Below are 72,089 nucleotides of genomic sequence, written 5' to 3'. Positions count from 1 at the left end.
GCACACATGCAGACACACACATTCATGCACACACACACACACACACAAACACACCATAGTCCTTCTCTTTACCCTCCAGGCACTCCCTGCTCCACTAACACACCATGAAATCTCTAACACTCACAACACATTTACATGACATTACCACTGAAGTGCTATAAAATTGTTGCCAGAATAGCAACTGCTGAGATGCATTGTGCGTGCGTATGTGCGATAGCAAAGCACAACAGGAGCTTTGGTACCCATTTACATTGTGCTGATTGTCAAAAACATCATTTCACCAATGGCCTGTAAAATAGAGAATATTAGTTTGTGTGAAAATGAATTCCGCATTTGAGTTGAGATGATAGTTGAGTCTGCTTGTCTGACTGTAATGGTTTCCTGTGTGTTGCTCTGGGATTAGCATGGTAATCATGTCGCATGTTGACACACACTGTTAGTCAGATTGATGTGTTTGTTTGAGTGGTGCAGGGCTACACAGCTTTACACACTGACTGACTGCATTATCCACTTGCTACTAATCTGTCACTTAATGGCTTTCCCCAACAATGTTGTTCCCATGCACAATGTTTTATTCAAATGTTTGTGCTGAGTCCATTCGTAAAGTGTTGAGATCTATCAATGTTGCTTTCCTTTACACAAACCTTGTGTCCAAATCAATGTAGCTGCTTCTGAAGAGGTAGTTTATCACCGGCAATTATCCTCCAAGTAATACCCTGTCTCGGACCAAGCAAATGGGGTACGTCAGAGTTTCAAATTCAATGAATATTGATGCGGTCCCTAAGGCCAACGTTGACATATGTATATGTGTGTGTATGGATATGGATATGTCCAAAGGGACAAAGAGTATCAGCTAGTAGACTGGTTTATATCTGCAACAATACAAACAGCGACATACAAGCCAAGTACTTCAGTCTTCATTTCCATTTCACTCCTAGGTGCTACTAAATACTACTACTGAAGTAATATGTCAGGCACATAAGGCTGAAACTGTAGTTGGTGGAGGAACTCTAGATTTGACCACAGCATTATACAGCTATGGCATCTGAATTAAAGATTTACTCATGTCTTGGATAAAATATATGTTCTTAGTCTGGGTATGTGTGGCATGTGTAGCAAAATAACCAAAGGCACTGGGGCAGCAACTCTAAATGTCTCCATTCAAAAGCAATGATGCCTTATGCATTATGCAGTTTGCATGCCTTTACATGTCGCTGTGCATGTGTCTGTGAGGCCACTGACACTTTGCTGGAATGTCTTGGTGATGCAGACAGTGTGTGTGTTTGTGAGCTAGCTGCCTCTCCACTGCTGCTAAAAGGACAGGCAGATGTAACGCTACGGTGGTGACGACAACAAACCATTATGTAGCCTTTCCTGTTTCTTCCCTGTGTGTTGCACAAGTCCCACACCCACCCCCTCGCTCTCATCGCGCTCTCTCCGTCCTGCTATCAGAGCATCAGACTGCGGCAGCGCAGGGCAGTGAGATGGAAAATACAGTGATTGTTTCTGACAAAAATAGAGGGGCTCCGTGAGAGGGCATTGTTAAAATAAAGAGAGAGGGAGTCAAAGAAAGACAGAACAAGGGTGGAAGAGAATGTAAGAAAGGCGTAAGGAGACTGAGAGTTAGAGCAACCATTTTTAAGGTCACTGTGTGTCTGTACAGGCTCGGGGGAGACTTGTAGAGAGTAACAGCTCCACTGAGAACTCTTGATTTTTGGTATATTTGTGAGTAAGTGAGTGAGTGAGTGAGAAAAGGGGATGGAGATTAAAAGAGATGGAGAGGGAGAGTTAGACAGCGAGCTGGGCTGTACCATAAGGAGTCTCACCTTGTTCTGCACCATGCACACACAGCAACCCAGCTGTCATCCAGCTTCAGTCTCTTTCTCCATCAGGGCCGATGGGGACATGCATCATTCATGAGCAAGGACTTATTTGACTGCGTCATCTCCTCACATTACTGTCAATAACTTTTTTTTCTGGCACTGGATTTACCTTTATTCAGGCAGCAGGGTGCACTGGATGCACAGCAGATGTTGAAGACACAGATCAAACTGCAGGAAGTTGCTTTAACATTGATTGGATGGTGACAAGCTTCTTTTTAAACTTAGCTTACACTCAATATTTATGTATACGTACAAAATGATAGATATGGACGACTTTTCAAAGGATAGAATACAAGTAAAATCTAATTTGTCCGTGTGTGTTTTTTTGTGTGTGTGTGTGTTTTTTTTTTTTTTTTTAAATTAAAATATAACCTTTTGGAAAAGAACACTTTAATATTCATCATATGTTGCTGAACGAGAAAGAGAGCAACCACATGTAGAGACTGTAATATTAAAGGGTAATCTAAGATCTGATGTGTCCTGCAACCAGCACCTTTTTTGCCTGTCCTGTCCTCTTCCCTGAGTGCCTGTGTCGCAGCCTGCTGTGAGGCTGCCTGCTGTGAAGGTCACCCTCCCTGCAGCTATGGATTACACAGGCGAGCACTGTCAGGCAGAATACGATACTGCCCTTGAGGGGAGGTCTGGGGCTCAGGCTAGCAGAGTTGAGCCCTCTGGAACTTCTGGACCCCACCGGGACCAGCCAGCATCCATCCATCCATCCATCCATCCATCCATCCATGCAGTGGTGGAAGGTAAGATTTACTTTTTTCATTCTGCAGTTCAGTATAATTTTAAGAAACTTGTTCTTTACTAGAGTGATTCAATGTTATGCTACTTCATTTTGCACAAAAGACATGAGATGCTAAAAAATACAAGAATAAACCATTGTGACCTAACCTTTTTGGTTTGTGACTCCTTCCAAAAAAAGCATGTTTTCAGATGTCTATGAATTTTTAAAGCAGTCCCAAAAGAGATGTTTCTCTGGTAAAGCTTCTCAACCTCTCTTTTGCAATAACTGTCTATGGCTGATATTAAATAATATAAGGTAAATATTAGTATCCAAAATTTCACAACAAAAGCAACAGCAATTTGTGCCATATGTTTCTTCTATCTATGTTTTGGGTCCAAGTAAAAAGCAAAACAGACACCACTGTGCTCCAACCAAGTGCCCATGGCTGCTGTGCATGCTTGCCACCACTGAAGTGTCTGAAAAGGAATCCTCAGGTATCAGAGCAGCATTGATGTGCCAACAACAGCCGAAGATGAGTCACAACACTCCTGGCAGGCACAAGAGGGAATCTAATCCCACAGTCTTCATCAGGTGATATCAAAGAGCCTTCAAAAAGAGCATTCATCACTCTGTTTTCTAGCCTGAATTCAAAAGGGGGGATGGCACCTTTTATCCTGCAAAATGGTGCAATGAGGGTCAGCTTTCCTTTCTGTGGGACAGGAGCCATTTGACAACAGCTCTCTCTGGAGTCATGCCACTGTTTAGAGGTCGTAAGAGACAAGAAATATACGCACGCATACAGACACACACACACACATTTGGCAGATCATGTTGTCCTTTGCTGGCTTGGCTCTCCCTGCTGTGACCTTAATTTGTTCTGTCTTGAGTATGAGTGCCCACCGGGCAGCTGATGCACCTCACGGGAACAAACTGACAGGATGTGTGAACATAATATACATGTGGGTTTAAGCATATGAGGGGGAAAGACAGACATAGAATGAGACAGAAAGAGGAGGTCAAAGACTGAGACAAACAAAAAGGCACAAAGAAAGACTGTGTTATGTATGTGTTTGCGTGATTCTGAGGTAAGCTGCGGCCATGTTCACAGGTTTAAGTAGAGGAGACAAGAAGGGGAGACACTGAGGCTGAAAGCGCTGGGCGCAGGGCCTCCAATAAAAGCAAAAGAACACAAGCTGTCTCCCTGCTGGCTAATCCTCTAATGAAGATTTGTGGCAGTGGCTGGCTGGTGATTATTGGCCCAGCACAGAGACAAAAACCATCTTCGGTGCTACTGTAAATACAATCTCTCACATTTACACAAGCCATCACAGGTCCAAATGAGAAAATTAGGATAGAGGCAGAAATACTACTGTTACAATGTCTACGGGCCGGCTACTTGAGTGCTCTAACACGCTGTCAAACCCCTGAAGCTAAATTAATAAGCAAACCCATTACAAGCCCAAACATTAAACAACATTATTCAAATGTGAAAAATGCGATGTGAGGTCGCTTATGTGTATGCTGTTATTCTTGTCTCATCGGGCCAATTGCACCGATCCTGACTATGCTAATTTTATGGAAATGCTTGTTTCCATCTTTCCTTTCTGCCTCCCATTTGTTACATTTCATCAGTGCTCTTTTGAACCACATTAACAGCCACTGTCAGTGTTCGCTGAGAGCTGTGTTAGAAATATAAGCAGGAGTTCATCCATCCATGTATCACGTAAAAGCGACTACAAGAAACTGACAGTCCAGTTTACATTCTTACACTTCCTTCAAAAATCTCCTCTTGGATCTTCGTGCACCACAAATACAATCGCCTTTCCACTAAATGTATATCTTTCATGAGAGCTGCTCTCCATGGAAACTAAGAGCCTAAAATACAGCATGTGACCGCTGACTGTATATAAAGATGGATAATGTGTCTCCACTTCCTAGTTAATGTATGTGTGTATAAACACTAGCAACAAGGTAAATAATACATAGTAATGTAATCTAAATGTATGACCTCAGATACCACATTACCCCTGTGTCCCTTACAGCCTTCTAATCCACACCTCTGGCACCTTACCCTTCTGATCCTCCTTCTCAGCACCCCCCTCCCCCACCACTGCTTCCCCCAGGCAGGGGCAGGGAGCTGCGATGCAGGTCCTGGCAAAGTCCTGTCTCCTCCTCCTCCTCCTCTTTCTTTCTCTCTCTCTCTGAGGGGAAGGGTTGCTTGTACAGGGAAGAACTTGTGTGGAGACAGGTGTGCATACCAGACGCCAGCATTAAGCCCTGTGCCACGCGAATCCTATAACTACCTGCTAGCGAGGCTTCCCTGGCTCTCGTGCAACCTTGAACTAAACCTTTTCCAAAGAAACCTTCTGCTAGCTTAAGCTACAGTAACTGTCAATGGGCAAGACACTACAGAGGGCAGGCCTGAGCTCAACCCACTACTGTCTGCCTTTATATCACCAGTCCTTTCTGTATCCCATCAGCCATTATACACACCATTAAAACACAGATTAGTTGGCAGAAGGAAGGCGTTAGGGGTAGAGATTTAAGCTATTTTGAGCTGTTCATGTAACATTAAGGATTAAAAGCTATTGGTCAAGTCTTCTTGGAAACTATTCATTCAGTCTGTGTGCCTGGCTATCGCTATAAAGTAAAATGAGAGCTGTTTGGATGGATGAGGTCACCGAGTGAGGAGATGCCCTTGTGGCTAAGAGGGAAGTTCAAGCAGGGCTGTAGGATAACATTCCCAATAGTGTGTCAGATATATAGCTCACATTCCCTTATTGCATGAGTCAGATGATACAGAGAGACTGAGGCTCTATGTATGTTGTTGGAAGGAAGCATCCATTTCCCCCCCGTAGGCCAGCTTTAACTGAAAAACTGTCATCTAAACCCATCTCCAGTCTTTCTCATCTTGCTGTTTGCTCATTTCCTTTCTGCATTTATCCTTTCAGTGATCCCCTAAGCCTCTCTCCTCCTACACTATTCGTTCAGTTCCGCTCTCCCATTCTTTGGTTGCTTCATCAACTTCCTCCTCCTCCTCCTCCCCTTTAGCTTTCTCCTCTCTAGCCATGGCCCCCATGAATTGACCTTGCTGCATCTCAAGGAGAATTGATTTCTCTTTTGGTCTTTGTGTGAAACCCTATCTCAACAGCACTCTTTCCCCTTCCCTCCAGTGCTGGATGGAGCTAATTCTCTTTCATGAGGACACTTTTCACTCCATTTTATCTGTCTGCCTTTTCTGTCTTTCTCCCCCTCCTCTTCTTCCCCTCATCTCTTCTGAGCACACAGAAATAGAGCAGGCATGATTAATGCAACATCTATTGCCGCCAAACGTTAGCTTTGCTCAACCGTTTTATGCTTGGCTGCTGTTTGGGAAATTGTTATTCATGTACCTTCTTGTTCACTGTTACTGAATTATCACATTAGTTGATCAATAAAACAGTTTGACCTTTTTCCTTTGATGAGCTTGATTGGTAATTAGAAACACAAGGGCTGGATCAAACTGATTGAACATGAATCTTTCACATTTTCATATCTTATGTGTACAGAGGATAACAATCTGCTGCTTCAAACCATGTAGAAGCAGATTGTTACATTTAAGAAAAACACATGCAAAAGCAATATGACACTTTTAAAAGATTTGAAGCATATCTGCTGTGCAGCTAGTTGACATATCTTTATAGTGTCCCTATACATGTATGATATTTACAATACTAAACCTGATTATGTCAGTATACACTGTTGGTCTCTGGTTTATATTTAAATCCCCACATTTCTTTTACAGAATAAGTACCAATACAAGTGTGTGCAAACAGAATCAGCAATGTATCTCAGAGTCAATAGCAACAAGCAGTGAGGATAAAATCACCCTTAAAACACAGTTAGGTCACAGCACTGTCTGTTACTGCAACTCTCTTAAGTGTCTTTTTTGTTATGGCAAGAAGAAGAAAAAAAGCGGTGCACAGTTAGAGGCTATGCAAGCATTTAATAATGAAGCCAAGCTTCTGGTCTCTAGAATTTCATCAGGGTAAATGTTTGACACAAGGGAATCCAACACCTGTACACACACCTGTGCTATGTAACTAAAGGTAAGTACATTTGGGAAATTTAGTTCAATTTCTATTTCCATATATCCAAATTCACAGAAAATCTATATCACAATATATGAAGATTAATCAAAACATAAAGCAAAATAGAAATATCAATATCAGAATTAGAGAAAAAAGTGTAAAGTTAGAGTACCGCAGAGACATCAGGAAAGTATATAACATGATAAAGGCGACACTGCCACTTTGCAAACACTAGAGAGCTGCTGTGTTAAGAATAATCTGCGATTCTTTCCACTTTGTGATCAGAGTGACTGTTGAAGCATACAGAACATTTTCCAGGCTTCAACTCCCAGGTGTCTTGTAGCCCCAGGATTCCCAGTAAGTAGTCAGCCAGGCTGCCTTGGTGAATGCACTAATGTGACACCATAATCATGCACAGGTGCATTTTTGTGCTTCACAGAGCAACAGCACCAGGCTGATGGGGGCGGCAGGTGCCAGCACTGGTGTGTATCGGGTAAACTGTACATTTCATTCAAGCATATGCATGAGCTGAAAAACTGCATTATGTTTACATTCTCTGTGTGTTTTGAGTAACAAAAGACCTCATCACACTGAATTCCCAAAATGTGTGCTCTTGTGCCTTCTGGGCTGAACTTTTAATGAATGGTCTTTGACAGAGGGCACTGCAGTGAGGCCAATGAAGCAGTGGAAGTTAGAGGGAGAGACACCTCCACCTCCCTCTGCTCTGCAGTGCTACACACATTGATGGGCCACTCACACACACAGATGCACTCACAGACACAATGGGTTGCCTTCCCACCAGTCCAATAACAGGCCTATTCATTAGAGTCTCTTACAGACAGTATTGACAGCCTGCTGACACACAGTCACTCCAGCATAAACAAATTGAGCAATAGAGAAGAGCAAGGGAAGGAGGAGAAGAAGGGAAGAGACCGGTTATAGTGGCTTTTTGACTAAGGAGCTAAACTTTGATAAGAGATTTGCGACATTTCTTCTATTAACAAATACACAGGCATAGACCCACATCATCTCAAACACACACACACACCCACACACAGTTCCTAAAGTGCCACATTAATTTCACATCCTAGGTCATGCCTGAGACATGTGGCCTATTCTAATAACCATTACGGGAATGAAAGGTTAAATGGGTCAAGTGCAGTGAACTATCTTATCACACAGATCTATGTCACAGCCTTCCACCCACTCACAGAAAAATAAAATTCCCACTAAAAGGAAATTAGATATTTGTCAAAACAACATGCTGAAATTTGAAGCCAGTAGCCCACTTCCTAGGAAACAGTGAAGAGTGCACAACATTATAGCAGTGATACTGCAGCAGGTTTTTGTAAGATATAGCACTAACAGGTCATGACCACTTACAAAAGTTTTTATTGAGTATTGCCAAAGAAAAAAAGAAGTAGTCGAGCATGGTTTGATCTGCATGTCTCACTGCAGAAGTCTCGGGTGTCAGCTGCGCTAAAGCATCCCGGTTATAACTTGGATATTCAAAGAAGCCTAAAGGGACAAACTGCACCATGCATACCAAATATTTGGCTCATTAAGGAGTTATAATTACTGTGTCACTTTGACATAAACAAACAGAGCAGAGCAGTCATGGAGAAAATGGGAAAGAAGTGCTGATCTGCTCAAAGACATATTCTCCAGTGTCTCTTTGAGCTGACCTCTGAAACCAGGTGAGTGTGTGCACGCTGTAAGAGGTGTGGGAGTGCTGGGGTGAATAGAATGGGCAATAGCTATGCAGACAGGTCAACAGAGACAGATTTTATGAAGACAGATGAGGCCGGAGTGGGCACGCAAACACAAAGACAAAGAGACAGATAGACTGCATGGCCCTGAGCTCAGGAGGTCACTCTGACTCAAAGAGACAAGACAGATGAGACATAAAACAACATCCAAACATGAACTGATTGTGACTGACGCTCCCCGAAAAACTTTGAGCTAAGAAAGTGGAATGTCCCGGGAATGCTTTTTACAGTCATCATGCAGCATTTTGGGTGACAGTTAGAGGACTTTACAGACATTTCTTATCTAAAAGCCAATTCCATACCAGGAGCACCCTCTAGGCGTCGGGGAGCTGAAAGCATAGGAGGGTTTTTTAGACAACATCGCAGCAATCACAATGACGCCACAGTCAATCAAGAGGCTCTACGTCAACAGGAGCCCAGGGATCATGTTTTCTATTAGCTTGCCATTGTTCTCGTGCTGCTTCACTCTGTTCTCTGTCCAGATAATACGCACACGCTTTTTTTTACGCAAAAACATAACAGCAACGACAGCAGCAGCAGCAGTTCCATACCCTCTAACTTGGTGCAGAGCCCATGTTAGGCAGAGAGCTAAGCTGGCTGTCCACAGCTGTGTATAGAGAACACTGTACAACAAAACTACACATCCATTGCCATTATCAGCATCAGGACTGTCAGCGCTATCACAGCATCCAAAGACCTATGCCAGGGCCCCGCACTGCCTATTCTAAGCTAGTTATCATGGACTTTTGAATACAACATCACAGACAGAGCAGCACTGGGAAAGGTTATTTGCTCAAGGTCATACAAAACAAAGGATAGGAATAGACTAATAGCCATACAGATGCTGCTGGCCATGCTTACGGTTTATACAGACATTTCACACAAACGTTATTTTATCACACTTTGCTGTTGTTTTGGGTTTTTTTTTAAATGAAATATATTGCCATTTGTCAGAGATATGTTATCAGAACCATACAGATTTATATCAGTGAGCTGAATCAGGAAATTTGCTGATTGGAGGTTCAGATCAGCCAGCATCAAAATTGTAAAGGTCGTTACAATGACATTACCCTTTTCAGAGGAGGAAAGCCAGAAATGTCAAATCGCTCAGCAGCCACATCATCATGCAAATGGTCCAGAATGTTAGGCACCGAAAAATCTCAGTGTTCAGTCAGAAATAATGGAAGATACATATCTGAGTGATATCTTAATAAGGAAGAGTCTATGTCAGCATATTTGGCACGTGTTAAAGGGGAATATTTTACAGACCGTCAAATGGAAACACATGTATTTGATATGTCTGAGCTGTAGTACATTAGTCCAGTTTAAACACCATTCATTCTGCCCTAAATATTGTGCATGCAATGATCTGATACTGACAGTATTCAGTGTTCCTGCACAACATAAGTCACATTCCATCTTTTATTAGACCCATCACAACTATAGTGCCAAACAGTTAAAGTAAATGCACTGTAATAACAACCCTAAGCTCAAACCTGCGAGTTTACCAACTGTTTGTTAGAGTAAGACAGCTGCGTTTGAAGGTTAAGGCTGGTGTTAACGTATCCTGTCCAAATATCATTTACAGGAGTTGCTACCAGCTGCAGCCTGTTCAAGACGGTGCTTGCCTAACTGTTAAATGAGGCTCAACTAAAGTAAATATTCACTTCTGACCAGCTGCAGAAACTGGAAATGTAGCCCATGCAAAAACAGACACCGTAAACATATTAGAACAGAAATGGAACAAATCTCCCTTTGAAACAAACAAAAGACAAACTTGTGAGTGAGAAAGTTACACTCACACATCCTCATTCTCACAGACATGAACTTTACTGACTTTCTCACAAGAACACACACTCTTCAACACATACACTTCAGACTCACACACCTCAGACTGTATGACTCCCTATAATCATTAGAGATGTCTGCTTGAAAAACATGCCTGCCGGGAGAGAAGCAAAGCTGTGCCTGAATCAGCCCAGGCATGCGTTAAAACAAAGTCGCCTCTCCAGCAGGGCACATAGCAACACACACGCTTAAAAGAAAATGCACGCCGATTTAACACACACAGTTCAACAGACACTATCATTCAGAAATTAGAAGACTCTAGAAGACTTTCACAAACTGACACACACTGCATTACGTATTAAAACACACAGCATGTTCTTCCTATCTTTTTCTACACAGTAACATATCCAGGATTGTTCATATCACTGGACTTACAGTGGCAAGCTCCCATCCTCTGTATGAATGTAAACGCTAAGTATGTGGAGCTCAGAGACCACACAGAATCCCTCTCTCTCAGACATAGCCACTATGAGACCAGAATACTAAAGAAGAAAGCCCTGGCTGACTCAGAACAGAGCAACCCTGTAAAATAACTAAAAGCTTCACTGTGCTGCAAGCCAAGGACTGAATGTTTTTCTTTTTAAAATGCCACTTGTGTGATGACCTGTTATAGGGTTATAAGAAAAGGCCAGGTAAAGTAGAGCAACACTTGATGAATTTTGTATTGGCTATTTGTATAAATGTGTATCTTATTATCAGTTATTAGTGGGTTGGTATGACACCATCTTTCTCACTTCACCTCTTCTTACAGGACATGAGAACGTGGAGTCTGGTCATGTGACCAAACAACCCATAATGATACAGTCCAGCTCCAAACACTTTGACCTTCCCTGTCATCACTCACACCTGCCATTTTAGTGGCACACTATTATCGTAATTACAAGCACTAACCATGATTTAAAGGGTCATCACAGTGGCCAGTATTGACAGATGTCTGTGTGGAATGGAAACCAAGCATGCTATTAATAAAGACCTGCTGGTGGCCAACTTTAAGTAGGGATTAGTGATCCAACAACATTACTGACCTCTCCAAAATCCCATGCACCAAAAAGTGACAACTCACCCAAAATCATGCTGTGTGTTGCCTTTGGTGTCCCTCGGTTGACAATTTGTCCCTCACTGCCCCCGTCTCCCCTTCTTTCGCCAAGGGTCAATGGCTCCAAAATCTCTTTTCAGAGTTCCTCTCCACTCTCCAGAAAGAGGCAACTCAGCGAGGCAGCACTAGATGTGAGGAGAGACTGCTGCTGCTGCACATGCCGTCCAGTGTGCCTGCCCTCTCCAGGTGAAGAGATGAGTGTGTGTAAGAGAGAGAGAGAGCGTGTGTGTGTGTGTATGTGTGTGTGTGTGTGTGCGTGTGTGTGTTTGTGTGTGTGCGTGTGTGTGTGTGTGTGTGTGTGTGTGGAGGAGGGGGTCCAGTGTTACTGCAGTTGTGGCTCAGGTAAGCCTGAGGACAGTATGGAGGGGGTTAGTTGCAAAGAGGAGAGAGAGGGAGAGAGAGGGGGGAGTCAGAGAGAGGAGGGGGAGCCTAAAGTGTGACAGCCAATCACGGGGGGGGGGGGGGGGGGGGGGGGGACTACAGAGCCTAGATCTTCCTCTCCACAGCAGCCAGGAGGAAATCACAGGGGGAGGCTACAGAGCCTAGATCTTCTTCAGGAGGAATTGCAGTGGTCTCCAACAAACAGCTGACAAGCATTTTGTTCTCAGTTGTATCACATCACAGGGAGCTTCAGAGCGAAGGTCTTCACTGCACTGTAAAGTCGATGCCTGCTTAGGTCTCTCTCTGTATAGCAAACACTGCCTTTCCCGCTCTGTCTTTCTCTCCCTCTCTCTGCTCTGTTTTTGTGGTTGGGTATAACCTAAAGGCACCTTACATGCCTCTGCTCTGATTGGTGGCAGCTTCGACCAATGAGAACAGCGGCAGACACTTGTCATCATGCAGAGTGGAAGTCATGAAGGAGAGACAGAGACTGAAAATGCCATCTCCCTCAACCACTGTTTCTTCCTCTCATTTCCCATATTCTTTTCACCCAGTGTGATTGTCAGATCGGTTTATTGCATTTGTAGTTTATTACCCCTCCCCCCTACATCCTTTGACTCCATGTGTGTGTGGACTTGTTAAAGGATTAACCTTTTATCTGTGTGACTCTTTCCTTCTCACCTTTTTTAAACTCCAACTCTTAACCTGTCCAGGCAAGGTTACACATGTTATCAACCTCTGTGTTTTCGTCAAAGGGATGGAATTTAGACTGGGAGTGGAGCCGAGAATGGAGGGGGTGGCAAGCAAAAAGGAGAGATGAAATAGAAAGCGACAGAGCGGAGGAAGCAGTAGGAGGAGGGGCAGAGATTAAACAAAATACAAACTGACAGAGGGATGAAGAGACGTGGAGTGACAAGAAGAGTCGACCGTGAGCATGGACTACAAAGACAAAGACAGACAGAGTCGGACACAAGAGAAAGGCTGTAGAGAATTAACTAGCAATGCAGTCACTAATTGAAGAAAAGCTTCACAGCCAGCTTGATATGGTCCAATTCCTCCACACCAAGAAGCCACTCAAACAATGTCTCCTGTCATGTCCGAGCATTACTGTGTCTCTCTTTCTCTCTCTTCGGTTTCCCCTGAGAGGAGGAATCACAGGATAGCAAGAGAGAGACCTTTTGAAAACCACACAGCCACGATGTTATTGAGAAGCTCAGCGCTTAAGAGAAGGCTTAACAAAGCTGTCAAAAAATTAATCCCCTTGGGCGGGCATGCTTGCAAACACACAGATACAAACACGTGAGCCTGCGGCTACAGAAAATGCTGCCTGATGTTCTTAGTGCCTCCTCTTGTCCTGCTCTCTCTTTTTCCTTTATCTTTTTCTATTTTTACCCCCCCTACCCCACCATACCCCACCGCACCCCCCTTCTTCTCACGCTCTTAGGCTGAGACTGAGTCACAGGGTGTTGGAGTGAATACTAAGAAGGCTGGCTGACACCTCCAATACTTCTCTGCATAGTTGCTCCACTGCCCACACTGACAGACTTAGGGGCCACAAACACCCACACACATTTTAACAGATTGAAAATCAGGTTAACATAGGATAGCTCTTAGCTAAGGTGCACACAAATTCTCCCACTTCTAAGACCGCCACCAAGATCTGACACGTCACTGTAACAAAAATAAGTATCATACACACCGAATAATGAACATACTTAGAGGCAGATGTGGGGCAAACATCATACAACACAAAAGGTCAGACAGGCTAGAAAACGGCATCCATAATTTCTGCAATAGACGCTGAGAATATTAGTTTTTGAAACTGGGGCACTAGTAGCAAAGATAGTTCATCATTGCAGCTATGCATGCAAGTCCATCCATGAGCATCTGTGTGTGTGTTTGTGTGTCAGCAAAAGAGCTGAGATAAGGTATCCTCATTAGTTGTGTTGGTATCAATAATTCAGAGATGGTCCTTGTTGGCGTTCAATGGTCCGAGTGCTAATGTGCTGTCAGGCCAACGGGGGCCCAGGGCCCAGCGCCACTTTAATGGATGTCATGATGAGAGGGTGAAATCGGAGCATGGAGATCCTCTATCATCCATAGGCAAGATGAGGGGGGGTGGGGGGTGGTAAGGCAGGGTAGGGGAGAGGAGAGGAGAGGAGAGGAGAGGAGAGGAGAGGAGAGGAGAGGAGAGGAGAGGAGAGGAGAGGAGAGGAGAGGAGAGGAGAGGAGAGGAGAGGAGAGGAGAGGAGAGGAGAGGAGAGGAGAGGAGAGGAGTGAGGAGACACAGGTGGGGTGAAGGCCACTGGGGAGAGGACAAATGGCATTATTGGACAGGTATGAGAGCAGAGGGGTGATGAAGAGAAACAGGAAGAAGAGCAAGAAAAGAGGGGTGGAAATTGGGCTATTAGGTCCCTCCATTTGCCATTGGCAACAGATCAATCACTCAGAAGCTGATGTGCTGACCTCTCTTACCTCTGGGCTGGCGGACCTCATGGCACACATGTCAAGTGGCCACTAGGGTAATATTTATATGAATGATCGACTGATATTGCTTCATTTGCTCCCTTCTGTTGCTACAGGTAGTTAACCATCAGGAATTGGTCTCCATGGAGATATGATAACAATAAATACCTCCTCATCATTTATCTTTAAAAACAACACACACACACACACACACACACACACACACACACACACACACACACACACACACACACACACACACACACACACACACACACACACACACACAATGGATGAAGAGGACTCAAAATTGCATAGTCTGGATGGTGATTAGTAGTTAACCTATGCTGCCCTCTACTGGTGTTAACCTGTCGACACAGGATTCATTCTTCGTAAACAAACACTTGCAATCTGTCGAAGTATTTCAACTTTAGCAACTGCGGTACTCTATAGCAGTTTGGGAAAATGATCCCATGTAAACTGAGAGGCCTAATATATTCTCAGAAACATATCAACACACACATGGGTAAATAAGGGAACCAAACCGACATGAAACACAGCTGGCATGACATTGATGACCGGTCAGACAAATACCTTGCTCAAGCAGAAAACTATCCACTGTATACAACAGACTTGACAAAGCTGCTGAGTGCAGTATCATTACTGGAACTGTTTTTATCGCAAGGATTATGAATTAGGCTAAGCCTGGGTGCAGCAGGCCAAATGGGAAAGGAATGACTGTTGAGTATGGAAGACTTCTACAGACTTATGGGCCAGCTGATGTGCAGCAAAAGCCTGCAAGAGATATTTCAAACCTGATGGAAATAACATCAAACTCTCATTCTTTCCTGGAGGGGAAGCACACTGTACACAGTAAATCTACACTCACTGAAATCTGCAAGACATACTGTAACTCACCTCCTTACAACAGCTCAAACGTGGTGTCAAAATTCAACTTCTGTTGATAATCATTTCTAGACATATTTCATGAGACTGACCCTGCAGGCGGCTTGTGACTTTCCAGAAATGTTTTTCTCCCTCCATATATTCTAATTGCATGGTGTAATGAAAGGGATTGTTGTTGATACAGAGTCTGCACCTAGGTCATATATCATGCTTTGGTTGTCTCCTGGCACTGTGGTGGTGAATTTAGAGACTGCCTATGAAGGTCAAAGGTGAGGGGGCCAGGCAAGCTTCAGGCATCAGTGTGCTTGCACGTCCCCTTATAATGTGGCAAGACATTTGCAACCACTCTCTGACAATAAATCACAACTTATTAGACTCTGCAATCATAGTTAATGTTTAATGAAACAAACTTAATAATGTTCATCTCTATCTGTACAAAATGGCACAAAATCTATCTTACAGCTTTGAGCTTACATAGCACCTAACAAGTAATTCAGCTCAGTATGCACGGAAGACCTCTGCATTCCCCTTGAACTGGCCTGAGCCTGCAAGTCTGACAGTTAAGCATATCAGTTTGCAACAGTGAGGGATAATCATCTCACTAAATTTAGACTATTGATCAGGTGTGGATGTGTGCAGGAATCATGACTAGCTGTACAGTATGTTTCCTGTGCATTCTGTCTTTTTCATCCTCATTGAGGAAAGACTCAGGGGTGCACATGTTGTGTTTTGACTATCATTAGGGAATGGAATTTTCGTTGCCTTTTGCAGTTAATTGGTGAAATCTGCATGGCAGGGATGAGAGTCACTAAAGTGAGAGCCACTTTAAAAAAAAATGTAATTTTATCAGTTATTTCAGAAATATCTTCAACTTGCTTGATTTTAATCCAAATTAAAAACCCTGTCTCACTTAATAATCACCAATTTAAATAGGCTGACACAAAAAACACGAGACAGAGAAAAACAATAGTGTGCCCTGCATGAAACAGAGATTGTGTAAAACATAAGCAGTGTAGAAGTTTCCCCCAATTTACGCCAAAATCACTCAACTATCTCATTCTCTATCAAGAGATCAAGAGATTTCAAATTCTCCATGAAATTCTTCATCAGAGACAAAGATGTCCTCATGTAGGAAACATTGTCTTTCCTCTTTATTTCAATAAAATGTAAAGACAAAAAATTTTTCTCTCTTTATTTAAGCATAGTAATTGTATGTGACCACTTTTTTGTCTTCATTGTTTACTTTTCTATCTTTATTATTATACTTTAGCAATATTTTTTTCAACAAAAAATGCCTTGACAATAAAACATCACAGATACAACAGAAATAAAGACTGTAAGCATGTGTGTGCACAGGTGTGTGTGCCTGTCCTGCAAATACACGCCTGCCTACAGAGAAGGAGAATGTTGATGTTGACTGTCACACTCTCACACATCCATGACATTTTTACACCAAGATTGGAGGACAGGGCGTCTTTCTTTCCAACCACATTCAGATCACACATTTATACCATTAATGTTTGTAGCTCATAGTTGTTTATACTTCTTTACAATCATTTATTTTATGTTGCCCTAACTCGACTAAATACTTATGTCTGACACATTCCTAGTCATTATTGCGCAACGCAGCGTGTATTTTAGAACACAGCAATTTGAAGTGATTATCATCTCCATAGATTATAGTCTATTACTAAATCTCAGACATTCCTCAGCTGAGAATAATGTGGCACATAAAAAAAAATCTGGATATGAAATCTCCTCAGACACATTATATCTGATGTTTATCATATTTTGCTCTGACAACCAACAGAAGTGGTTCACATACTCATGAACAATTCTCTTCCTATCCCTTAACCCTTCACAGGACATGTTTCCATCATTTCAGATTGCACTACATTGACTTAATTACCTGAAGACTTATCCTAAGTACAAGCACTAGTTGCCTACACCTAACCTTATACCTTCACCCTAAAATGTAATGATTTATATTATAGGGATTCACGTTTTTGTCCCCAAAACAGAGTCCCCACAAACTGAGTAAACAGGTGTCATGCACACACACACACACACACACACACACACACACACACACACACACACACACACACACACACACACACACACACACACACACGCACGCACGCACGCACGCAAGATAAGATCAGTTTCGCCTAAATCTGTGGTGTTCAGTCTGGGTGTGAGGGCAGCGGCGGACAGGTGGGGCTGTCAAGACACTTGTCAGCTCAACAGGCACATGTACATGTACATGAAGATCAATGCCTTACAACCACACAGGCACATTTGTCTGATCATTCATTCAAAAAAAGTGCTGAATCAAAACAGAAAAACTCAATTATTGCCTGCATTTAACATGGGAACAACTGGATATGTTTCTATGCTCTCCACAGAGACAGTAATGCATCATTTTAAATAGAAGAAGGCACAGTGATACAGTAGATGGTAATAGGCTCCTTTCTTACCTGTGCTCCACATTGATCGCTCCTCTTAATCCTCCTGCTGCTCTTACACAGTGAGTCAGATCTCAAGTCCTGAACAGGTAGTCTGAGAAACAACTATTTCCTCTGTGAATTGTTTCCCAGCATGAAACTGGTCAGGGGCTCTTTAGGTGGAAGAAAAATGACCAGGAAAGATCCTCAGTAGTTCTCATTCATTTGAAAAGATTTTAAGAGAAAAGCATGCAAATAACATCCTTACGCCCACAATGGCAATGTAAAGTATATGTGGAAATAGAGACCACAAACACACCACTGCTATCACCTCCCCTGCACCGCTCTACATCCCTTCTCCTCCCTCCCTCGTTCTCTCTCTCTCTCTCTCTCTCTCAGCCCTGTGTGAAAACAAAGTGAGCAGGAGATTCCAGCTGCTAATCATGCACAGCTTAATAAGTGTGTCAGAAGACAGAAAGAGCAGAGAGTTAAAGACTGTAGCAGGGAAGCTAAGAAGGGAAGAAGAGTCAAATGTCAATGAAGGCATGAGGAGTAAAAGTGACGTTCAGAACACAGAGGGAAGATAAATTTCAACTTCTGAAAAGATGATTAGTGGTACAGCACATGGCAGGAATTCTCTGATATTCAAAACAGTTGCAAAACGGTCTCTCGTAAAGGACTGTCATTAGGAGACAAAAGTATAAAGCAAATTCTTCAACCTCTGTAAAGAACTGTAATGGTTGCTTTATTGCTGAAGCAGTTAACTACACAAACATTTTCACTATTGAATTATAGACATGAAACTTGAGAATGAAGGAGGGTTAACCAGTAAATCGTACACCTATAGCACAGCAATGTTGAGAGGAACAGCAAAAGTTAAGAAAAATGGTGAACATTTTGAATGTATGGGAGAATGCTGAGTGACAACAGTAACACACACATGCAGGAATTCAGGGGTAGATGCTATTCAGTAGTGCCTGCAGAAAGCAACCACACATCACACAGGCCACTTTGAGCTAATGTATTATGTCATAATATGTACATTTAATGTCCAATTCACCCCAGGCCTACTACTCCATAAGACGATACACAGCATCATCTCTCTAAGGGCAGCCACCTATTAGAGAGTGACACGAATACAGTATAAAAATCACACAATCTCAGTCTCATAAGTAGGCACACTGTGCCGCAGCACCCCCACAGGCACTCTGCTGGAAGATAAGGTTAGAAGGGGAAAAGGACAGCAGTTTACAGTTGTAAGCACATTTCAGCACCCAGGGGCCTGAGGGGTAGAGTTACAGGGACACACTGTGGACTGGGACTATCCCTGTCTCTCACATTAATAAACAGGCTAATAAAGTTTACAGCATAAACCATTAAATTGGACAAGTGGTTTTCTGGCCTAAGTGTCTTTATTTACATGTCTCGGAAACTGTAATACACGCCTGTTTCAATAAGAATGCCTGACTACATTTATGGCTATCTATTAATATACATATACACATCTGTGACTGAATAAAAAACATGTGATGTAGTCTAGACATTAAGAAAAGATCAGAGTACAATAAAGTAAGAGGGTATCATAAAATCAAACTCACCCTTCTTTTGGATAGCTCTTTGCATAATGAGACAAGAATTCAAGAGAAATTAGAAGAAGAATTCATCACTACAACAATACAACATCCATAATTTCTCTCATTTGCCAACAGGGGGAGTCAAGTTCCCCTCACTTTCTCAATGAGGACTCCACACAACAGTTCATGAGTGTAAAATGTTGGATTTTATTTCATCTTTTCGAATAAAAATACAACATATTTTAATAAGTTTATGTAACTTCAATGCTTCAGGGGATCATGAAGTCAGATCTATTTTCATTCTACAGCTGTGAATTACAGTATCTTAAAGAACAAGCAACATGTCCATATGAATATTGAAAGAAGTAATCGGTCACCACAGTTTTTTCTCCTGTACATACAGGCTGTGAAAAGATCCCTACCTAATGAGATTCCAGTGTGAGAAATTAGGGAAAAAATAACAGTGAACAGCAATCACAGTGATTGGCAGAGAGAGTACAATACTGCAAGACTAATGATCCCACCACACTGGTTTGTGCCACTGGAGCATGCAAGGGCAAGATTTAAAGGTTTTACATGTGACATGTTCATAATTTGTGCACTTAAATTTAGGGTGGGACAGATTGTGCTAAAAAGGCTAGTGTGCAATAAAATAATAATCAATTAAATTCAACATCAAGTTTAAAGTGGCTGTTGTGTTGTACATTTAATGTGTATTAAAACGGTATACTGGCCCTCTGAATTGGAGTAATATCTGGGTTAAATTTACTCACATTAGGTTGAGAAAAAAATGTGGATTTAGTACATGAGTATTATAGATTTGAGTAATGAATGTCCTGAAGCCTGGAAAAAGTTATGTTTGGACATTTCAGTGTTTATTACATAAAATACTCTTAGTGGACACAGTGAGTTTGTGTACTAATTTTGTTTAATTTTCTTCTAATTCTGCATCAGTACAGATCGGTTAGAATTTAAATTAAGATTAGGTATAACTTGAACATTGTTATCTTTTTGTCAACTTTTCTTTAAAGAGAACACAATAGCCTCTGGGCAGATGGACTTATAGAGCTTACACTGGCCAGGTTTTTGGCCTCACAACTCTTCCCCCCCTTTGGCCCTTCAACAGAAACACACAAATGCACACAACAGGCGCAATGCAAATGATTCTCAGGTTGTCACACAAGATTGTGCACTGTAGTAGGACAACAATAAAGCTTCTAAGTGTTTTGCTTCATGAAAAACATACTAGCTTAATATCTTAATGCACCACTGAGAATGACAAACTTTTAGTTGACAAAAATGTCAAATAAGAACTTTTAAAGTGCAAAGTAACAGGAATGATTAAGACCAAGATAATATAAAAAAGTATATAATGGCTCATTGCTTCACCCACCCTGAACCTGAGTTAATTAGCCAAAAACTGAAAACACCTGTGGAAGTGTGCAAGGCAGTTTGGGGCCATTAGCCCATGTCTACATCAATACACACATTGTGAATTAATGTATGTTTTTGTAAGGTTTTGCTGAAGATATGGCCAGCATAGATGCATTAGCAACCAGGTTTTACTCATTTGACAAAATGTACAGTCAAGATTTACGAGAGCAAACTTTTGCAGACTGGCCATTTCGAGAGGAATGTAACTGCACACCTGAAAAGGTAAGTCTGTGGCATCTGAAGGCTTTAGAATATTTATTATAACCTAATGTTTATCATCAGAAGTTAATTTTGATAGTGTGGTGGTGCAATATGTATTAAGTTACAAGGGGAATTTGTCCACAAGGAAGACACCAACTATAGGTAAGATAGTGCCTGCAGGAGTTCAGTCTAGGCACATTCCTGGGATGGTTGTTCAAATTTCAGTCCGGATGTGTCAGACAGTCTTAGCAATACAGCCACATTAACCTGCACATTACACAAATATGCTTTGAAAAAAATTATTGCTATTATACACCAACTGTGTTTACACAGCGACTTTATACCATTTATCCAAGGCTGTGACAGCGTGTGATTTACGGTTAAGCAGGTGCCAGATTTAGTTTCATTGCATCAGGTGTCAAGTGCACAGACCCTCTGCCCACCCTAGTCTAGTCATGATGGATGGGCTGCTGAAACTTCACTGGACGAGCAATTCTATATGCCACGTTACCAGCTCTGCCACCACCACCCCCACAGGAGCCAAAAAGAGATCCTCTGATTTCGTTCTCAGTGTCATTAAAACCCCTGCAACTCTGGCCTTTTGTTCTTGCATTGCACTTGTCATCTTTTTCAGTGAGTTATGTCATAAAATTCCTTAATTTAAGTGCTTGGTATTTATTTTACGGTAGTCTGTAAGAAAACAACTGTACTTTTTTTGACATTATATGACAACTGTATTTGTGTTTGTAGATGGCCAAGGCTGGGTTTGTCCACTGCCCCAGTGAGAATGAACCTGATGTTGCCTGCTGTTTCTTCTGTCTGATTGAGCTTGAGGGCTGGGAGCCAGATGATGACCCCTGGTAAGAAGAGCATGTCAATGTCTTTAGGCCCTTTCATTTTCTTTTCACTGAAAAACACAATGCCAGCGGTGTGAGGGGGTACAGCAGCTTAAGAACTAAAATTCTTTTCAGCAGTATTACTCAGAGCTAGTGACAAATGTCAACATACTAAACATCACCACAGAGAATGAAAAGAGTGGCTGCCAAACAAAGTTGATTTATTTTTTAAATATGTAGTTGGATGCAAATATTGAAACTGATTTCTTTATCTTGATCAGCACATTTTTGTATCCTAGTTGAACTGGATTTATTTAAGGATACGCATTCCTGTTTGTGAGCTGCATTCAGATGTTATCTTCAACTAATTTCTTCTTTAACATTTTCTCTGCCCAGGTCTGAACACACAAAACGCTCACCTAACTGTGGATTTGTAACCTTGAAGAAAGACTTCACAGAGCTAACTGTGGCTGAATTCTATCACATGGAAAAAGAGAGGCTGAGGGTCTACGTTGTGAGTCTTCCCACAAGTTGTGTTGATTATTTGCAAAGTAAAGTTTTGCTGAAGTATTTATGTAATAGATGTTCACATTCTGCTTTTTTTTCCCTAGAGAAAGGTTTGTCATAAGAAGATGGCCTATTTGCGAGATAACATAGACCATACGCATGAGAGCCTTAAATCCTGGAAGGAAATCTAAATTATTGTTTACATATTGTGATTTTTATTGCTACACTTATCTTATGGGCATAGCAAGAGCCTGCCTTAATTGTATAGTTTTATGTAATGTACAATGTAAATTATCAATAAAGTTTTTAGGAATATTGCACATTGATTGTAGTATTGCCTTTAACCACAAGATGGTGCTTTTGCACTAAAGCTGCAGTTTGACCACTCACAGCCAAACTTTATGCAGCTCCTAATCTCACACTCAAAACCTTCACAAAGGCAATCTGAAATGAAAGCGCACATTGAGTAGATTTACAATGTGGGCTATATTCCCTCTTTTCAACCAAATACTTACCATTTTCCTGAACGTGCCACCATCTCTACCACCCCTTTTCAAACCTTGACCCTGGACAGATGGCCTGAAGCCCCTCCCTTTCAATACCAACTGTTGCCCCAGTAACATCTGTTACATATAGGGGGACAGTGTGCACTGAGAGGGCTCACCAGGACACTTGCATGACCCTGTGAGGATAACTGAGATTTCATTTGGTGAAACCAGGCTGGAAATTTAGGAAATGCTGGAGGGTGCTGCAGTTGACACTGAAAATTGTGGAAAATGTGCTCATGCAGTAAACACTCTTTGAAAGCTCTGTCGCACTGTAATGCTTCAATGCTCTCATTTAGCATTTCAATAACAAAGGTTTAACATCAAAATTATTTGCCAATGTTGGCATAAAGTCGAGATTTTCCATTACTTGTATGTGGCAGAAACAGAGGATGTTGGGTTCAGTTTGTGGAATGAACCTCTTACTGTGTCAGGTGGGAGGGTTGGCTGGATGGAGTGCAGGATTAAAGATGCTATCTCTTCTCCAACCTTCCACTGTTCTGGATTAATGTCTAATGTAACACTGTGGCCACTGAGCCCAGATCAGCTGCTTAATTCTCTTTTATCCGCTTGCTGCAGAGCAAATTGAAGAGAATATTTTTAGCCAAAAAAAGTAAAACACCCAAAAGTGATGTAACATTTCTAATGAAACTGTTATGCTTACATTTTTCAGACACTTTTAAATCTATACTGTGGCAAGATATGCCCTCAGACAATGATATCTTACTGTGAAGACCAAATGTATTGATTTTAGATATGGCTAGCTGTCTGGTGTGGAGGGGAACATCTAATTAATGTACCAGATAAAAATTCCAAACAGTTGAACTGATGAGATGTTGGTTTTGACAGTTGGTTAGGTAAGTGATGTGGTATTTGCATAAATACACAGATCATAAGGAGCATGTTTATAGTAATTGCTAATGTAACTCTAATCATGGCTTATAACTGCATCCCGTGTCAATCCACTTATTCATGTGTGCTCCAGAAAATGAACAAAGAGGATGTCATGGTGTGACTTCTGTCCCTAAGCGGCACAGATGTGATAGATGGGCTTACTGTAGGAACAGCCCAAAACTGTTGATTTGATTGGCTCATAACTGAGGTGGGGGTCATACAATTTCCTGCGCCCCAGTTTTATTTTTAAGTAAAAACCCATCCAAATGTATTTGAACTGAGTCATTAAGCTTATAGTAATCTACATAGATTGGATTCTTCTCTGATCTAATTAAGATGCTGTGACAAAAGGTTTTGCACCAATGGCCTCTGCTGCAGTTTCCTAATGAGTTTCTGCTAAACAAACTGTAAACAGCGAGTGTAGCAGATGGACAAACGGACAGATGTTACCAACAGAAAGTTTACAACCTGAGCTTTCCATCAGGCCCCATCTGTTGCTCCTGTGCCTGGTACCTCCCTCTACCCTCCTCCAATGCTTCTGGTCTATATGCTCATCAGCATCTATCACAAAACCCTCTCCCCTGATGCTCCCTACACTGCACTGCCCTAAATGAATGACATCAGCATTTACCCTCTCATCTGACCTAGTCTAACCCTCAATAAATATAAATAAAGGCCAAATTAATGGCATACTATCGCATCTGAGCACTGCTTAGAGCGATTTTAACATCTTTCACAATGCTTTTTAGCTTTGCCAGCTTGGTCCACTCTGAAAAGTACTTGATGATAAAATACAAAGCAAGATGCAGTAAATAATTATAAAGGCTGGCATGTGTACAGAGATCCTGAAGCAGAGCTGTGTAAATGTGTCTACATCATGCCAAATTCACTGACCGATTACCAGAGCAAAAACACACCCAGAGTTACACTCTTCCTTGCATTATAATTAGGAAGAAACTAAAATCCCTTTTCAGGCCCTTCCTCCACCTCTAATGTTCTCCCACATCTCTGGCAGCACGGCATGCTTGCTGTCTGCTCTCTCAGACACCACATCCCTCCTACCTTGGCTGTTTTTGTGCCCTCTTCGAAAAGGGACCTCCATCTGTCCCTACACTCAGCCTATTGTGGTGTTCTAAAGCCCAGCAACTTCCACAATGCAGTAGGCGTGCAGAGGGGGGCCAGGGTAAACACGACAGCATCCAGATCCCATTAGAAGCTCTTTAACTCCTACACCCTAATACTCTGAGAACTTTAGGAGGAGAAGGCCCACCCCTCATCCTCTTGCACACAATGTCACCTCTGACACACTTCCATAGGTAATGAGTCTGAGAGCTGCCCTCTTTTCACCCCTCCCATGTACTTATTTCTTTTTCTCTGACCATGGTAGAACAAGCTGTTATTTTTGTATTTTTTTTGTTTGCTTTATTTTTCTGACCTTATTAACAATATTTCTTGTATAATCATTTTTTAGAGAACCATACTTGGATATTTATAAGAGTTCATTGCAGTTAAGGAATGGTTAGAACCAGGGTCTGGAAAAGTTAGTTTTATATGTAATTGCTTCGACCATGTTGACCACGACCAACCCAATCCTCATCATTTTAATTCTCCCTCCTCCAATCCCTCCAACCTCTTATAACGCCAGCCTTGCCACCTTTCATTCTCTGCCTCTGGCCAAATCTCTTTCTCTATCCATCTCCTAGTTCTTTCTTCTACCAGCTGCTTCTCTCAGTCTAGGACTTCTCCGTTTCAGGGTGCTCCACCTCTCAACCTGGACACTCAGATCCCTATGCTCCCCACAGAGGCGTGTGTGTGTGTGAGTGAGTGTGTGTGTGTGTGTGTGTGTGTGTGTGTGTGTGTGTGTGTGTGTGTGTGTGTGTGTGTGTGTGTGTGTTTGTGTGTGTGTGTGTGAGTGTGTGTGTGTGTGTGTGTGTGTGTGTGTGTGTGTGTGTGTGTGTGTGTGTGTGTGTGTGTGTGTGTGTGTACATGCGCACTGAGGCGGGTCTCTGCGCTCCCCAGCTTAAAGGCAGAGGGATTACCAGCACGCAGACACTGATTAAAGCCTTCCAGCCTCCTATGGCCCCATTAATACAATCTTAATCACAATGCTTTATCCCTCAATCTAGCTCCTATGGATCAGGACCTTTTCATTTTAGTGGGAGCCACTCTTGTTTGGACAGTGGATTAAGTGCAGTGCACACTGAAACTAAAATATAAGCACAAAGAGCAAGAGGGAAAGAGAGATCAAGCCTCATACTGCACTTCAAAAATTCTGTTAGTTAACATTTATATATATTCATATATTTTACTGTTTTTGTTGGGGATGTCATCTATATGTTAAAATTAATTTAATTAAAAGTTAGTATTTTATGTTGTTATTAGGGCTTATGGTGTTTGTATATATAACGTATAAAAATAAAAACCACAACGAGCACAAAAGTTTGGGACTCAAGAGTTGGAGTGCAGCTACATAGATTCTCTGTGAGCTGATATCTGACATGATGTCACTCTCCCAGGGGACTGAGCCACAGGTCGTGGTCTGCTGCCTGCCGCCTTGGCCAAGATGGCATTACAGAGCATGTGTTGCCTTCTCGTTAAGATACCCTCATGCCCTTATCAGAGATTAGAACCACTGTATACACTTCATCTGTGTTTGCCACCTGTACTTTTTTGTAGTACACATTAAGGTATTTTACAGAATCATTAATCATTTTTAACATTTTCTTGTTTGCATCATTAAATATAAATTGAATACAAAAAACTGGACATAAAATGTATTTTAAAATTCATGTAACCATCAAACTACATTTCCACCAATATGCCCCGATCCCCCAAAACTGTTACGCATCTCTGTGTTTTGTAATCTTGTATCCAAAGTTAATTTACGTGGATTATTTCTATATCCACCCACTCATGTATTTGGACTCAGGAGGATAATCCACGTACCCTGCCCCCCACCATTTTTGCTGTAACAAAACAGCAAAGACACAAAGAGGGTGTTCACCAGCTAACTCTGCCAATAATTTCTCACAGGCCAAATGTCTGCCTGTGTTTAAAGCTATGTTTCACTCCTATGCCAAGACTGACACGCAGGAGCAGAGAGGACAAACTTTTGAATGAGAAGCAAGGACCTCAGTCACCTTTTCTGCCCTCTCCCTCTCTTTTTTACCTCTCGACACACTGATTCCCCTCTCCCTCTCTCATCCCTCTCGCATGCTCTCACTCTCTTTTTTCTCTCTCCCCAAATTGGCCCAGCTGTCCATCAGCCCCCCGCAGTTCCCCCAGCTGTCTGCCCCCCCTAAACGAGAGACCCCACAACAATACAGGTCACAGGTCAAGAGAAAGAACAGGCTGTGTTCACAATGGACCAGTGGCGCCCAGTAAAACAATCATTCCCTTTTTCTCCTCCAGCTTTTCTCCACTGTTGCCAGGACTGGAAAAGACAAACCTTTGGAGAGGTAACTGAAGAGGAGGGGAGTTCTCTTGGACAACAGCCTCCGAGGCACCTTCCCTCTTTAGGCAATCTTTACGATTGCCTAAAGAATCACAATGATAAACACACTCATACACACCAGCTCTTGCTCTCACCACTCAATGTTTGCACTCTGCCACCCTGCTCATTGTTAATTTCAAGAGCCATCATCATGTCCTTCAACACGATCATTAAAGTCAAAACTAAGACTTTTAGAGTTAGTTGAATGATATAAATGTGTTAGGAAGATGGTAAGTATATACTGAGACAATTTGGAATAATAGTATATTTTGTGGAAATTTCAAATGTAAAAAAGGCTTTATAGTATGTATAATGGTAACATTGAAAAAGACATATCCATTAATATTTAACATCCATATTCATATGCTTTGTCTTTGACCAGAAGTCTGGAGCTTTTATGTCTTTTAGTTACTGTGGATGTATTCTTTGAAAATGAGTTCTTGCCCTACAGTGTTTTGGCATGAGCTTGATGGGAAAATGGGACATGTGGGAGAAAAAGCGAATGCTAGAGACTCAGAAAAGCCTCTGTGACACATTCACCTGTTCTCCAGAGCTGTTTTCCCAGGCCCACAACAGCCTCCCGCCTGACCTGATAGAAACCCCGGAGCAAGCCTATGAATGACATCACACACACACACACACACACGCACACACACACACACACACACACACACACACACACACACACACACACACACACACACACACATACACACACACACACACACACACACACACACACACACACACACACACACACACACACACATCCTGCAACAGATCTCTTTTACCCAGCCATAAAGTATGCCTTTATTCCAGCATGTTAGTCTTGTACATTATCGTTGCTTCTAAGATCAGTGTGTCTATGTTAGCTATTGTGAAATAAAACACAGAGCCATAAGGTTTGAAGCATACATTTTCTGTCTGTGATTTCTTTTTTAAGTTTCTTATTTTTGAGTTTTTGTTATGGCATTGACGACACTATCAAATAATGAGTTCCTATCATTTAACCACCTGCCTTCATGCCATTTAGGTACTTATATATATAAGTACATATATAAAGTTCCTTTATAACTTGTTGGAAATCTGCACTTAGCCTTACTGTGAATTTGGCTAAACAGTTTAAACTGACTGCATTGATTCACTGGTTAATAATAGTTACTTAATTTCCTTATAAGAATTTGTAGCATAATTACAGAAAACAATCAAAATTATGTATATGACCCATTGTACCATAAGTCGCATCTGGGGACTGCCAGCAAAAGCAGGAAAAAGTCCATCTTAGCATACTAAATACTTGATGATATGAAAACGCAGATGCAAGTCTATTTTAATGGGAACCTCACTATATTGTTAGAATTCAACTAGTGTCCAAATTAACTGGTGTATTGTGGGTATACTGTAAATATCTCCCTTGATTTGAAATGTATTGACAGGATGACAGAATAAAAGAAGAAAACTCATGGCAAGCATTGTTACTATGGAAATAGTATATAATATAAGAATATTTAATCAATTAAGTGCGAAACAGCAAAATATTTACAAGAGTACAGTATGACAAAACTTGTGACACCAAATGAACAAGTACCTGAAAGACCTAAAATAAATTATTTAAATACAGTACAGCTGCCAGGACTGACAACAAACCAAGAAGACAGTGAAACAAAAACTGTGTTGAGAAAATATTTTTTTAAAAAGGAAAAGACGTTATCAAAATAAATATTAAATACAGATATAAATATATGCATTGCTTTTCTTATGGCAAGACGGACACTGGCAGTAGGCCTCAGTTGGATTGGATGACTTTTTGATAAATTTTTGTTGATATGCAGACTTGCAAATCATGTTCTCATGCTTTTGTTCAAACCACTTTGAACATCCATGTGATGCTCAAGCATGGATATTTGATTTGGTAAACTATTCTTTACCTCCGCTCTGTAACAACTGAGTGGACAATTTATTCAGACATAATTATAATCCAAAGAACATATAATCACAACAAAAACAAATAAATAAAATATAAAATACAAATTATGGGTGTGTGCTTGTATCAGGTAGATCGAGTTGAGGTGATGAGAGTCTCTCTGAGTAGTCATCTCTCACAGTACTAGACAACATAAATGCAAACCATTGTGTCTATACAGTCAGTACCATGACTGTGGTTTTACAGCAGTTTATTCAGGGGCCATTCTTCTCCCGCTTTCAGATGCTGCCCATCTGAGAGGAGACCAGGTGAGAGGGAGTGAAGGGGTCAAAGGCCACATCCAGGGGCAGCTCATAGCGTGATGCCTGAAAGAGTGGGTGGCCCTGAGGCCCCCCTGTTAGGCCGCCAGGCGTGGAGGTGGCATAATGGTGGGACGAGAGGTAGTGGGCATGGTGGCCTGGGTGGGTTGTGTAGTTCCTCTCTGACTCATGGGGAGAATGCTCCTGCTTCAGGGCAAAGTTGCCACTGATACTGAGGGGGGGAGTGAGGGGACCATCGTATGGTGGGGTGCCGCTGCTGCACTCGTTAGGGGAGGGGTTGTCATAGGCTGACCCCTTGAATCCCTTCATATGGAGGAGATGGGATGCCTCCAGGGAGCCATAAGGGGGGCTAGGAAGGCCTGGGGATGGGTAGCTGAGGGGATGGCCACCCTGAGCCCCTACGCCCCCCAATACTGGGCCTCCACACTTGTCCTCCAGCTTGTTGAGTATCATCGAAGAGGGTCCCAGCTGCAGGCAGCCAGCCACTAGGTTACTGGTGGGCTGAGACAGACCTTTACACAGCATCTCTACAAAGCCATGGCTTTCTGTGGACTGGCCACTCTCAAGCACTTCTGACAGAGCCCAGATGTAGTTGTGGGCCAGCCGCAGAGTCTCAATTTTTGACAGCTTTTGTGTCTTGGAGTAGCAGGGCATCACTCTGCGCAGACTTTCCAAGGCATCGTTCAGCCCGTGCATGCGTGAGCGTTCTCTGGCGTTGGCCTTCATCCGCCGGGCACGAAACCTCTCCTGTCTAGCTTTGGTCATCTTCTTCTTCTTAGGGCCTCTCCTTTTGGGAGCATTTTCTCCATTTAGTCCAATCTCCTCCTCATCATCCTCTTCCTCTTCCTCATCTATATCCTCACTGCCCAAGTCTGTGCAGGAGTGAATCCCTGCATTCAGGCCATGGTGTCCCATCATCTCCGGGCTTTCCTCTCCATCCTGGGAGCTACCATCCTCCTCCAGCCAGCCGAGGGAGCTCACCAGCTCACTGACATCTCCATTCTTTCCAAATGGTTTGGTCATCATTTTGATCTGATGAGTAACAGCACAAAACATTTGTCAATCAACAAACATAACCACCAGTGCTTAATATCTGTAAATGTAGTTACATAAAGCTGCTCCCTAATATTGATATTATATTTTTAATTTTGTGATTGATTAGGAACAGGAACTGGAACAAGTCCCTGGAATCTGGTGACTGGCAATTCATGTGCTATGAAATAAAGAATGAGTGCTCTCATTTCAGCACTAGAGAGTGGACAGCTCTCTCATCTTGAAGACCTGGTACAGTCTTGATACATGCCAAAGCTATTTAGAAGAAGCAGCCCTATTATTATTTGAAAGGTATTATATTGTGATATTCTGATATAAAGCAAAATAATACTGTTTTTAAAAATGAGGTGGCTGAATGATCCCCTGCTGTTATGCTGTGGTCGCTACAGAGACGCTGTCAATCTGGGACACGACGGGATTTACTTAGCATATAATGCTCAAAGATTAAATAGGCAACATAGAAATCAACAAACATGTGGACACATACTATTTATAACGTTACAAAAGAGTGAATTTCTCTGTTTTTCTTTTATTAAATCTTTTACAACTTGCAGAATATAGGCACAAAGTACAGCCTAAACATTATAACGAAATTAAGGCAATACCTCATAAATAAAATGTGTGAACCTTGGGCAGATAATTTGCTATTGTTTTGGGGGGAAAGTGTCCTACATAATTACAGTGCATTAATGCGTAAAAGTGGGACAGATTAATATAATTTATGAATTCAGGATTTTAGGCACGCGATTGTTTCTGAGCATAATAAGGCTACAGGAAAAAATACATGACTTTTATTTCAGTTTATTAAAAAACGACCATGAACTTTATTAATCAGCTTTAGTTGTTTTTTGTCTGATACCTGGAAAACAACACATGTGCACCTAAAAGTGTATGTTATTAGGCCTAATTTGTTTCACTGATACCCAAAGTTGTATTTGTGATCTCTTTTTTGGAATATCACTAAACATTTTACAACCCCCAGACCAAAAATTAAAAAAATAAAATTAATAAAACGTTAACTCACATGTTTGGATTCACTGCTTGCTCTGCGAAAAATTACAAAAAAATCTGGCTAATTCAAAAAGATAAGCAACTGAGTTATTAATCCAGAGTCGCTGCGTTTCTGCAAGTGTCCAAAACTCCTCCGCTCTTCAGATAGCCATTTGTGCGCATGGAACTTTCATCTCCAAATGGCAAGTTGGGGCTGATATTTTTGCCTTTAGCCGGGTGGGGCCCCTCCCTCCTGCGACCCACCCACGACCAACCCATTCAGACGCGCGAGGCTGTCTCGTGTCCAGAAGTGTCACCCAACAAATGTGTGAGGCAAAGAGAGAGCGCGCGCCCGGGTGCACGCGTGGTGAATGCTTCACTTGTTAATCGGGAGGTTCTGGGTGACAGTCGGACGAGTCAGTACATATCTTGGAACACTTAAAAACCACAGTGCACGCAGCCGCGTAAATTGGAAAATTCCTAAATATGGTTATCACAAATGATGGTGAGAACACTTGGTATAGGTATAAGGAGTAGCCTATATCTACTGTTACATCGTACAGACATATACAATATATCCACATTAATGAGACTTGGTTTTCATCACCCACAGATTCTCCTCTCTACACTGCACAAAACACCCTCTTGCTTGGAGCTGTAGATTTTACACCTGCCAAAACATTTAGGCCACACACTTGCACAGTTTATTCTTCACAATCGTTGTGCCAAGCCCTGCTGGCTTTACTACTTTACTCTTTTACAAATCTTTAAGATATTCTGTTTTGGTTAGTTATGGTCACAATTTGCTATTGCTGACAGTAGAGAGGAGGGCCAGGATTTTTGACCACCTAAAAATCTGATTGGTCGCCTGTCGCAATCTTTGCGTTGCGGTCAAATCAGGCACAAATTAAATCTTGCATGTCCCCTTATTTGTTTCTCTTAAAAGCTGCATTGTGTTGTGTCTCCTATTCATCTTCACGCGTGGACGTGTTGGAAAAAACAAAAATTTCAGTGTTCTGTTTTATTGTCGTGTATTGTCGTTAACTATATTAATCGATTGTCTAACTCTTCATTAGTCGGTTGGATTAGACATTTTCCACTTAATTAAACACAGTGTAGACCTGCTCTTCGCCGAGTAAAGAGACGCTCTTCCATGTGTGACTATGTAAGTGATTTTGACAGCTTGGTGTGCTGAGAGCAGGTGTAGCCTATGCGTTATTTGCCCAGTCGTTGAATTGTTTTCTTCCATTTTTAGCGTCATATACTGTTCCAAAGGACTGTCTTATTATTGAATCAATTGGTACAATTATGAATAGACGGGTAGGTTAAAATCCTACCAAGGCAATGAAAACCTACAAATATAGCCTAGTAAATGCCGTAGGAGTGATGTAGGCTAGGGATTTACTGTGTTCAGTTCTTTCTCTTTTTATTAGTTTTTGGGGTTTTTTTGGTTGTGAGTTTTTGTTTTGTTTTGTTTTTTTGTTGTTTTTGGTTAGTTTGTTTTTTGTTGTTGTTACTGTTTTTGTATGATAAAGGTTCGCCGCGTTATTAATAACACAAGACTTGAATTCAACTCAACAGAGCCCCTGGGAGAAATGATTATATGGCCTTTATTGTATTTAAACTTATTGCAGATCAGTATTGAGCATTTTCCCCGGTTATGACCACAAATGCCTCGGCATAATAAACGCGCGCCAGTCCTCGTGCGTGGCGAGCCGCCGCGCAGTGGGGGTCTATTGTCATCACTGGCCATTGACAGCCAGGGTCTGGCGACTCGCACGTGCCCCCGCATTGATCCCATTGAGCAGGCGAATGCGCACAGCTGTGCTCGAGACGAGAGAGACTGAACTTTGCCAACTGCACTGTGGGCTCATCGTGTCTACAAGTGTGCGATATAGGCTACTTCCAAGTCTGGAAAAATAAGACATGGTCACGTGGCTAATCGGCAACATCGCGTAAAAACGGGCACTTATCCAACGATTTATTGAACAACAGAACCGAACAGATGGCTGGATATAGGAAGCGTTGGGGGTGGGGCATCTGTTGCTTGGGTGCTCACGCGTCACTCGCTTGGCCAAGATGATGTCTCGTGCTGAAACAGCGTTTATCCACCTCGCTAACGGCCCTAATCACTCTTGGTCATTGCACCGGCCACAATGGCATGCGGACAGAGAGGAAGCGGAGCCCTATGCTTTATTTGTGTGTGTGTGTGTGTGTGTGTGTGTGTGTGTGTGTGTGTGTGTGTGTGTGTGTGTGTGTGTGTGTGTGTGTGTGTGTGTGTGTTGGCCCATGTGAACCAGACATTGCATGTGTACAGCAATAACTGTAGACTAATGTGATGTGCCCAAAACTCCCCAGGTACATGCACTAATACCCCCCCCCCCCCCCCCCCCCCCCCCCCCCAATACACACGCACATACAGTGCCCTTCAGTCCCATGAGTGAGCTTGGCCTCCACCACACCTGCAGCCTGCATAGGGAATTGGAGCCTTGCAGTCTCCTCGAATCCCCAATCAGTTTCCCAAATGCCTGAGTGACTAACGGAAAGGGAATTGCGTCCTGTTCCCATTTAAGCAGTAACATAGATAGCCAACCTTCTGGAAGAGGTCATGGTGAGCACATCTGATCTGCACCAACTTTTGATGAGTTTGCACTATGTTAACCTGGGTATTTGGGGAAAAAATCTAAGAAATTTAGTTCTTTACTGACTTCATTTGTACCTAAGATGTTTAACCCTTTATCGGGCAAATAACTATATTTGGTAACTTCGGTAAGCATCCAAAATAGCCTCCCAATGCCTCTCTGTGAGGTTGTAGAACCATGTGGATTTTTTTTAACATATAGACATTTTGGAAAATGTTTCTAGACCGGTGAGGAACCATATATGGTAACTTCACTGACCTTGATTTGCAACATAAAAATGAAAAATTTTGAAAAAAAAAAGTAATGTTATATCCCCCAATAACTCTCTAGGGTTGACATTTTGAGTTTCCCAATAACTCTCTAGGGTTGACATTTTGAGTTTCCAAGTATTTCAATGAGTGCTCTATAAAGGGTTAAAGTTTAGAAAAACATTTTGCTTTTAGTGTTTATTATAAGAAGTTGAATGTGTACCATAATGGATAAAAAGACATTGTGCTGGAGCTGTTCAAAACATTTTATTTTTTTTTAATATTTGACCAAAAAAGTACCAGTCTTGTTTTATCTATTTAAGTTCTGTTGTTTCTATTAATGGAGATAACCCCCTTCCTTACAAAAAACACTGCCACAAGTGAGTTGTCTCTCGTTCATGTCCCCTGGGACACAGAGTGGAATGGGAGGGATTCGTGCGCTGTGCTGACAGATGGGTCCTTGTTCCTGTCTTTTTCTTCATCTCTATCTCCCTCTCCCTCTTTTGCTAAATCACAGACACACTCACACACACCAAGACTGCACGAATACAATAGGAATTAAAGCTCTACACACATGCTCTCTGCACCGCTCCTGAAAGCTGAGCCCCTTGTAGTAATCATAAAAGATGGAGGGAGCGTGGATTTGCGAGAGGTGCTGGCGTGCTAAGGGGTGGGGGTGATGTGGCACAGAGTAGGCTGCAGGGTGAAGAAATTGTAGGCCTATTGTTATCCAGCTAAAATTAAAAGTTGGGTAATGTGAAATTCTTTTTTTTTAATTTTAGGTTTATCTGTAGCATTTTTTGAAATTTTTCAGAGTTTCTAGAGCAACTCTTTCCTGTGCATATACACATTTTCTGACTGTTTTCAAGCTGTCTGAATTTTATCTCTAAGCTTTACAATCATTTGTGTGTGTTAGTGTTTAGAAGTCCCAGGGCTCGGTTCTCTCCATTTGCTGCTCACTGAGGCTGAATAGGGTTACATAGCAGACTTTCCTGAGGGAGAAACTGACAGGCCTACTGACTCTGCTGCATACAGGGGATTGTTAATGATCTAACACACACATACACACAACATGGTGAATCCTGGACTTTTAAGCTCACTTAAGTCTCTTGCTAAAAATGGATTGGTTCATTTTTTAATGTATCCTCAAGATTTTTTTTAAACAACATTGTTAAAGAGGACAATGTATGTTAGTCAAAATCATTTCAAAGTTTAACATAAAGCCAAAAATATTTTCTTCATACACTGCAGGACAGTGTAGCATGTTTTCTCTATGTGTTAATAAAACTATATGACACATGAAGAAGTTTTCACCCACAGCCCATGCATACATTGTACTTCTGCACATCAACACACATGTAGACTCAAAAAAGGCATGCATGTGAACCCTGCAGACAAGTGGACTGTTATCTTGATCTGCTTGTGTAGGTAATATAATAACATGTTGACCTCACACCAGCACATAAAAACTTTCTGGAAAATGGGATTCCATATCCATAAAACTATGGTGTCAACAACGTAGAGTCTCCCAAATCACAAAGCGAGTTTTGATAAGATCTTGCAGCATTTCATTCAGGCAATATGAGCAGATTGTTTGCAGCTTATTCCTCTTCCTTTGGGCTAATGGATTTGGAAAACATTCCTATCCGGCAAAAATGTAGCTACAGAATGGGAATCAGGCCTGGGGGCAATTCTCACTAAGTGGGGAGAGAGCCATTAAACAAAGGTGCCTGTGGTTTCATATTCAGGATACTTTACAACCTCCGTCCCAGGACATCAACAGTGTTTTTGGGTGTGCTGTTAGAGGGGGCAGAAGAGGGGGAGGAGGATCCATCTGCCATGCTGCCGGTCCTCAGGGATATGGGCATATCCCAGGGGTGTTTTGGAGAGAGAGGGGCTGAAAGGATTACACCCAACCACTAATCAACGACGGTAATCTGTGGGCCCCCATACAAAATCCCCTCCGATCCAAACAACAATTTGGGACAGAAGATAAAACCTCAGTGTACGGGGACATCTTACTGATGTTCAACAACCTGGCCAACCAAGGACAAATACAGGTGATATTTTAATTGGAAGTATCAACTTTGGAGGTGTGATTGGCAAAGAGCCATAGTGTCTCTGTGATCAGGTGCAAGTGTCCCACAAGTGGCCTAGTCTGATTTCCAGTGTGACCATTATGCAAATAAAGCAACGAGACAAGCCTGCAACATAAATTACGGATAACGGATAAAAGCACTTTTCTAATGAAATCAGATTGCAATAGGTTTTTCTTGTAGTATATTTTAGCATATACAGTATAACCTAAATTACAAAGTATTTCTACATTTACATGGTCCACTTTAAAAAATATATTTTCATTTCTGCATGAGTCAAAATGTTTGTTCATTTGTATGTGTTTTAAAGATGAACTTCTAAAAGCGGATTTCATGCTGTCAGAAGGTGAGTCCTGCAGAGTAGTTTTTCCTGAGCCTTATCCAAAGACTTTGTCACAGCAGGACTCGACACAAGGTGCAGCTGCTGAGCTGTTGTACTGGCAGATCTTTCCATCCGGTGAAAGAATAGCAGGGAATCAAGTTGCCACTAGTTTCATGGTCCCTTGTCAGTATGGTTTTTGATGTCTGGGGCCTGGGTGGGGTCTGAATCTGGGTTTAAAGCTCCACTGGACTATAGAAGAAGCTGCCTAATGATGGTGCCAGTCCTCCAGGGCATAGGGAACTGGAGCATCCTGGCCTGCATCTCCGCTACCTCCTGCAGTATGCCCATTGGCTAGGCAGCCTCTAAGCTCCCTATCCCTATAGCCTCATTGTTTAGTGGGCCCAGCACTGTCAATATTAAGCCTGGCTAATGTGATCTAGAGGCAGCTGGAGCAGCGATTATTACCATGACACAGCCGATTGAGGGGTGTAATATCATTAAAAATAAATAAGGTGGTTTGGAGATTTGCTGTAGCAGGGGGGACTTTGAATGGCATGAGGTGGGAGACTTGCCATAATTTCATTAGTCAGTTGGGGAACCTCAGAGGATATGTTGAAACATTTCCTTTAAGTTGGAGTAATTGAATCTGCTTTCACAACTCTGCAAACAAACTGAAAGAAAGGGAAATTATTATGGTAATTTCTTTTTCAAATCAATTTCAGAAATGTTAAGAATTATGCAGACACCAGAATATCATAATAGGATAATATTTCAATTTACTAATTACAGCAGATAGCCTACTGAAGGTAATCTATTTGAAAGCAGACATAAAGGATATTCCTGTTGTTATTATTAGCCTCTTGTGGTGGATTATTGTTGCAAATGATGAGGAAAACGTGAGGCACTGCTAATCTTCTTAAAATGTTTGACACTGATCTGTCTGCTCGGCAGACTCATCAGCAATCAGCTGGCTGTAGTGAATAAGCCGCTGACAGGATATATTAACATTTCAAAAAACAAAATAACAATACAAAATAAACCTACTCTATATTTTATATAATTATTTTCCTGTTAATTTAATAGGCCTAACGGACTTCATCGATGTAACTTTGTTGTGAGGTCTTTTCCCCCTCATTTTGCATGTTCGATCCGCTGTTAAAGGGCCAGAAGTGCCGTTGGTCTCGCAGCAAGGGTCTTATGTCGCTATTGTTTTGAGGCTCGAGGCACATAAATGGTGATTTCAAGGCCCATTGAGCGCGCGATGGATTGTGCCCAAAATCCGCTGACGAGTGGACACCATTGATTATTGAGGAGCTGGTGGAGTGACGCCAGAAGTTGTAAATCTGTCCATCTTAACATGCCACCTTTAAGTCCCCCATTTATCGATAGATAGATAGATAGATAGATAGATAGATGGTTTTTTTTATTGTTTATTTATTCAGCCTATATGCCTATTTTGTCTATCAGAAATGTGGTGTTGATTTACAGGGTCTATGTGTTGTATCAAAACTTGCTACTTGAGATAGATTCAATTAACTGGCATGGATCTTTTTTACTGAGTTGCAGCCAGTGGCATTATGGGGTCGTATATAGGCTATTCCTGTTGTATACTAATGACACCTAGTGGTACTATGTTAAACTACAATGTTGCTTTACCCGTTACAGTAACCCTATGAAAGTTGTTTGTAAAATGTATTAAACATTGTAATAAAAAGTATTAAAGTATATACCCTGAATGAGCCTTGTTTGTGTGTTAAATATGTTTTTTGATTCTATATATTTATTATATATTTATATATACAATTATATTTCTTTGTAAACAGCATTTCAGTCTTGTAGCTGGTTGAGGTAGGGATTATATATATTTAGACACTATTTAATATTTAACCTCCATCCTACCAACATATCTAACATATGAGGACTACTAACGCGAATAACAAACTACTGTAAGAAACAACATAGATACATTTATTTCAAAACGTATTTCTTTTCAAAACATTATTTGATATGTAAGTAATGTCATCTGAAAAAAAAATCAGGTTAATAATATTTTAGTAAATGTACAGTTCATTTGCATATTGTGTAAAAATTTAAGGTTGTAGACAAAGCACGAGGAAATATGTCTGCAGCATCTGTTTTTTGTCTCCATCAAAATGGCGAACATGAACTCAATAAATAGTCCCATATTCTATGGTGCTGTTGACTGGGGTCACCCTAATACATTGGCATTTTTTAAAAGCACTAATCAAACAGAAACAGAAAATAATAATATAAAGTCATAGAACACACTGATTAACAAATTCTTCAAAAACTGGAATGATAAAATAAAGCACCTCTGAGATATGACAAAAAGTATTCCTCTGGGATATGTGTATACCCCTATAGGGTTATCATAGCAGGTTTCAATTTGCAGAGTAATTACACAAAGTAACTACAGATGACAAAAACAAAAATATAATAATTCCCTCTGAAATGTAGAGAAGTAAATATAAAGCAAAAAACTCAGCTGTGGTAATTTTCAAACCATTTTTATGTCATTACAACCTAAATGACATATTTGCTCATATTTTGGTCAAAATATTCAACAGTAATGGTAACCAATGTAATGTGGCAAACATCTATTATGAGTAAACATCGCTGCACACAGAATTCACGTGTGTATGCATTGTTAAGACGATGGGCCACTTGTGCAGGTGAAAGTGTGTAAATTGTGTGTAAATCTTTCATTCAGTCTTCAGCCTTTACAGCAACATATTTTGCAGTTTGAGTTTCGCTCAAATCATAGTGAAATGTCCCATATCTTAGTCTAATATCTCTCTTTTTGGGGGGCATGTAGCATTTGTGCCAGTTACTCTACTGGAAACAGGAAGAGTAGAATCTCTGGAGAGCAGATACATCAACTAAAATAGAACAACCTATTATTAGCTACATGGTGGTTTATTAATGAGAAACGGTATCTGTTCATATTATATATACTATATACCATACCTCTTATAACACCTTTACACAAAAATTAAAAAGAATGATGTTAGGGTAGGACCTGTGTATTATATTAAGCTTGACACAGAAACCCTTCTCGTTGCTCCTTCAATCCCACGTGTGTGTACACACACACACACACACACACACACACACACACACACACACACACACACACACACACACACACACACACACACACACACACACACATTTCTGACCCAATAAAAGCATGTGCTTGGTGTCATACCACTGAGCCTTTATTCTACGCTAAGGATTTCATCTCCACTCCTCCTACACTTTGCTTCACAAATTCGCACACATGCTCTTCCATACATCCACCTCTGATCAGCCATCATCCAGTCCCTGAGCATCATCAGCATCATCAACCTGAAGATATACACAACTGACACACTTTACCTCATAGCTTGGTATCTCCTCTCAGCAGCCAAACCAGCAGCTGTTGCAGAAACCAGCAGCTGATGCAGAGATCTGAGACTATGGCTCCTAAAAGAGAACCTTCCATTAAGAAGTCTCCTTCACCAGTGTCCCAACCCAGACTGGGTCCCCCTTTCCCCTGCCTCCCTGCAGCTCCGGCAGCTCCAAAACCAGCTCCAGAGCAGAAGCCTAGAATGCTGCGTCCTTCAGATTCACCATTTGACCCCAGTACTTTGGAGGTGAGTGGAGAAACTGCGGAATACTTTTTGTGCCAAAGCTAATGTGCGGCATTCATATGTACAGTATAGTTATATCGATCAATTTTATTTCATGCCTAATATAGTGTTCAATAATGTTATCCAACAAAGTAAACCTATGAAAAAACAGTCATATGTTGTCAGATGTCAATTAACAAATCAGTTGCTTATCATTTGTAGCTTATTTTATTCCGAAGCTAACTAGACAGTCAAAGCTGTCAGCATCAATGAGAGTGAATCTAAGCTAAGAAAAAATGGGGCACTGAGAGTGAGGCTGTCAGTCAGCCGGTGGCCTCCTTAGGAGAAAGAGGCTGTTCCGAGTAAATCAGAGTATATGTGCTATGTCTTTCATAAGGCAGGACAATCCATCAAATTGATAGTACCCCCCCTTATGACACACACAGTTGTTACAAGAAGTAATATAACCTAAAACTATAAATAAAATAATACATTTAAGTCAAGTAGATTAAAAATGTAATTCTTTTTCTGTGTCATTTTACAAAACTACAAATCAAGTGCAAAGAGAGTAGACCTCTTGATATTTCTGTACTGATGATAGCTTGTATGATACATTACAGATTAGCATATCAGAGGGACAGACAGTGTTAAATGGTCATCACTGGCATATCATAGATATTTTGGCAAAGGTTAGCTGCTAAATCACAACAGAGCAGCTAATTGCTATATGTACCTCTCTATATATAAATTACAGCATGTGTAAAGCATTAAGTAAAGATCTTTAGGCAATTAATAAGTTGTGTCATTATTTCATAGCTTGTTCACATGGAAATTATTCACTTGATTACTTACAACATTAAAATATCAACCAATATTAGCTATTGGAATATCGGTATATTTTACATTTACTAAACTATTACAGCAATCGAACATGAGTCCCATTTCTTTGACCCCTTGAAAGACAGGAAATTACCGTAAATCCAGTGTATAAGAGGCAATATTTTTTCATTGAAAAGTGGGGTGCGTCTTATTCACCGCTGTGTCCTATTCACCAGTAAAATACAGAGAAAGGTTGGATCTAGATATGATTATAGGTATATAAAGGGCCGTCCACACTAAGAACAATCACTATAACTATAAAAATAATGATGTGAGCGTCCACATTTATGAACTATAACATCCTATAAACAGCAGTACTTAAGCACGCGCTGCGCACTCCAGCTGTGTCGGGAGCTAATGAAAATAGATAGACTACTGATGATCCGTTAATGATGTTGTACGGAAAATGATTGTGTGTTGATCAGAAGTATTTCAGACATTATTGCTGTGATGTTTCAGTATTTACAGACCAAACTGATGTTGAAGCGCGATGTGCAAAAGTGTGACTCGGGTGCAGTAGTCTATTTGCGCACAGTGACAGCTCTGATGAAGAGTTTTTGGGACTCGAGTGAGCGTACACGTACACACTGTATTAAATATGTAACGTTACTGTGTTCTTTTAAAAGGTTTAATTTAAAATCAGCCTAACCCAAACCCAGTCTGGCTTAATAGGTCCAGTTCAGTTAAGCATATCATTACCGGACCATTAACCATTAACCCGACACACAGGAACAGATCAATCACACATAATAAAGATGTGATCTCAAACTACTGATGCCCACATTAGACTTTGAACCAATGTGCTTTAGCTTTGTTGATGCTTCAGCTTCGCTGCCATTGTCATATGCTTTGAGCGTTAATTTTTGTGTGCACTGCATGGTTTTATGGGTTGAGACAGTTCCATTTAGCCTGTGAGCATATCTGGGCCATGTTAAGACCCCAAATTCGGTTCACAGCGGGACCAGACACATAACAGGAGGCAAGTGCTCCTGCTGGGCAAAAGCAGCACTTTAAGAAATTTGGCCTCAGTCCATGATATCACTGGCCTTAGAGTAATCCATCATTCCTGCATGGCCAGACACCCGCATCCTTAAACCAAGTATAGTCATTCAGGGCAATTATGCATTGATTTACTAATTTGAGGTCAAAATTTCCAAAGTCAAATACATATCACAAAGGGACAAACAAAACATCTTTAAAATGTGTCTTAATCTGCAGCTTTAATGTACGTATGTATGTCCAAAGCCATTTTAGTATGATATTCCCTTTGTATTTTTCATACCATGCTGCAGGGCTAGTAACACAAAGAGTACATTTAGTCCTAAAAAGAACACACTAAAGATACTACTTATTTTGTCTGACCTCATAATTAACTTCAGCTGAACTTTAAAAATGATTTTCCACACAAGACAAGGACTATGGATTTTGTTTCCCATCTCTTACACTGGAGTTGAACTAAGCAGGACAGGAGTAATAAACACAGCCAGTCAGCCACCAATAACTCCTTCAATGTACATATGAGCATGTGCGTATTGTCCTATAAACAGACATAGTCTTGAGAAAAGTGTCATCTAATCTGTGTAGTTTCATCAACATGAGCAACCTTTAGGCCTTCTCGCCTTTTATTTCTGCCATATTTATTTTATGTACATATCAACCGATTCATAAATAGCAATTTTTTGGAACTTTAAGGCCAGTGTTGGGGAGTAACTAGTTACATGCAACAGCGTTGCATAATTTAACTACAAAATAAATGCAATCTGTTAAAATGTGTAATTAAAACACAGTTACTTATGAAAACATTGATTACTAAAGGAGTTACATCTGAAGCAGACCTTTAAGATTTTGCTCAGGAGGGTTTTTTCCTAATTTTTTGATATTTAACATGTTACTGAATACATAAATTGCTGTTTTTAATTCTTTGAAAACAATATTTTTTTATATTTTGTACATAAATCATGACATGGGCTTCTTTGGAGCACACGTGGGCTTAATGGTAACACTTACATTAACAGTTGAAAACATTCTTTATAGATAATCAAAAGGTAATCAAATGTAATAAGTTACATTACTATGATTAAGTAATTGAACTAGTTACATTACGTATTACATTTCAAATAGGCTAACTAGTAATTTGTAACCTATTGCATTTCCAAAGTAACCTTCCTAACCCTGTTTAAGGCATATAACTCATGTTTGCAAAGCACAGAGCATACCCGCATCTTTGTTTCTATATATGGAGTGTGTGGCTGTTCAGAGCCCTCCTCTGGTGACGTCATGACGCACAGCCGTCAGGGTTTTCTCGCTCTGCCCGTCAACGCCGTCACACATTCTTCGGTTTGCCGACGCCTCGGACACACCTCAGCCGACACAGCCATGGTGGGTTTTTTCGTTCCGCTCGACATAACTAACATTAGACGCAGTTCTTTTGTAGTAAGCTAATAATGTTATGCTTTCAAGAAAAAACTATCTTCAGAGATGTTGTGTTTTTCGTTTGTATATGTGGATTTGACTCCCTGGTCGCTAGCGGAAGTGCAACTTTTGAGAAGCTAGCTAACGGTAGCTAAAGTTTATAATCACACAATAAGACAATTTACGTCACCAGAGTATTCGCTTGTAAATGCATTATTGTGTAATGTGCTACACGTAGGGGATATGTGGTTATAGTAAAGTTAAATCTAACGAAATGAAAAATGTCTCTGAAAGCCTTTTAAGTTAACCGTAGCTAGTTTTGCACTGCGTAACGTAGCAAAACGAAACACCTTCATTTAGCCTAATTTTTCTTTGAACAGTCTGACTTCTCAGAAGATCAAATCCTCGGTGAGTTTTATGTTGTTATATTTTTCAGACCCTAATTTGCTTTGCATGCTTTCATTCTTGCTTGGTTCAGATGGCACTTTGCCCTGTGTCTGCACTATCACCCTGCTCTATGCCCGCTTCCTCTCATAGTAGTACTGGTTTTAGGTTTTTCTTCTTTATTTCCATACTGTTTCATCACTTTCCACTTGCAACTGCTTGTCCTTTCCAGATTGAATTTAACCTGGAACAGATTCATGGTAAGTCAGTGTAAAGATGGTCGTCTGAGCACAAAAATGATCGTTATCGCGGAGTGTTTAGGGTGTGATCTGCATGTTGGTTTTTGGATAAACCAAATCTGTTTTAGATGTGAATGAGGCGCTTTGCACTGTTGTTTGGTTTGTCAAAATCAGTCACATTTTGCACATAACGTTATAATACTTACTGGCTTTGACTGTGTGTTGCAGTGTTTTTGTATGTGGTCAATCATGCATTAACAGTACATATAAAGTCAAACATAGCTAAAGATCATATCTGTATGTGTAAGTCTTGTTCTGTTGAACAGCAGTCATTCCTGGTTATGTGAGATTGCCACAAACTTTGCCTGTTATCTTCCAAGCGGCTCATCTCCACTACTTTGCCCTTTTTTGGTGCTGGATCCAGTGGTGGATGGTTTTTGTCCTAGGGCTGGTTTGTTTAATCACCGTTGACATAATAGGCTATGGCTACTCTCACTCTCCTCCTACTTGCCTCCACTCCTCTAATACCAAATATGGTGCTAGGGAAAAGTGTTCTCATGCCAGAAGGGAAGAGGCGCATTCCTCAGAACAGGAAAAACTCCACAACAGTCCCTGAGCTTTTTTTGGGGAATGGCTTGTTCCATAACATTAGGAACAGTCTGTGTAATCCAAATCCATGTATCCCTGATTGCTAGATCTTAGCGTAGCTTTTTATTTGACTCTTGAGATAACTAGAATGCCTGTTGTTAGATTAAAGCTAACTTAATCAACCCTGTGATCAGTGACAAGATTGCGTCATTGCTGACAGTTGATAAAGCCTAAGTAATCCAATTTTAACAACAACAACATTAGTGCTGAGCACTTTTTTAAATGTTACAGACAGCAAAGGTGCCTCACAACCTTATTGACTTTTCAACAGCACTGTAAAACAGCAGTAGAGGTCTATCCAGTAAAGTAATAACTATAACAGTGTTGCCGTTTTTTGGACGTGATTGACTGAATTTCTTTAATTGTGCACAACTTTATGCTGTAATTCGTATAAACTAGTTGAGTAATTACATCTGTGTTTTTGCAACCATGGGTCATATAAAATATGAACACAGACTGTGTTTAGAATACTTTATAATCCAAGTTTGAAGTACAGGATTTTACTGTAATAGTTAGTGAATTTGGTTTCTTTAAATAAGTCAATTCAATTTATTTAAAAACCGAAAACAGAGAGAGAGAAATACAATCAAATGAAAATGCAGGCATAGCTAGCTATCATGATCAAGGGGAAAGTTATAGTGTAGAATAAAATAAATAAAACTGGGATTTAAATCCTAAAAATACAACAGCATTGCATAGAGATAAAATAATTAATAGAGAAAATACATCAATAAAATAAATAGTGTGACCAGGTCTTAGTATGGATTTTATAAAATATCAATTTAGGTGGAGGCTGTAATGAGCAGCAAACTCTTAACAGTGTAGGGCCAGCAATGGAAAAGCTGGTGCCTGTCCATGCAGTGCTTTAAAACAAGTAAAATAATATTAAAGTCAATTTTAATGTAGTGCTTGTTGAGAGTTTTGTTCAATTTAATTTTTTGTTCTTTCATGAATTTATAATGTAATTCAGACATATCTAATGTTTTAGATCTTTTATCCATTAGTCATAAACAGCAAAAACAACAGTGCATCTAGTGTCCAGTTGGTTCAACAGTTTCACGTAGCTCTTGCTGTTGTGTAGTGAAAATGTCATGGGCTGACCAGATGACTTACACGAATGTACTTGCTGAATTGGGGAAGTTGGAGGGTGTTTGCAATGTCATCCAGCAGAGTACAGAGAAAGCTATTTTTAGTGGTTGCACCATACTCTACCATGCGGATGTAAATAATTAGATATTATTTAAAGTAATTGCAGATATAAGTTATTAAATGTCAGTTCTGTGTGTTTGAACAAAGCTTGTCTGCACAACATCAGTGTGAAGTTACCCATAGAGAAGTGTACAGTGTCAATCAATGCATTATTGATATACAGGTAGACTGGCAGGAATTATCTTTCATAGATTGACATATGAAACTGAGGTAGGCTTGTCAGTGTAGCTGTGTGCTCTGCCTGCTCACGTTAAAAGTAGGCCTATTAGTAGAAAAGCAGATCATTTATAAGTTCAGTACCTTTTCATAATCTGTGCTTTCTCTAGTCTGCTTGTTCTCTTTTTCTTCACAATCTGTCTGGATGCTTTTCTGCTTTTGTCTTTTTTTCACTTGCCTTGCTGTCTCCATATCATCCCTCCATACATGCCTGCTCATCTCTAAATTTCTTCAATGATTCATATCCCTACTCTAATTTGCGGTGTGTGTGTGTTTATCCTGCAGAGTTTAAGGAGGCATTCCTGCTGTTCGACAGGACAGGAGATGGGAAGATCAGCTTCAGTCAGTGTGGGGATGTCATGCGGGCCCTGGGACAGAACCCTGTTAATGCTGAGGTGCTTAAGGTCCTGGGCAACCCCAAGGCTGAGGGTGAGGGAGAAAAAAATATATTTACTGGGAGTTGAATATCTTTAATGTAAATCATGAGGATGTTTGGAGGTTTTTCTTGTCTCAGAACTCTAATATCTCAGCTGTTATGTGCTGAGAGAATCAGATTTGCCTTTATTAATTCTGTTTTGCTCTTGTTTTTGCAGAGATGAATACCAAGATGCTAGACTTTGAGCAGTTCCTGCCCATGTTCCAGGCCATTGCTAAGAATAAAGATCAGGGCTCCATGGAGGATTTTGTGGAGGGACTTCGTGTCTTTGACAAGGAGGGCAACGGCACAGTAATGGGAGCAGAGCTACGTCACGTCCTCACCACGCTAGGCAAGTTATAATTATATAATACTCTCATAGATATCTGGCACTTTTTACTTCCAGGAAAACTAGGAAAGTGTAATCCCCAGAATATAATCAGAGCAAAATGAATTGAATTGACTGTAATAAGAAAGTACATGACATCAAAAGTAGATTCATTGTTTGTAAATTAATTTTGCATTGAATAATTATGTGTAAATTTATTGGGATTATTTACATTTCTCATTTTAAAAAAGCATGTTAAATTTGCTCACATTATATACATAAATGTTTCATACATTCCATTTTCAGGTGAGAAAATGACAGAGGAGGAAGTGGAGACGCTCTTGGCGGGACACGAAGATGCAAACGGCTGCATCAATTATGAAGGTGAGCGTGTAAGAATTTAACAGTACCAAGATGGTAGGCTTGCCATAGTTGAGCTGATGGTGTATGGATATGCTGTTTCCATGAATCTGAATATTATTCTATGTAACCATTCTACCCAGTTTTGGCAAAATGATAATGAAACCCTTGTCATGCTTGACACCCAATGTTGATGTGAAATATTGGTAACTTGAGGGGAAACAATAATTAGTTTCTGTTAATGTTGCAAATGTTCAGTTTTATGTAAATCCTAGTTATCAAAAGGTAATACTCAGCTGAAAGTGACTACAGTAATGCTTGATTTAGTCCTAAGGAACAGGTGGGTGTCTATTCATGTTAGTGTCCTCCGCCTCTAAGTCGTTAATTGACTGCTTTAAGAGGCCATGTATAATGTCAACTGCTGACACCGTGTTCACTGTTCTTCTTCCACAGCATTTGTCCGCCACATCATGTCAGGCTGAGGGCCGGTACGGGCATTGGGTATACCATGAGATGGCACCTTCAGGCTTTCCTGCACTTTAACTGTTAAATAATCCACTCTCATTAGGCCTTCCTAACACTAATAAGCAGTAGTTGTGCTCCTCATATTGGCAAATGGCAACAATGAGCTGTTGCGAATGCCTGTGGGAAAGCCTGGTGGTCCCTCTCATCTTTAGTCCTGAGATTTTGACCCATGTGTAGCCTCCTGCTGTTCTGTCTATCCCTCCTGCAGCCCTCTGTCTTGGCCCTTGGCTGCAGCATGCCCCTCTGCATGTGTCTGGGATTCCCCTCAAGTTTATAAGGGGATATGGTGGACACACAGGGAAGTGACTGGTCTCATTCAGGGAAAGACTGGTGGCCACTGTCGAGTCATTTCAGCTAAAGGGTGTGGAGATCACAAGGCAGCTCTTCCAATCTCATTTGCATGTCATTGGTACAATATAAAAGGGTTTTTCTCAGTTGGTGTTAGAGGTGCGGCTTTGCTCACAGATAATTGATAACCAGTTTATTACCTTGTAGACATGTTTTAGAGTATTGCCACCATCTTTGGGAGAGTGGACCAGTCCCTTTTTCTACTAACCAGAGAATTGCAATGAGTTGCTCTTGTGCTGATTGTTTTCTCCTCTGTACTGACGGAAGCTGAAGTTGTAGCTGGCCGCTCTCTGACTCCCCTTTTTCTCTGCTTCTCAACTAGAGGAAAGCATACAGCGAGGATGGCTTTTCTAACCAGCTCTTCTTGGATCATAGACATGGCCAAAATGCTTTGGCTGAATAGGAGATAGAGATGATTACCTCACCTCTTTCTCTCAGTACCCTCTTCAACCCTTCTTTCCTCTGGGTGATCAGAATATGGGGGATCTGCCTCCAAATGCAGCATCTCCCATCTAGCATCCCCAAAGCTGGATGAGGAGAGGAGCCTCAGCTCCACATGCTGTAGTTGGAGTAGGTCTCTGCCATAATCTATTCTACGTGTCTGACATTTGTCTCTCTCTCATCTCTCCTTACAGAACTGGTCAGGATGGTCATGAACGGGTGAAGACGAAGAACATCCCAGTTTTTTTTTTACGCCGTCACATGTACCCTCTTTTTGCAGTTAGCCTTCTACAGTCCCCCTCCAGCCTTTTCCATGGATTTGTTTTCCTCATTTAATTTAAAAAGTGCCTTTACATTCCCCAAAAAAGACAGTGTATGACCCTGGTTATTGTTGCCAGGTCTGCTCACACATATGACCAACTTGTATGCATTCAGGAGTCTTTGTGCTTGCATTGTTTGCAATAACATTCCAAAATGCAGCACCTAATACTTCTTAAATTTGGATAATGATATATTGTAACTATTGCTACTAGTGTGTCAGTATTAGATGGGAAATTAAAATATATATATATATATATATATATATATATATATATATATATATATATGCATCGTAACTGTCAGCGACTTACTGTATCATTGGCTAAGACTTGTTTAGGCTGAGGAACATTTTCCTCTGATATCACGGTAAACCAGTATATTCAAAGCCATACTATCATGAGGTAGAAAGGAACATTTCAAATGGGTTCCCATGTTTTAATTCACCCTACTTTTGTTGCTGCATTTAAATAAATGTCTTTCCTGAAAACATTTTGGTTGTTGTGAGAGAATTTGTTTGATTCAATAGAATAAGGGGAAAGATTTGTGACTGCCTCATCTTAATAGCCTTTGCTATAAGTGATGTTTGTACAATTTTTCCACTGACACAAGAGGGCAGTGTTGTTTCAGGAATCTGCTGTGTTACAAGGAAGGCATTGTCACAATATTAAGTGTAAAATACATGAGAATATCTCGATTAGCTCTTTTTGCATTCTTGGTACAAATGAAGGAACTCAAATTAATCAGTACAGGTTTTAAAGCCCATAGACTATTATTATTAGAATGTGACCATTATGTTTTTTTTTCCTGTTGGTTGCAAATGTTTTGGGGCATTATAAATTTCAGGAAAAAAATATTTACATATGTTTTACAGTTTTTATGACAATGCTGTACATTTATAAAAAACAGATTTGGTGACAAAGCACCAGGATATGAGAAGGAGAAGGCTGTCTTGTGGCTTCCCGACCTTTTCTTCATTTTCCTCACAAGCAGCCACAACTATTTCCCCTCATTAGGCACCACAGCTATGGGAGTGTGGAGCTTATGTATGTGTGTGTGTGTGTGTGTGTGGGGTAAGGTTCAGGAGGGTGTCATAGTCCACCTCTGAATAGGTTGTCCACTAATTACTCGGTGTGTGTGTGAATGTGTGTGGTCGATGGAAGTCAAGGCTATTGATTATTTTAATCCTCCTATTTGTGAGTCTGTGATCCTCGTGGCTCTGCATTCGACAGGGGAATCACTAATGGGCCTCAGCGCAGCCAGTCTCAGACCTCTCCCCGTCCAATTAACTTTCAACTGGAATCTGCCAGAGGAGAGAGCCGGGGGCTGGGCCAAGGCATGGTACGGCTACATGCCTCTCTCCACTCGGAAGAAACAGATACACCAAAGCCTCAAAGTCCAGACTGCCATCAGCTCTCTAGTCTAATTACACACTTCCCCTTTTGCCAATAATCTAGGAGGTATTTAAGATGTATTCTCTTTAACATGGAGATGATGCCCCTTTATCCTGGTTTAGTAACTGATTAAGTGGCAATATTGAATATTACGGTCCCTTAAGTAAACCTGGAATTAAGTGTTTAGAAAACAATACAAAGTGTGGGAATATTCATCTGCAGTCTTATATATCATGTTATTTGTAAGCATATTTAGGTACAATTTTTTTATTTTGTCTCTGTACAATTATAATATTTATTTACACCCAGTTTTAATCTCAGTCATTTCATGCCATTTTTAATATAAAGTACAGTTTAGGTCAATCATAAATCTTACAGCTGAAAATGTATCACACAAATATTTACTACTTACTACATTTTGTACTTACTACAAATATTTTAATCTACTTAAAAGTAGCAAAAACACATCCATCCAGAATTCTAATTATCTTTATTCTTAAAGTTGGAGGGGAAATAGTGTATTGGATGATTCTGATTACAAGGACAAAGAAACTGAATAATTGTTTTGGTTTAGAGCTGAAGTGATTAGTCAGTGGAAAATTTATGGAACAATTAAAATAACTGATTAATCCTCTTCAGTAATTTTTTAAGCAAAAATGCCAAAAATTCCCTGGTCCCAGTTACTCAAATGTTAGGATTTGCTGCTTTGCTTATATGATATTAAATTGAGTATCTTTGAGTCTTGGACTGTTGTTCTGACAAAACAAAGCATTTGTCTTGTCACCTTAGGATACTTTGTCATTTTAGACCAAATGATTAGTTAATCTATCAAGAAAGCAATAGGCATATTACAAAAATATTAATAAATAAGTAGTTGCACCTCTAGTTCATCAACGTCAATCAACAATATAGTGTAATTAAATTGGGCTTTTTAGGTTATTTACCATAGCAATGGAAACGTACTGTATGTATTTAGCATGACTTTGATGAAATCTTCCTGGGAATATCAATGAATTTAAAGATATCAATTAATTGATTTTATTAAATGAAATGTCACCTATTCCCTAGCTGGACTTTTTGTTATTGGTGTGCTGTGCAACAAATGATCCCGGTCCAAACCCCTGATAAGCAATGTCCATTCAATTCACTGAACACTGAGCCAATTTGGTTTGTTTGTAGAATTGATCATGATATAGTTGCATTTAAAAAGTATACATTGGCTAGATTTTTGTGGATCCTGGGTGTATCATAAGCTGAGATCAATATAGCAGTATTAATGTTTGTGTCTTAGGCAGTGTCTTAAGATATATTGGAAATCCATGTTGTAGCTGGCTGTGTTCAGCCACTGCCCGCCTGCCTGTTTCGATCTCCATTGTAAGTCCACACAGGCATGTCATATATCCAATTCTCCACAGTCAGTCCATGTGGTCACTCCAAATAAAACTGAACAAGGGTCTGCATGTGTTTATGACTGTCAAATATACGCCTTTATTCAGCCATGACCTTCATCCGACCAAAACAACAAGTGACAACGCAGACACGGTAGGTATAGATATTTTAATAGCAATTGTCTACTCAATGTATTCAACATACCAGATAGCCCATCCCAAGATAACTGTTTATACATATCATGATTCTTTGACAGGGCCTCTCAAAAATAAAGTAAAGTAAAGTAGTAGGTATGGCAGTGTAATTACAGTAGTATGTCTGTAATGTATAGTACAACATTTAATGTAAGTAAAACACTGCAGCTGTCACTTCTTCACTGCCTCAGTATCTTACAGTATCTATATATCCACGCATACATGCTGACATACCCATCCACCCATACACACACACACACACACACACACACACACAGTATTGTCAATAATGCACTTCTCAATTAAAACTTCATCACACACAAGTGCCATCCATAACATGTGTTGCAATGTGTTGCCTTGTAGTAATATGTTGTGTGTGTTATCTTGCCATGATATCCTGTGGCATGGTAGGAACAGGAAAAGAGGGTCAAACATCTGTGTTTATTCAGATGGCCTTATTTTAATCAGAAATGGTGTCCCACAAGTGAATCACAACAGGGATTTAATTCACTCCAGCTGGGGTAATTCACTTTGAAGCATAAGAGGAAATGTTATACAAAGACAAGTTCCAAAATATATGAAGGTCATTTGATCAGAAGTCACTGGAACGGAGAGCAGAAATGTTCAACTAAATACTGTCTACATAAAGACTGGAATAGAGTAGGTGTCTCTTGCTTCTGTTGTCATCTTGATTAATGGCACCCTCAACACCATTATTGCATTGAAAAAACAATCAGACTGATGGTGTTTGTTATATTCTAGTTCACACAATGTCAGTTAATCAGTTCATGGAACACATTAAAATATTTTAGATATCTCAGAGCCACAACGTGCAATCGTTATATGCACCTATACTGTACATATACTGAAATTCATGTTTGCACACAAAGGGCACCAAAAAATGCAATTGTTCATGATGTCTGGCTCAGTATCACACAAATAATTCCACTTATCGCTGATTTAACTTAAAGTCTGTTAGTAATGTCACAATGTCTGTGTGTGTGTGTGTGTGTGTGTGTGCGCTTGCGTGCTTGCTTGCTTGCATGCATGTGTGTATATTTCTTTGGTGCACATGCAGGCATTGTGCATGTGCATGTATGTGTATTAACTTGTCTTACTTGTTTCTGTATGTCTGTGATGGTGTTTTTTATAACCGCTCCTTTCTCAGTGAGTCAGGATTAGATTCAGTCTGGGTAGATGAGGAAGCCAGAGAAGGTGCTGTACTTGTTTGTGTTCCCTCCGTGGACCTTCCCGCCGTCCAGCTGCACACACACCTCATCACCCACGTCCAAATGCAGGATCACACTATTGGAGGCGTAGTCGTAATTCTGATCAGCGTCCTGAGCGATGGCGCTGGCTCTTACCTGTCACCCACAGAGGACAAACGCATTGACAATTAGAACGTGGATGAAACTGAACAAACACTTGCAAATGTCACTGCCACTTTCTCAACAGCTCCACGCACCTGTCAACTCTTTAAAACTCAAACTATCTCATTCTCTTCCTCTCTCACATTTGTATTTCAGGCTTGGTCGTGATCAATTATTATTAGCCTTAAAATGAAAAACTCAGAGTATGACATCACCTCCTTATGAGATCCACAGTCATGGTGGATAAACAAATGGTTGGCACGTTGACCTGTGACCCTAGAAGTGTACTGAGAGCACAGCCACTCTGGCTTTTATTGATCAGCTGTGGCTGGGGCTCAGGGCATAGGACCAAGGATGTAGATTGGATTGGGTTGTGGAGATAAGTGGACTCACTGGGGACAACAGGTTGTCTATGGGGAAACTAGCTCAGCCAAGAAACAGCATCACTATCCACACCAGCTATTGACCTGTTGCTTATGATCCTAGAGCAGCTCAATATGCATGATATTGAGTGGCTATGCCTAAGCCAGACAGTTTCACATTTGCATGCTGTGTGTGAGTTTTCTCTTATTGACCCAGCAGCAGTGGATCTTTACTTGTTTGTTAACACGTTTAATTGGGTTTACTCGTTGTAGACGTTTAAATACACATGCCTAGATTGAGCTACAATTGTAGAGAAATTGAATTTATCAGTGCACTTTCAATCTTATTAGTTTATTATTAGACACAAAGTGTATATTGTTTAATTATTTAATAGAATGTAAGTGTGTGTCTGTGTAGGCCTTAGAAAAGATTAATTCAGGGCCCTAGTATGATTGAACAATACCATTTATTTTTTTCTTTTTGCTGTATAGATTCTAGTCTATAAATATAATTATACACTAGGTTTCATTCTTAAAAATCTCCTAAGAAGGATGTATCAATAATTTTGGTGTAGCAGCTCCAATCATCAGATATATGTCAGCCATCAGTGGCCTTGTGTCTCAGTGGCTCAGTGTCCATCTATAGTGGGAGCACTCAATATATGTCAGCAGCCAGACAAGCCACCCACATCTCCATGACAGCCACAGAATATGATCTGCAACTCAACTACCATCATGTCATCCCCATCACTGTGGCCCTTTCTCCCCAATGAGCATGTATCAATTTGAAAACAGTCAATTGCGGAGCAACAGAGCCTGAATTACTGTGACTAAAAAATATGTTCTTTTCCCCCCTGCACCAATCCTTTTTTTGCTCTCATCTGAACACATTGTTCACCATCTATCAACCCTGGAGTTGTGTTCCCTTGCCTGGACACTATCTGTAGAGCTTCTTAAATGAAATGCTGCAACCAGCATACAGCATGTTGGGGACCAGTGGGTAAGCATGTCCCTGTCCACTCTAAACCAGATTGATTAAGGGAGCAGGGAAGTCGATCTCCTGAGGCTTCGCAGTTTAACAACCACACAGTAAAACCAACCACAGCTATTGTTACACCACTAGTCCTGTTTCATTAGATTTCACAATATATAGCCCATAGGTGGTGTTAGGCTTAACTAATGTAGACCGCGTATGGCTAAAAATGGTTATAACAGCAGAGCTACTCAGCTTGTCCAATTTCAATGTAGGATAAGTGTATAGTGTAAGCCTTACTATGTAGAAAAGGTTAAACCAAAATAGAACTGAAATACGCAGAGCAAGGAAGTGACTGTCTGGATACAGTAATACCTGTTCTTTAGTCTGTTAGCCCATCAGAGATTGTCTGGGATGTGGAAAAGTTAGGGAAAAAGTGTCTGTGCATACCTGCACAGACAACCAGAAACCTGAGCATTATTAGAATCACGTCTAATTTAATGTCACCTTCAAATTTCTTTAATTTCTTATTTCATTCAAATAGTTTTTCTAGTCTGTCTGTGCTGCTGGAACATAACCATAACCTGAATAACCAAGTTACTGTATGTTTCACTGTGTATTGAATTTGAATAAAATCAGTATAAGACTCATAAATGGTTTACATGAATATAAGGTAATTGCAACAAATTACATTACTATTAATTTGCCACAGCACATATGTTTTAAAAGAAATGTGCTATGTATGAGTGAACTTGAGTAAAACAAAAAACATCAGTAAATTGTTGGTTTTGAAAAGATCAGAGCTCGGAGGGATATCAGTGGAGCACCAATATGGTAATAAACAGCCCTGTCTGCATAGTAATTGCTCTCTTCGTGAAAATATGTTGCAAATGGAGAGATAAAAATATTCTAATGTGATCTGACATCCTTTATATATTCTATAGGCTATCATCCCATTCAATTGTGCTTCCAATCGGGAACACACGTTAATTTTGTGAAAAAGGCATTTAAAAGTTTAGCTCATATGGCTTCAGCAGTCTGAGTTAGTCATATCAAGTGGATATCTGCCACATTTAGTCTTTTATTATAAAACTCCCTCTGTGTTTCTTCGGATAGTGTTTCCCTGTTGAGCTGCAGTGGAAGTATGGTAATAATAAAAAGGGACATTGGTGCTAAAAACTATCGTTGAAATATATCTACTTGACTTTACTATTTTGGATGGCTGAAGCTTCATATTAGCTTGAGGAGTGTGTCCCATGTCACTTACATTGTAAGTGCAATATGAATGTGTGGTATGAACAGCAGGAATTATTATGGCACTAAACTTGTTTCAATGTTGATTTGGGCACCTGAATATTGTTTTAAGACAGACTTGAAAAATTGTGAACCTGTCCTTTAGTCTTTTTTGGTTCTTCAGAGCAATATCAAAATTTATAATAGACAACATAACAATCAATTTGTCTTACATTTAATTTCTTTATCAATAGTCCATGGGTAGTAAGTGTTTAATCGCAATGTGACTATGAATACATACTGTATGTAAGAACATTTATAGAATGTTCAATATGCATATTCAGCATTCAGGAAATATCTAATTCCTGTGCTAGAGAATCAGACCAACAATTTTTTTTTAAGTTTTCAGGACCCTTGTGTTACCCATCCTACCCAATTAGTATAATTAAACACTGAAAATAATTCACCCTCTCTAAGACCATCTCTCAAATAATGACACCAATCCATTCATTCAGTCATCTGTAAAGGTTATATTGTTGTTCTGCTTGACATGTGTAGTGACAGCCAATATCACATTTGCATCTTTGGCTGCTTCTGACAGTGATGCTGTTGTTGTGACTTCCTATCGACACCAGGCATATGTCATCCTGCTCATTATTTTAGTCAAACTGTGTAACGGAGGGAGATGTAGGGAGATTTTTCCCCCTTTTCCCCCTCAGGCCCTCTCAGATCCTCATGACTTAATGCGTTAAGGTGTGGTTGAATTCTTTATAACACCATGATATTCACTCTAATCACTCAGTAAAGATATAATTTTGCCAATATATGATACATGAATTGGTTCTTTAGTGTGTGTGAAGGAATAATGCAAGCCATCCATTAATGCAGATACCAGACAGCGAGGCATGAGAGAGAAGCAGTGGGATTAGGACAGGAAGCCAACAGAGGAGATGGATACGGCTGGAGGACACAGACTGATCCGTGTGAACCAGGCAGCATACTGTGCTGATCCTGGAGCTAGAAGGGTTGTGAGCCGTAAGGCAGGGGCCCCCAGGGCTTGCCTGTGGCTGTCTCTGTCTCCGCCTGGCCCTTTCGTTATAAGGCCTCCAGTAAACACGCCTGGCGGCAGAGGGGACCACAGGCAAGGAGGAAGGAGTTGGGAGGGGTGGTGGTGATGGTGGTGGTGGTGTTGTGGGGAGCAGCTGCAGTGTCATTTTCTATACAAGTGGAGCCGCAGTGCACAAGACAGACAAGGATAGACAAAACGAAGTGAGAGGGGAGGGAAAAAAAACAAAAACAAGGGCCAGAGGGTTGAGGAAAGGGGAGGGAGAGGGCCTAGAGTAACAGACTGATCAAGCAAGGCTATTTTGTGAGACCAGGGAGATGTGGGGGTATATGAAGTCTTGTTTTTATCTGTGGTGCTGTGCTCCACTGGTAATAAAACTGACAGGATTCATTCACTGTGATATACTGACCTCTTAGAGCGGAGACAATAGAAAAGTAGCTGTTAAACTTACCTAAGGGACCCCAGTACATAGTAGGAGGGTTGGGGAGGGGGACGATGTTGTGGAAATAGAATATTTATTGAATAGTTTTTCCCTCTCCTCTGGGAGCCCAGGGATTACATGTTACATGGTGACAAGCTACTGCATTGAACTATACCGTAGATTGCTATTACCTGCTGCCATTCAGTTTTACAGTCTATGGACAGCGGCGCAATAATGGTCATACCTGTGCACAGCATCTGTGGAACTGACTTATCTTAATTAGTAGGCCCTATTTCATTATTACTCATTATGATATGATCTCTTATCTTATCTTAGATCTCTTATAGACTAAAAAGATAACTTTTGACATGTCTTCATAGGAGAAATTTTGCTATGTATCTAACTCTTGCACCTTGCTTTGAAGCTAATTATATTTCACCTGTAGTATATCTGTGTCTCTGTACTGGGAAAGTTAATACAGGTAGCGGTCATTATAGCGAGTGATGACATTTTAACTCTACTGTGGGAAATAAGTTGACCTTTAACTGAGCTATTAAAAGAGTCTATGACAGGTGAAAAAACAAGGGAGAGATTAAATGGGAACCAAGCCAGTATCTATTTGTCTACATTGCATATTATATTAAGAATATTTAATATAGATATACAGTGGTGCATTATAGGAATATAAATGACTAGATGAGCAGCTCACATACCAGTTAATGAGGAAAAGTTCTGTTGAGAAGGTATGCATGACGTATTACCATCCTTCTCATCATAAAGCATGCAACATTAGTATAGATTGTCTAATAACATTTGCTACCAAGCTTGAATATTAAGTAGCATGCATCCCATATATCCCTGACAGTGAATTAGGAATACAGTGATTAAACACATCTATAATAGCAATGGCAACAATGAGAAGTGCATTCATCACTATTTAAGTTGAGCAAGACTAAATCAGAATTAAATCATTAAGTATCATAACCCAATGCCAAATTTCATAACCCATAAACCGAACTGGGTTATGAAATTTGGCATTGCATGATTTGTGTCTTCTAACTGTACAAATAACATAAGTGTGGGTCAGATGAGTAAGAATAGGGTGTAATAGTATTGAGCAAACATTCACACTACAGACTAGATTTCACTGTAAGTCAATTACTGTCATGTTACAAACATGGAAGCAAGTGAAGTGTGACCCTTTTCAATCACAAATCCCCTAACTCCGAAGTCCTGTCATGCTGCAATGATTTGTGAAAGTTAGATTGAGGTGTGAGCAGGTAGGCTTTACAGAGTGGGGATTTAGTAGAGGTAATAGGTATTGGATCTACAGGAATCCCATGGAAGCCCTGCCACAGTCAGCATATCCTCCCTGTGATATCCTGATATTGCATTATACCACACTCATGTCACATGACACAAATCATGGTGGCAAACATACTGCCAGAATTTTATATTAAGCGTTACCAGAAGAAATTGTTTCAGAATGAATACATATTTTGTCTGTCTCTACAATGCACCTGCAATTGAACTGGTACATAAACACAGTTTGTAGACTGGTTTTCTCTCTTCTTCTGAATAGCCTTGATCATTTGTCAAGCCAAGACATGTGGAGTGGGTGTCCATTGGTCATCCTGCCTGATCTCATCCCGGCCTTCACTACCAGCCTCCCTGATGCCTCGTCTACCAGCCCACTGTCTCCACACCTCCATTAAGTCATCTATCTTCCTCTGCTCCACCCCTGATCTACCCATCAACTCACTTGTCTTGTTTTGCTCTCCCTTCAACTGTCTCCAAGTGGATGTCTCAGCATGTCCCTGTCATGTCGAGTCTTTTGTGTTTCATTCATTCTCTCTGAAACTGTCCTGAATCCTGCATCTGTTTGACTGGCTGCCAAACAAACATGAGCTTAAAAAATGACTTTATCTGATAAGATGTAAATGATCCAACAAAAATGGACTGTAAAGGTGACAAATTTGTGGCTATGGCAATCTTTTTTGGAGTTTTTTTTTTTTTTTTTTAAACCCAGTGGGCAAACAAAATATCCAATAAAGCCTCAGCACCTACGGCAATGGTAAAACAGACTGTTTGATTCAAAAATCAGAAATGCAACCTGTCAAACATAGTGCCCATTTAGTAAACCCTAGCCACAGCCTCAGGCAGAGTACTGCCTCAGGGCTTCAATAACTCCAAACATGATCAGGCATTCTGCAGAATTTCATTTACACTCCATTTTCATCTACCAGCAGATCTGTTTATGTATATCACTGTTAGGTGAGTGCTCTATTTAACAGAACTGTTTAAGAGGGCCAACTGACGGGTGTCAGGTGGACCTGGGTGAGGTTAAGTAATTGAGTTGAGCGAAAAGATAATTAATGAAGAATCAATGAACAAGCTGGGGAGGGGTTAGAAGAGGAAAGTATAGCGGGCATCCAGGGGATCTAATCTAAGATGTATAAATTATTTAGCAGGCTAAGATGACTTGAATGACAATACAGGACATTAGGCAGGCAGCTTTGAACACATGCATACACAATCAAATGGTGGTTAATGATGAATGATTTTAAACATTTAATGCTACACCCTGCCAAATCAAGTCTAAATGAACTATCCTAATTCAGCTTTATTTAGTTTAAACTGTGCCGATGACCCATGCAGTATGCATTAACCCAGTATAGCCAGCGTGCACTGGACTGTTTGAACAGTCCTTGGTAGCCTGCACTACATGACTATAGAGTGAGGGTTGTAGTAGAGGAGATTTGCATTTAAAGTCCTTGATGAATGAATGAATGTAAAATGCAACTTGAAGAATGTTTCCTGAATTTGGAGCCCTCTGATTAAATTTCTGTGATTTATCCCACCTCTTCTCTCCTCCTCCCCCCCATCAGCGCCTCTGTCTTTAATTAGTGTCTGGGGAATGAGGGAGTGGATGAGTGGACTGTCAATTTTACATTTATTATTTATTTAGATGAGGTGTAAACTGACTGGTCCGCGTACTGACAGACATTTCTCCTGTGCTCTTTTGCACTTCTGTTTAGGCGATAATCAAGTTCTGTGTATGATACTTACTAATTAGACTGTTCCTTTTGGCGGCATGTGCATTCTGCCACTTGTCATTTAGCCACAGTACATGTGAGAATGCAAATATCTGTGACTGTGATTTTGGACTGTATAGCATGAATTCCCCCTAATGAGGAGAAAGACTGCTATTTAATTCTTTGGCTGTCATGTTGCCACCTGCTAAGTGGAATGTGCGCTGAATCTGAAGTGCTCAATGTTACAGAGGTGAATGTGAGTCAATGGTAACACAGGTCAACAGTGAAAAAAATCTGTGCATGGTCGTGTGTGTGCATACATTCCAACATAGGTATATACATACATACAGGTAAATCCACACCCTATGTTGTACACACACTTAAGTGCATGCGCATACTCACACACAAATGTACTAACCTGGCCGTTCTTCTTCAGGTCAGCCCACATGCTGGTCCCATCACCACCTCTCATTAAAACATGGTAGGTGAAGAAGTAGATGCCAGGCAGGGGACAGGTGAATTTGCCAGTGCTGGGCTCATAGTAGTTACCTACATTGGTCACCACATCATCAAACTTCAGTATTTCACTCCCCTCATGCTGCTTGCGTAGCCCTGCATAAAAGGCTATTTTGGGAGTGTAGAGCGATGGAGAATAGCCACCAGGACCAGGACCTGGTGGCCCTTGCGGCCCTGGCTTGCCTGGCTCTCCAGGGGGTCCACGTGCTCCTGGGGTGCCAGGTGTCCCTGGAGGACCACGGAGCCCAGACTTTACCTTCTTCCCAGAGTAATCCTGGGGTGGTGGAGAAACAGCTGTCAGCTCCTGGCCTGGCTGAGAGGTGGCGTAGGGGTCACATACCATCCTGCAGCTTCCAAGCATTTCATAATGGCTCCCTGCACTTCCACCAGTGGTCCCTCCTTTGGTTGTGTGAACCAATAGGGGAATGGCCACCAACAATATTAGAACCATGGCCACACCTACAGCAGCTCCAATGACACGTTTCCTGCGGCTGAGCCCCGAAGCGGCCAGCGTCAGGAAGTCCTCTTCCCCCTTGGCTGGAATAGTGCCGGCCAGGATGAACCTCTCAGAAAAGCAGTATGATATGAAAAGGTGAAGAAGGATATTGAGAGGAGTTGAGGGGAAAATGTATCACTAAGCCTAGTATGAGAGAAAGGTAAAATGGCAGACAGCCAGAGGGAAACAACCAGATGAGAGGATCCAAGAGAAATGTTAAAGATGTCCAGTTGGCCAAGAACAAGATTTTTAAAAGTCTAAAGCATCAAAAAGATGAAAACTTTAGACACCACAGTGTTTAGGGACATTAATGCAAAAATCTGCATCTCAGATTTGTGGTGACACACCACAAAGAAACATAATTTATCTGATGAAGTCTGCCTCTTTTGAAAAAAAAAAAAACGTATTCTGTTGTCCTCTTGTTCCGTGCAATTGTCAGCATCAAAGAGAAACCATGACTGGCAGTGAGAGGGTTGTTGTGAAAGTGGAGCTTATTAAAAGTATGGGTGCTGAGTGTTGGTGCCAAATTCAGCGTATTGAGGAGGGCCTGGGGGTATTGTTTGTTTTGGTGGATGAAGTATAATTTAGTTTCTTTAAAGAAAAATCTTTTTTTCAAGCCCCCCCTAAAAAGAACAGGATTTCACTTCATATGGATGTCTCACTTTGTGCCATGACTGTAAGTGACAAAAGGTAATCAGAGATCTTTTCCTGTCACATTCATTTTGTTTCCACTGGCCAAAAGAACTGCAGTTCTCTGGAAACCAATAACACTTTTCTCAACCTGGGTGTGCTTTTGATAGATTCCTCCTCTGGCTATATGTGAATCTGAAAAAGATAGCAAACAGAGCAAAGACACTCAATAATTGATTTGCTCTTATTTACCACTGTTATACATATAAATGACTGAACATAATACAATTGCATCCATTTAAATATTGTTTTAAATAAACCAATAAAGATAATGTAATATATATATATATATGGTGGCAATATTTGTTGCTAGGAATATGCAGAATTATTATTTCACTATATTTTTTATTATAGGTGATATATGTAAATCACATAAAAATAAGTTATCAACACTGCGCTGCATTTTAAAAACTCACCATCTGTTCTTTATAATCCAAAACTATTTTTGGGAAGATAGGCTAAAATTCTCTCTGCATCAGTCCACTCCGCGTCCCACAAAAACGACTGAAGACTTTGGACCGCTGGAGTGCCAAATGGAGAGTTGGAGAGACGACGGGCGCGCAGGAGATGCCAGGAAAGTGATGAGAGTTTCTCATTCAGCGCTTAATCCCCTCTTTTCTGTCTTGGTAGAAAAATGAGTTTAAATGCCGCGAACGTCAAAGGAAATGAAGCCCAGAAAATACTTGTTAGAATACTTTTTTGGAGCAATTCCAAATGAGGGTAGCGCGGCAATCTGACGCTCCCATCCAGAGTGTCCGTCTACTGTAGGCTATCGCCTATCTCAGTGTTGGGTCCACGGGCAGTCCTCGTCGACACCTGTTAGAGCGCTCTCTCTCTCTCTCTCTCTCTCTCTCTCTCTCTCTCTCTCTCTCTCTCTCTCTCTCTCTCTCTCTCTCTCACTCACTCACTCACTCACTCACTCACTCTTTCTCTCTCACTTTCTCTCTCTCTCTGTTCCCTCTCTCTCTCTCTCTCTCTCTCTCTCTCTCTCTGCTCTTCTTCGTCTAATAAAAACTGTAGTCCACACAGCCAAATTTATTAATATTAAAATATATTGCCAACCTCCACTGATTTTCTACTTTTTTAATTTAATTTTTTAAATTATTAATATAGTTTGTGATCCATAGACAAAATGTACATTTGCATCAATGTAAACTGATTAAAATGCGGGGGCTACACTGCATCGCTGCTTCCTATCTGTGTCTTGTTAGCCTGACATTCACCTGTTGTTAGAGGCAAACTCTTTACAAGCCAAATGTTTGATAAAGGGTTGCAAAACGTAGGCAGATGTTTTCATCTTCCGTGTGCTAGGAAGGGAGGACAGATGAGGGTGACTAAGTAAAAGCTGCCTCGGCATGATGTGTGAGGAATGGAGAGGAGACACTAAATGTTCCCCAGACCATTGTCTGTGTGTGTGACTCGCATCCCACAGCTCTAAAGCCTCATTAGTGAGACACCCTGCCCCACACATTGTGCTGCTCTTTTTCCTTTACCTAAAACCTTGCACACAAACACATATAATGCCTGCACTATGGCTTACATGCACACAAACACACATGCACACATATATACATATGCAGGTATACAAAGGGTTTCTCCACCATTGCTGATGGAAGGCCATGTTTTGTATTCTTGGATCAACATTTTCTCACTGTAGCAATGACAGTACAGAAATAATGTGGTACCATGTGGGCTAAAATATGTTGTTTTAGTTAGCATCATTTCACATTCACTGGTGATCATTTTTCATCTTCAGGAACATCTTGGGCAGATTTTAAGCTCACAACATAATTTCCTTGAAGTCTTGTGTCACCTGTCTGACAGGCACAATCGTGGATCAGCGAGTTTAAAGTTTAATGGCTGAAGCAGTGGGAGCAAGGGGAATAGGTCTACATACAGTATTGATAACCCCATTTTCATCAAGCGCCACCTCTTTGACCTCCCTCTCCTGAAATATGATGACCACTGTCCGGCAATATAGCGATCATCTGACCTGATTCCACCAGACACAGAGAGGGGGATAATCACAGACTTTTAAGGTGGTTTTCCGAGGATGGGTTGGATTTAGTGGGAAATTGAGGTGGAGGACGTGGGAGGTTTGGGGAGCAATGGCCTGTGATATTTCCACTGGGAGATGTTGGTAGAGCTGAGCAGCGCAGGGACAAGTTGAATGCTGTGTCAGTCCCAGTTTGCGGGTCAGTCAGTCTGGCCCACTAGAACAGTGCTCAAAGGTCCTAAGCGGCATGGGGCAGATAATCATTGCCAACAGTCAGAAGCAATATGCTCAGGATTGGATTTTTAAAGCCTGTTAAAATATTACTGAGGTGATTAATATTGAAATATGCGCATGTCTTTCAGCTGTCTGTCTCCCTCTCTCCCTATTCTCTTTTTGATTTGTTCCCTTTAGTATTCACACCTGCCTAATATTTGAACATTATGCATTATGTTGATGAAATGTGTGTTTTTAATTCAGTGCAACTGCGTTATCATGTCAGTTGCTCTAACTGCACAGTGAAACACACAGTCTCCACTGTCACCAATAGCAAAAAAGAGCCATATAGGACCATTAGTGTTGGGCTGTTTGAGTTATTAGTTTGTTTATTAATTACTTTCATATATTATGATACCAAACATAAATCTCTGTCTTTTGTGCACACAACTGCATAATTTGAGTTCTAGCTTTTCTCTCTTTTGTTCTGTGTAAACAAGAGAGGAGTAGGAACTTATTTATGGCCACATAACTCATGTTATTTTTCTCTTCTGCTATGGCTGGTTTGTCTGCATGCTTCCCTAAAGACATACTAATTCTTCAGTTCAGCCATCCACAGCAACATTCAAATAACTCCACACTTTTAATTCTTCTAATTTATGAAATGCATGGCACAAAACAAACCCAATGTTTCTTGTGAGCAGAGTAATAATGTGCAGAACTAAAGTTGTGACCAAAATTATTAGCCCCCCTTGTGAAATCAGACAAAATTCTTGATTTCTCCATGGAAATGGCCATTAACAACATGTTTTATTGTGGAAACAAATACACTACAAAGACAAAAGTTGACAAGTTTGATTAGGATATTTTATTGATACAATGAGTTGAAACAAAAAAGGGCAAAAATTTGAAATCCAAAATTATTAGCCCCCTGGCCATTAATAGTCAATAGTGTACCCTTTCTGAGCCACAACTGACAACAACCTCTTAGAGTAGTTCTTTACTAGGTTGGCACAGGTCTCCTGAGGGATTTTGGCCCATTCTTCCATTGCAAATTGTTCCAGCTGGTCCACATTGCGTGGTTTCCGAGCATGGACATTCACTTTGAGCACCCGCCACAGATTCTCAATAGGATTGAGGTCTGGGCTCTGTGCTGGCCACTCCAGGACCTTGGTTTTGGTATCCTTCAGGAACTGTTGGACCAATTCCAATGTGTGCTTTGGGTCATTGTCTTGTTGGAAGACCCAGCGACGACCTAAGGATAGACTACGAGCGGAATTTGTCTCCTTGTACTTGGCAATGATGCAACGTATAGTGGTTCTAGACACTGTGAAACGCTTGGAAATGGCAGTATAGCCTTCCCCCTTATCATGAGCCTCCACTATCTTCTTTCTGAGCTCAAGACTGATTTCCTTTGCCTTGGCATGGTGAGTAAAAGTAGTCCCTCTCAATAATGTGTTCAAGTGCCCTGTTCCTTGGAGTCCTTTTATGCTGATTGAATGTTCAGGTGTTTTTAGGAAGCCAATTGACTGCACAGGTGTGGTTTGAAAGCTGATTGGTTAATTAGGTGTGTTTTTGAATGCAAGAATTCACATGTAACAAAATAGTCACAAATATTATTGACCACCCCATCATGGGGGCTAATATTTTTGACATCCCCATTTTTCTCTATATTTGATATAAAGCTAGCCTAAAATGTTATTTTATATTCCAAAATGTACCAAAAGCTACTAAAAAGCACTGGTGAATGTTTGATTATACCGAGTTTTATCAATGCTGCAAACATTGGGAAGAATTTTAGGAAAATGTTCCATAATTCCTGGGGGGCTAATCATTTTGGTCACAACTGTATCTCAGTCAGTGATATACGTTTCATATGTCATACACAGGTATGTGACATATTGTGTTTCGCTTTGAGAGAGTGGCACCGTCACACAATCCACACAAGCGCAGGTAGCGTGACCAACACATACTGAGCATCAGCTCTGAGGGATGATGACATATCATCCCCATGAGGCACATATAGCTGCCGGAGGGCCACCACTCCCAGGGGGACCACTGCTCACGTTTTCCACAGTTAACACTGACAGGAATTCACCTATCAAACTCCCTTTCTTTGCTGTGTAAATTACTCTCTTGTAAATCAATTTAGAGGTCATTAGGGATATAAAGAGGTCTAAAACCAGCAAATCTACAAGAAATATACAATTGAGGAAAGACAACCACATTGCATTTAAAGTAATGTCTACATATGAGGCGTAACATGTACATCTGATACTTGTATTCATTTTGGCCCTTGATAATAAGGCTCCTGTTGGATATATCATGGTGTATAAAACAAAAGAAATGGAGGTCTTGCCACACAGAAAATATGTCACATTTTTAGCACGATAATTCAAAGATCAATATATTGTTTATTCAGGCCCACTAGCCCATGCGTCACATTGCTCCTGCATTCTAATATAAAATGCATTATTTTCTCCATGACTTACCTGAGCATGTGTGCTTACTGTACAGTAAGTGTAGATTTGTAAGCAGCACGTGCGGGTGTGGATGTGTCTACATCCTGGTGCTGTGCTGTTTCATTAGGCTCTGATTATGGGGCCTGATGCAGAGTGACAGTGCGCAGATTGAGTTGCACAGCCACTCTAATTCTCTCTATTAATAACAACCCTCCACACTGCCGTCCTGAACCACATTTATTAATCACAATTTGTCATCTGTCCGATGCTCCACCCTCTCCTTCTCCCTTTCTCTCGCCCTCCCTCTCTTCAGCTGTGTTCTCCTCCTCCTCCAGCAGGGCCAGTTATCCCCTGCACCTCCCCACCCCCACCTTCTCCTCCCACCCCTCACCCCGGATTCGTTCGCCTTCAGCTCAGAGACATGGTCCAGCATACAGAGGGATGTTCTCACTCTCCTCCCTAACACTCTCTTGCTCACTCACTTTAACGGTACTCTGCAAGTAGTCTGATTAATCAAAAGCTCTTCGGTTTTAATTGGAGAAATAACAGTTAACAATTTGTATTGTGTGGACTGTTTTGGTGGCAATCTCATGATTATAATAAATTATATAAAACAAACCTCAATTTGCAATTACAGGACAGTTATGATGCTCTTTGCCGGCCCTGCAACACATACAAACCTTGTACAGTGTAATGTATCATTATAGATATGTTCAACCATTTACTGAGATAGCATGCAAAGGCCCTTTAGAACACACTGATTCTTTTTTGCATTAATTCCTGCTATTTGGGATTTTTATGTACACAAAATGTTGGCATTTAATCAATATGTATGCTGGCATATGCACCCTGTATGCTTGCATTATTGGTAAGAAAATATATTCCCATAACTAAAATTACATTTCAGCCCATGTCTCAGTCAAATGGCCCTTGACCCTACTAAGAAAGATGATTTATGAGTCAGCCAGTCCCCTAGGCCCTGCTGTGCCACTCCAATTTTCAAGCTGCATTTATGCTCATTATATTGACACTTTTAGGATATCCATTTATCCTGGATTCAAATTTCATCACACAGGAGAAGTTTCTCTCTCCAGAACTTACAAGTATGTGCAAACATGTTGAGTGAGTCAGATTGCTCAGCACATCTAAAAAGCAATGCTTCCACTGCTGTGTGTTGAAGAAGTTCGTGGCAGCAGTGTTCTTCTAATTACACCACCTACCAACTCCTCAGCGGTACCCACCACTACCCACAACCCCCTCACACAGAGCCAGGGTCCCTCAATTGTTTTCTTTGAGCAGAACGGGTGTTTGGGGGAAACAGAGGCGATTTTCATGTGCAAATGTCAGTCAATCCGCTCCCAGCAATCACAGGCCCGTCTTCTCCAGAGATCGGGGCTTGAGACACAGCCTGAATAATTTAGCAGCACTGTGCCACCGTGCTTTAGGGTCGCAACCTTCCAAAGTGATGACAGAAAGACACTGGCATACTTCCCCTCCCATTCACTCCCATTACCACTTATTTACTGTTCCTGATTCCAAGCAGACAAAGCACAAGGCCACGTGGGGAAGAAAAATCATCAGCACTGTATAAACTGTGTCTAAAAGCAGAGCACAACCAAACAATGACATTTTCAGAGCATCCCCAAGTTGGTAGCAATCCCCCCCTGTAACACGCTGTGAAATAAACACGCACCGTGCACATGATCACCCAAGCCAGTAGTCACAGACAAAAGAGATGATGGACACACACACACAGAAAAGGTCAAGAAATGACACACAGCCACACATACGGGACGGATGTCAGAGCGAAACCCTACCGATGTATGAAAAGTGTGGATTAAGATTCAGATAGTGATGGAAAAAAGTAACATCCAAATCTTCCATTTCAGGAGGAGGAGAGATTACAGTGATTTTCGAGGTATGACAGGGAAAGCACGGAGACGTAGAGGACGGAGTGAAAGAAATTGATCTGTCCTTCCTTACAGACACACTCTACATTTCTATCATTCAGAGGGAGACAGACAGTGCTTGGTCTGACAAGGGTGGTCATCACTCGTCTGCAGCGGGGCTCTGACAGCAACATGACGAGGATGAATGGACTGTCGGCTATTCCAACCAAGACGCATGTTGTTGTAGGAATGATACATTTATAATTTCTTTCAATCATGATCAAGTCTTTCACATCACCTGTTCAATAATCCTTCAGTTCTTACATGTTTACTTTTGGCCACACATCCTGCAATCTAGAGCTTGTATTTCTCATGTCACCACTATATCTGATGTGACTTTTTCCCCTGAACTAACCGCAGAATTCATATCCACTGACTACATGGGCATTGATTTATGGTCTTTAGAAATCTGCATGTGGGGAAATTCAAGATACAGACACAAACAGACAGGCTAGACTCCACAGAGTGTCTCCACAGTACAGGAGGATATTATTGGAATGTAAGGAAACAGCAGTGAATTGTGTATTAGTGATGCAGTGGGATGTTCCCATGGAGATGTCAATTGTGATAGCCTATTAGTCCAGTCGGTGAGATGCAGGATTGCTAAGAAACACTGGGAGGAATGAACAACACGTCTTGCTTTTTCCTCCACACCTCCCTCTAACCTCTTGCCATGCACCGCAGTGATACCGTCAGTCAAGTCAAACCTGGTCAAACTGCATTTATGAAGAGTTTAGAGCGTCACTTGGCATGTGGTTTGACCTCATGTCATGGGAATGCGTTACAAGGGCAGGCAGAGGGAAAGGAGGACACGAGAGATCCCTCTGAATCATTGAGAGTGATTATTTGGTGACTTATGGTTGGTGGCTGTCAGGGCCAGCATGATAAATTGTGCCAAGCAAGAATTACACTTTCTCGTTTCTCCACTGTCTATTTATCTGCCTTTCTCTGCCTGACCACCCCTTCTCTACCGTACACTCATCCCTCTACCTCCCCTGTCATGGTCCTTGTGAGTTCTCAGAGTGACCTCTGGGGACGCATGTCCTCAAAAGTCCAATAATTAAGAAGCATGTATGGTAACTGTAGTGTACACCATAGGCTTTGTTATGTTTTTTTCCCTTTCACTTACAGTTGAAGCATTTGGATGATAATATCATTCAGCGCTAAACTACTTCTTAAAAATCATCGTTACAAATAAAAAAAGCAAGAATCAGGACCAATGTGCCCTGATAATACTGTCAAACTTGACATGCCAAGAACCTGTACAGGAGACTTGTTACAGAAGACAAATAAAATAAGAGTTAAGAAAAGAGACAGAAGCAGTTTTTTAGGGGGAAATCAGAGGCAAATTGATTCCGTGGGGATATGGAGATGTTTGAAAAGATGAGCTTTCAGTAAGTGGTGGACGATGGGGTGTGACTCTGCTTTTCAGACTAGAGAGGGAAGGTCATTCCACCTTCAGGGACCCAGCAGGAAGAGGAGCGGTGGCCATGTGGAAAGATGACCAGGAAAAGGAGAGCTAAATGGCTGGCAGCAGTTGATGCATATAGCTTTGGCCTTGAGCTATGGAGAGTGTGAGTTTTTACAACAGCACCAGGTTTTTAATTTCTCTACAAACAGCCAGAGGCAGTCAGTGTAAGAAGGAGACAGTGGTGATTTAGTGTGGATGAAAATGAGGTGGGCAGCATCACTCTGAAAGAGCAGTGTGGTGGAAAAAATCAACTTCTTACATTCTTTGTTTTGACTTAAATGTGTGCAATGGAAACTCTTGACCTGTTACAAACCACTGATTAAGAATGCATAAGTAAGATTGACTGATTGTATAGTTTGACGTTTAGTGGCAGTTGCTTTGTACAGCTCCACTTCCACCTTCGTGTTGAGACTCAGACATGTGATAGACAGAGGTGTAAATGAAAGTTGTGCAATCCTAAGTGCCATCTGTTGCGGGCATGGCTGCAAGTATAAATGTAATTGCTTGACTTTGCTAACCCTAACCCTTATGCCCACGTGTGTTGAATAAAACTCTAAAAGACAGTTGCTCTTTGTGAATCCATTTTTATCACAGAAATTTCCATGACAGCAGTGAGGGCTGGAAGAAGTGTTTTGGAGGGGTAAGCAGGAGGGAGTTGCAAAGGAAATGATTAAAGTTCAAACATGGAGCTCTGTTGAGTCCCCAGTCTGATGCAGCTCACATTGTAGGTGGAGTTCGTAGCGAATACATAAACTGATGGATGAGTGGTTGCATGGTGCAGGGACAATCTTGACTTTGGGTTGAGCCCATTAAAGCTGAGAACTCCTCTTTCAATGAATAATAAGAACATGAAGTTTGAGGTTGTTGGAGACTTTTGGTGTATGTTATCTTGCCTCTTCTTGAGTGGCTTTGTTTTCCTTTTTATTGCGCACATATCAGGAGAAGCATTTCCCATTTTCTAATTGACATTCCCTGTTGCATAATGTTTCTAACTGACTGATCAGGTATCAGAGATGGAGTTCTTTGTGTAAATGCAGTCTGAATAATTCATACAGGGCTGTCAGAGAGAGAGAGAGAAGGGGCATTTTAGAAATCAGCTCGCTAGGCCCCTGACCATGAATAATTGATCTGAACTGATTAAAGTTTGCCGTGATTACCCCTCACCTCCCCAACAGATAAAAATGCCACACCTGTGTTTGCTGTCTCTTTACTTATTCTACTCTTTGTCTCCATTCTCTCACTCAAACATGTTTCAATTAACCACATGTGATCGCACTGGGTGTGGTGGAATGTAAGACACGTCAGTATTGTTCCTGTCTCATTGTCAGTTGGATTTCCAGCAACAAGCTGGACCATTTGGTTCATTAAGCTAAGTGTTGTATTCAGAAAACAGTATTGCGCTTCTGTCCCTGATGAAAAATACAATTAATCTATCTTCTGCAATTTTGAATATTCAACCTTGATTACTGGCTTTTGAAATGCTGAAAAACAAATTTCTTCTCCTCATCTCCCCTCAGGCAGTGGAACAGATCCTCACATAGCCACAAACTCCATCTCAAGCACAACTGTAATTGCAACAGGCATACTGTCTGATACGCTGTAACACTTAAAGATACTGTGCTCCCAGCAGAGCTACCTTGATCAGCTTGTCTCCACTGGCTCTGTCTGCACATCAGAACACACATGCACACGGACACATAGTGAGCTCATTCTGCATTGGGATCTCCTCTCTCTGCTCTTAACCTTCAAAGTCCAACTAAGGATGGCACTTTGATCTGTGTTCCAGAGCCGAAGAAAGAAATGCGTGACAGAGAGCGACTTGAAGGAGGA

At 40.9% G+C, this 72,089-nt stretch overlaps 4 protein-coding genes across 6 annotated transcripts; 2 read left to right on the top strand and 2 right to left on the bottom strand.

Annotated features, from left to right (window-relative positions):
• The first annotated feature begins 20,700 nt into the window (after nucleotides 1-20,700).
• birc5b (baculoviral IAP repeat containing 5b) lies at nucleotides 20,701-22,339 on the top strand. Its single transcript, XM_062427091.1, has 4 exons — nucleotides 20,701-20,826; nucleotides 21,556-21,665; nucleotides 22,038-22,155; nucleotides 22,253-22,339. Exons 1-4 carry the CDS (start codon nucleotides 20,701-20,703, stop codon nucleotides 22,337-22,339), a joined length of 441 nt encoding a protein of 146 aa, XP_062283075.1.
• A 6,943-nt stretch (nucleotides 22,340-29,282) lies between these two features.
• On the bottom strand, nucleotides 29,283-30,350 carry neurod4 (neuronal differentiation 4). The gene has a single exon (XM_062427559.1). The coding sequence runs from the start codon at nucleotides 30,348-30,350 to the stop codon at nucleotides 29,283-29,285; it is 1,068 nt and encodes a 355-aa protein (XP_062283543.1).
• Nucleotides 30,351-40,154: 9,804 nt separating this feature from the next.
• On the top strand, nucleotides 40,155-49,521 carry zgc:153867 (uncharacterized protein LOC337226 homolog). Of its 3 annotated transcripts, XM_062426688.1 has the most exons (7): nucleotides 43,505-43,565; nucleotides 43,979-44,006; nucleotides 46,580-46,723; nucleotides 46,888-47,061; nucleotides 47,344-47,421; nucleotides 47,851-47,885; nucleotides 48,906-49,521. In XM_062426688.1, the coding sequence occupies exons 1-6, from the start codon at nucleotides 43,563-43,565 to the stop codon at nucleotides 47,877-47,879; spliced, it is 456 nt and encodes a 151-aa protein (XP_062282672.1). In that variant the 5' UTR covers nucleotides 43,505-43,562; the 3' UTR covers nucleotides 47,880-47,885; nucleotides 48,906-49,521. The 3 variants fall into 3 exon arrangements, with proteins under 3 accessions (XP_062282671.1, XP_062282670.1, XP_062282672.1); XM_062426687.1 differs by lacking the exons at nucleotides 43,505-43,565; nucleotides 43,979-44,006; nucleotides 47,851-47,885 and adding exons at nucleotides 40,155-40,331; nucleotides 44,215-44,242; XM_062426686.1 differs by lacking the exons at nucleotides 43,505-43,565; nucleotides 47,851-47,885 and adding an exon at nucleotides 40,155-40,331.
• A 3,669-nt stretch (nucleotides 49,522-53,190) lies between these two features.
• c1ql4a (complement component 1, q subcomponent-like 4) lies at nucleotides 53,191-61,439 on the bottom strand. Its single transcript, XM_062427408.1, has 2 exons — nucleotides 60,885-61,439; nucleotides 53,191-53,370 (listed from the first exon to the last, which is right to left on the bottom strand). Exons 1-2 carry the CDS (start codon nucleotides 61,431-61,433, stop codon nucleotides 53,191-53,193), a joined length of 729 nt encoding a protein of 242 aa, XP_062283392.1. The 5' UTR covers nucleotides 61,434-61,439.
• Nucleotides 61,440-72,089: the final 10,650 nt, after the last annotated feature.

Source organism: Scomber scombrus, chromosome 10, assembly GCF_963691925.1.
Source record: "Scomber scombrus chromosome 10, fScoSco1.1, whole genome shotgun sequence".
NCBI lineage: Eukaryota > Metazoa > Chordata > Actinopteri > Scombriformes > Scombridae > Scomber > Scomber scombrus.
Note: the sequence above shows the minus strand (reverse complement) of the source record. Positions and strands in the feature narration are given on the sequence as shown.

Excerpts from the sequence above, each read along its gene's own strand:
- birc5b (XM_062427091.1), top strand. The coding sequence starts at position 20,701 with ATGGCCAGCATAGATGCATTAGCAACCAGGTTTTACTCATTTGACAAA. Across the intron at positions 21,666-22,037 it reads GAGCCAGATGATGACCCCTG|GTCTGAACACACAAAACGCT; the intron begins GTAAGAAGAGCA and ends TTCTCTGCCCAG. Across the intron at positions 22,156-22,252 it reads AGAGGCTGAGGGTCTACGTT|AGAAAGGTTTGTCATAAGAA; the intron begins GTGAGTCTTCCC and ends TTTTTTCCCTAG.
- neurod4 (XM_062427559.1), bottom strand. The coding sequence starts at position 30,350 with ATGATGACCAAACCATTTGGAAAGAATGGAGATGTCAGTGAGCTGGTG.
- zgc:153867 (XM_062426687.1), top strand. The coding sequence starts at position 40,155 with ATGGCTCCTAAAAGAGAACCTTCCATTAAGAAGTCTCCTTCACCAGTG. Across the intron at positions 44,243-46,579 it reads TAACCTGGAACAGATTCATG|AGTTTAAGGAGGCATTCCTG; the intron begins GTAAGTCAGTGT and ends TTTATCCTGCAG. Across the intron at positions 47,422-48,905 it reads CGGCTGCATCAATTATGAAG|AACTGGTCAGGATGGTCATG; the intron begins GTGAGCGTGTAA and ends CTCTCCTTACAG.
- c1ql4a (XM_062427408.1), bottom strand. The coding sequence starts at position 61,433 with ATGGTTCTAATATTGTTGGTGGCCATTCCCCTATTGGTTCACACAACC. Across the intron at positions 53,371-60,884 it reads ACCTGAAGAAGAACGGCCAG|GTAAGAGCCAGCGCCATCGC; the intron begins GTTAGTACATTT and ends TGTGGGTGACAG.